General features: G+C 46.8%; 2 protein-coding genes and 2 long non-coding RNA genes across 4 annotated transcripts; 1 reads left to right on the top strand and 3 right to left on the bottom strand.

Moving 5' to 3' along the window:
* Nucleotides 1-32,288: 32,288 nt before the first annotated feature.
* On the top strand, nt 32,289-35,903 carry LOC127349351 (RNA polymerase sigma factor sigF, chloroplastic). Its single transcript, XM_051375087.2, has 9 exons — nt 32,289-32,480; nt 32,561-32,978; nt 33,065-33,207; nt 33,335-33,456; nt 33,542-33,992; nt 34,135-34,365; nt 34,445-34,585; nt 34,722-34,919; nt 35,350-35,903. Exons 2-9 carry the CDS (start codon nt 32,879-32,881, stop codon nt 35,644-35,646), a joined length of 1,683 nt encoding a protein of 560 aa, XP_051231047.1. The 5' UTR covers nt 32,289-32,480; nt 32,561-32,878; the 3' UTR covers nt 35,647-35,903.
* Nucleotides 35,904-36,454: 551 nt separating this feature from the next.
* On the bottom strand, nt 36,455-37,730 carry LOC127297664 (uncharacterized). Its single transcript, XM_051327980.1, has 4 exons — nt 37,588-37,730; nt 37,308-37,467; nt 36,686-37,120; nt 36,455-36,598 (listed from the first exon to the last, which is right to left on the bottom strand). Exons 1-4 carry the CDS (start codon nt 37,728-37,730, stop codon nt 36,455-36,457), a joined length of 882 nt encoding a protein of 293 aa, XP_051183940.1.
* An 18,471-nt stretch (nt 37,731-56,201) lies between these two features.
* On the bottom strand, nt 56,202-56,753 carry LOC127347965 (uncharacterized). Its single transcript, XR_007879658.1, has 2 exons — nt 56,633-56,753; nt 56,202-56,456 (listed from the first exon to the last, which is right to left on the bottom strand). It is a non-coding gene; the product is annotated as an uncharacterized lncRNA (long non-coding RNA).
* Nucleotides 56,754-60,047: 3,294 nt separating this feature from the next.
* Nucleotides 60,048-60,617, bottom strand: LOC127347964 (uncharacterized). Its single transcript, XR_007879657.2, has 3 exons — nt 60,507-60,617; nt 60,294-60,404; nt 60,048-60,179 (listed from the first exon to the last, which is right to left on the bottom strand). It is a non-coding gene; the product is annotated as an uncharacterized lncRNA (long non-coding RNA).
* Nucleotides 60,618-72,089: the final 11,472 nt, after the last annotated feature.

Below are 72,089 nucleotides of genomic sequence, written 5' to 3'. Positions count from 1 at the left end.
TTTCAATGAAACACCTTGGTGAAGCAGCGTACATTTTAGGCATCAAGATTTATAGAGATAGATCAAGACGCCTAATAGGGCTTTCGCAGAGTACATACCTGGACAAGATTCTAAAGAAGTTTAGAATGTATGAAAGCAAGAAAGGGTTCTTGCCTATGTTGCCAGGTAAGGTCTTGAGTAAAACTCAAGGTCCGGCTACGGCAGAAGAAAGAGAGAGGATGAATCAGATCCCCTATGCCTCGGCAGTAGGCTCTATCATGTATGCCATGCTGTGTACTAGACCGGATATCGCACATGCTGTTAGTTTGACCAGCAGATATCAAAGTGATCCAGGAATGGAACACTGGACAGCGGTCAAGAATATCCTGAAGTACTTGAAAAGGACTAAGGATATGTTTCTTTGTTATGGCGGTGACCAAGAGCTCGTTGTAACCAGTTACACCGATGCAAGTTGTTACACTGATCCTGATGACTCTAAGTCTCAGTCTGGGTACGTGTTTATATTGAATGGTGCTGCAGTTAGCTGGATGAGTTCCAAGCAGTGCACGGTGGCAAAGTCTTCAACTGAATCTGAATACATAGCGGCTTCGGAGGCTTCATCGGAAGCGGTATGGATGAAGAGGTTCATTGTTGAGCTTGGTGTGGTTCATAGTGCATTGGACCCATTAGTCATCTATTGTGACAACATGGGTGCCATCGCCAATGCACAAGAACCAAGGTCACACAAGAAGCTAAAGCATATCAAGCTGCGTTTTCATTCGATTCGCGAGTACATCGAAGATGGTGAAGTAAAGATTTGCAAAGTACACACAGATCTGAATGTAGCAGATCCGTTGACTAAAGCTCTCCTTAAGGCAAAGCATGACCAACACCAGAATGCCATGGGTGTTAGGTACCTTACCATGTAATCTAGATTATTGACTCTAGTGCAAGTGGGAGACTGTTGGAGATATGCTCAAGAGGCAATAATAAAGTGGTTATTATATATCTTTATGTTTATGATAAATGTTTGCATACCATGCTATAATTGTATTAACCGAAACATTGATACATGTGTGTTATGTAAACAACAAGGAGTCCCTAGTAAGCCTCTTGTATAACTAGCTTGTTGATTAATAGATGATCATAGTTTCATGATCATGAACATTGGATGTTATTAATAACAAGGTTATGTCATTAGATGAATGATATAATGGACACACCCAATTAAGCGTAGCATAAGATCACGTCATTAAGTTCAAATTGCTATAAGCTTTCGATACATAGTTACCTAGTCCTTCGACCATGAGATCATGTAAATCACTTATACCGGAAGGGTACTTTTATTACATCAAACACCACTGCGTAAATGGGTGGTTATAAAGGTGGGATTAAGTATTCGGAAAGTATGAGTTGAGGCATATGGATCAAGAGTGGGATATTGTCCATCCCGATGACGGATAGATATTCTCTGGGCCCTCTCGGTGGAATGTCGTCTGATTAGCTTGCAAGCATGTGACTTGGTCACAAGAGATGACATGCCACGGTACGAGTAAAGAGTACTTGTCGGAGACGAGGTTGAACAAGGTATGGAGATACCGATGATCAAACCTCGGACAAGTAAAATATCGCGAGACAAAGGGAATCGGTATCGTATGTAAATGGTTCAATCGATCACTAAGTTATCGTTGAATATGTGGGAGCCATTATGGATCTCCAGATCCCGCTATTGGTTATTGGTCGGAGAAGAGTCTCGACTATGTCTGCATAGTTCGCGAACCGTAGGGTGACACACTTAAGGTTTGATGTCGTTTAAGTAGATATGGAATATGGAATGGAGTTCGAAGTTTTGTTCGGAGTCTCGGATGGGATCCAGGACATCACGAGGAGTTCCGGAATGGTCCGGAGAATAAGATTCATATATAGGAAGTCACTTTCCAAGTTTGGAAATGATCCGGTGCATTTACGGAAGGTTCTAGAAGGTTCTAGAAAAGTCCGGAAGAAATCACCATGGAAAGTGGAGTCCCGGAGGGACTCCACCTTGCATGGCCGGCCAAACCCTAGGGGGGAGGAGTCCCAGGTGGGCTCCACCTAGGTGGCTGGCCAACCCCCCTCAAGGAAAGGTGGGAGTCCCACCTTGAGTAGGACTCCCCCCTTGAGTAGGTTTCCCACCTATGGGAGGTTTTGTTGTTGGGGTCTTATTCGAAGACTTGGACTACAACTCTTGGGGGTTTCCACCTATATAAAGAGGGGAGGGGAGGGGCTGGCCGGCCACACCAATACCACCTTGGCCGCACCCCCAAAGAGCCCCCTCTCCCAGAAACCCTAGCGGTTCCCTCCTCCCTCTCTCTCCCACATAGCTTAGGCGAAGCTCTGTCGGAGATCTCCACCACCACCGCCACCACGCCGTCGTGCTGCCGGGATTCCGAGGAGGATCTACTACTTCCGCTGCCCGCTGGATCGGGGAGGAGGACGTCGTCATCAACACCGAACGTGTGACCGAGTACGGAGGTGCTGCCCGTTCGTGGCACCGAAGATCTTCTACGCGCTTTTGCAAGCGGCAAGTGATCGTCTACATCCACCACGAGATCTGATCTCGTTAACGCTTTGTGATCTTCAAGGGTATGTTGATCTTCACCTCGTTGCTACCATCTTCTTGATTGGATCTTGGCTTGTTCTTCGTTCTTGCGATAGGAAATTTTTTGTTTTCTATGCTACGAATCCCAACAGTGGTATCAGAGCCGTGTCTATGCATAGATTGGTTGCACGAGTAGAACACAATGGTTTTGTGGGCGTTGATGCTTTTGTTGTCTTTAGTTTGTGTACTTTGCATCTTGCGGGATGGTGGGATGAAGCGGCTCGGGCTAACTTTACATGACCGCGTTCATGAGATTTGCTCCACGCTTGACATGCAACTTGGATTGCATAAGTGGCTTTGCGGGTGTCTGCATCTCCCACCATAGTGAAGATTCAATCTACTCTTTCTATTGACAACATTAGTATCACCGTTGTGGTTCATGTTCGTAGGTAGATTGGATCTTACTCGAAAACCCTAAACCACGTAAAATATGCAAACCAAATTAGAGGCGTCTAACTTGTTTTTGCAGGGTTTGGTGATGTGATATGGCCATGATATGATGATGAATATGTATGAGATGATCATTATTGTATTGTGGCAACCGGCAGGAGCCTTATGGTTGTCTTTAAATTTCATGTTGAAGTATTATTTCAAAGTAGTTGTAATAGTTACTACATGGGAGCACAACCATGAAGACGGCGCCATTGACCTTGACGCTACGCCGACGATGATGGAGATCATGCCCGTTGATGATGGAGATCATGTCCGTGCTTTGGAGATGAAGATCAAAGGCGCAAAGACAAAAGGGCCATATCATATCACATATGAATTGCATGTGATGTTAATCCTTTTATGCATCTTATATTGCTTAGATCGCGACGGTAGCATTATAAGATGATCCCTCTCACTAAATATCAAGATAATAAAGTGTTCATCCTTAGTATGCACCGTTGCTAAGACTTATCGTTTCGAAGCATCACGTGATGATCGGGTGTGATAGATTCTACATGTGCATACAACGGGTGCAAGCCAGTTTTGCACACGCGGATACTAAGGTTGCCTTGACGAGCCTAGCATGTACAGACATGGTCTCGGAACACGAGATACCGAAAGGTAGAGCATGAGTCATATGGATGATATGATGAACACTTTGAGTGTTCGCCTTTGAAGCTACATCTTTTCTCGTGATGATCAGAATTGATGTAGTGGATTTGGTTCGTGTGATCACTAAGACAATGCGAGGGATATTGTTTTGAGTGGGAGTTCACCTAGTTAATTTAAGAATTAAAATTTGAACTCTTTTTATCATAAACTTAGTCTAAACTCTTTGCAAATATGTTGTAGATCATGGCGTCCCCCTCCATCAATTTTAACCAGTTCCTAGAGAAAGAAAAGCTTAAAAGCAATGGTAGCAACTTCACCGACTGGTTCCGTCATGTGAGGATTTTCCTCAATGGTGGAAATCTGCAATTTGTGCTCGAAGCACCGCTAGGTCCCCCACCACCACCTGCAGTATCCGAGGACGAAAAGAATGTTTACGAGACTCGGGTAACTCGGTACTCTCAAGTTCAGCGTGCCATCCTGTGCAGCCTAGAGGCGGAGCTCCAAAAGCGTTTTGAGCACCACGACCCTTATGAGCTGGTCCATGAGCTAAAAAATATTTTTGAAACTCATGCGGCCGTGGAAAGCTATGAGGCCTCGAAACACTTCTTTGGCTGCATGATGGAAGAGGGTAGCTCCGTTAGTGAGCATGTGCTCGCTATGTCCGGGCACGCGAAGAAGCTCAGTGACTTGGGGATAGTGATTCCTAACAAGCTAGGTATTCATCGTGTACTCCAATCACTGCCACCTAGTTACAAGAACTTTGTGATGAACTACAACGTGCAGAACATGAACAAGGAGTTACCTGAACTCTTCTCCATGCTAAAATCTGCTGAGGTAGAAATACAGAAAGAGCACCAAGTGTTGATGGTCAACAAGATCACCAGTTTCAAGAAGCAGGGAAAGCCTAAGAAGGGCAACTTCAAGAAGGGTAGCAAGAAAGTTGCTGCGCCTCCTGAGAAGCCTAAGGCTGGCCCTAAACCTGATACTGAGTGCTATTACTGCAAGGAGAAGGGGCACTGGAAGCGGAATTGCCCCAAGTACATGGCTGATCTGAAGAGCGGCCTTGTCAAGAAAAAGAAAGGTATATTTGATATACATGTTATAGATGTCTATCTTACTGGTTCTCGTAGTAGTGCCTGGGTATTTGATACTGGTTCGGTTGCTCATATTTGTAACTCGAAACAGGAACTGCGGAATAAACGAAACCTAGCGAGGGACGAGGTGACGATGCGCGTTGGAAATGGATCCAAGGTCGATGTGATCGCCGTCGGCACGCTCCCTCTACATCTACCTTCGGGATTAGTTTTAAACCTAAATAATTGTTATTTGGTGCCTGCGTTGAGCATGAACATTATATCTGGATCTTGTTTAATGCAAGACGGTTATTCATTTAAGTCAGAGAATAATGGTTGTTCTATTTATATGAATAATATCTTTTATGATCATGCGCCTGAGATGAATGGTTTATTCTTGTTAAATCTCGATAGTAGTGATACACATGTTCATAACATTGATGCTAAGCGAATTAAATTAAATGATAATTCTACTTATATGTGGCATCGCTGCCTTGGTCATATTGGAGTGAAGCGCATGAAGAAACTCCATTCTGATGGACTTCTTGAGTCACTTGACTTTGAGTCACTTGATAGATGCGAAGCATGTCTAATGGGAAAAATGACTAGGACTCCATTCTCTGGTACAATGGAGCGAGCTACAGACTTATTGGAAATCATACATACCGATGTATGTGGACCAATGAGTGTAGCATCGCGCGGTGGTTATCGTTATGTTCTAACCTTCACGGATGATCTGAGTAGATATGGGTATATCTATTTCATGAAACATAAGTCCGAAACTTTCGAGAAGTTTAAGGAATTCCAAAGTGAAGTAGAAAATCAACGTAACAAGAAGATTAAGTTTCTGCGTTCTGATCGTGGAGGCGAATATCTGAGTTATGAGTTTGGCATGCATTTAAAGAAATGCGGAATACTTTCATAGTTGACACCGCCGGGAACACCACAGCGCAATGGTGTGTCCGAACGTCGTAATCGAACTCTCTTGGATATGGTTCGATCTATGATGTCTCTTACTGATTTGCCGTTATCGTTTTGGGGTTATGCTTTAGAGACAGCCGCATTCACTTTAAATAGGGCACCATCTAAATCCGTTGAAACGACACCGTATGAATTATGGTTTGGCAAGAAACCTAAGCTGCCGTTCCTTAAAGTTTGGGGTTGCGAAGCTTATGTAAAGAAGTTACAACCTGACAAGCTAGAACCCAAAGCGGAGAAATGCGTCTTCATAGGATACCCTAAAGAAACAATTGGGTATACCTTCTATCACAGAAACAATGGATCCTTTCTTGAGAAGGAGTTTCTCACTAAAGAAGTGACTGGAAGAAAAGTAGAACTCGACGAGGTTACTGAACCTTCTCTCGTAGATCAGAGTAGCGCAGTACCGGAAGATGTTCCTGTGCAACCTGCACCGATAGGAGAGGAAGCAAATGATAATGATCATGAAACTTCGAACGAGAAAACTACTGAACCTCGCAGATCGACGAGGGAACGTACCACTCCTGATTGGTATGATCCCAGTCTAAATGTCATGATTGTGGACAACAATGATGAAGACCCTGCGACGTATGAGGAAGCAATGATGAGCCCAGATTCTAACAAATGGCATGAAGCCATGAAATCCGAAATGGGATCCATGTATGATAACCAAGTATGGACTTTGGTAGACTTACCTGATAGCCGCAAGGCTATCGAGAATAAATGGATCTTCAAGAGAAAAACAGATGCTGATGGTAATATTACTGTCTATAAAGCTCGACTTGTCGCGAAGGGGTTCCGACAAATTCAAGGAGTTGACTACGATGAGACTTTCTCACTTGTAGCGAAGCTAAAGTCTGTGAGGATTTTGTTAGCAATAGCTGCATTTTTCGATTACGAGATCTGGCAGATGGATGTCAAAACGGCGTTCCTTAATGGTGACATTGAGGAAGAGTTGTATATGGTACAACCCAAAGGTTTTGTCGATCCTAAAAATGCTGACAAGGTATGCAAACTTCAGCGTTCCATTTATGGACTGAAGCAAGCATCCCGGAGTTGGAACCGACGCTTTGATAAGGTGATCAAAGACTTCGGGTTTATACAGTGTCATGGAGAGGCCTGTATTTACAAGAAAGTGAGTGGGAGCTCTGTAGCATTCCTGATATTATATGTAGATGACATATTATTGATTGGGAATGATATAGAACTATTAAGCAGTGTAAAAAGTTATTTGAATAAGTGTTTTTCAATGAAAGACCTTGGTGAAGCAGCGTACATTTTAGGCATCAAGATTTATAGAGATAGATCAAGACGCCTAATAGGGCTTTCGCAGAGTACATACCTGGACAAGATTCTAAAGAAGTTTAGAATGGATGAAAGCAAGAAAGGGTTCTTGCCTATGTTGCCAGGTAAGGTCTTGAGTAAAACTCAACGTCCGGCTACGGCAGAAGAAAGAGAGAGGATGAATCAGATCCCCTATGCCTCGGCAGTAGGCTCTATCATGTATGCCATGCTGTGTACTAGACCGGATATCGCACATGCTGTTAGTTTGACCAGCAGATATCAAAGTGATCCAGGAATGGAACACTGGACAGCGGTCAAGAATATCCTGAAGTACTTGAAAAGGACTAAGGATATGTTTCTTTGTTATGGCGGTGACCAAGAGCTCGTTGTAACCAGTTACACCGATGCAAGTTGTTACACTGTGTTATCACCAGAATTTGACCGAGTCAGAGGTGGGTCGCGATCAAGATGGACTTGAAGAATATACATGGAAGAATTACGTGAATCGGCCTGTTATGCTGAGTTTGGGCTAGTTTGCCTTTGTATCTGTAACATATTAGGATACGTGTCGATTAGTTAGAATTTTACCCGTGCACGGTTAGGTGCACGTCTAAGTTAGAAAGTCCCCTGGACTATAAATATGTATCTAGGGTTTATGGAATAAACAACAACCAACGTTCAACCAACCAAATCAATCTCGGCGCATCGCCAACTCCTTCGTCTCGAGGGTTTCTACCGGTAAGCAACATGCTGCCTAGATCGCATCTTGCGATCTAGGCAGCACAAGCTTTATGTTGTTCATGCGTTGCTCGTACTGAAGCCTTTTTGATGGCGAGCAACGTAGTTATCATAGATGTGTTAGGGTTAGCATAGTTCTTCGCGTAACATGCTATCGTAGTGCAACCCTTGCATATCTAGCCGCCCTTACACCTATCTTAGGTGTAGGGGCGGCACCCCGCTTGATCATTATTTAGTAGATCCGATCCGTTACGATTGCTCCTTGTTCATCAAGGATTAGTTTAATATCTGCAATAGTTAGGCCTTACAAAGGGCGGGAGGATCCAGCGGCACGTAGGGTGTCGTTTGCTAGTCCTAGATAGGATGTTCCGGGGATCAACCTCGTGTTGGTTTTTAGGCCTTGTCTAGGATCGGCTTACGATCACCGTGCGTGGCCGCGAGGCCCAATCCTGAGTAGGATGATCCGATTATGCGGTGAAAACCCTAAATCGTCGTAGATCTCATTAGCTTTATCTTGATCAAGCAGGACCACCATATATTCGTGCACCTTGTACGAATCATGGGTGGATCGGCTCCTTGAGCCGATTCACAGGATAACCTGAGAGCCGATCGAGGCTCGTATTTAATGTTTACGTGTATGCCATGCAGGAAACTAAGCGAGGCATCTTCATCACCTTCCTGACCAGGTATAGGTCAGGTGGCACGCCCTTGCATCAGCATCGGACGTGTGTACCAGAGGCTTTGCGGGCCGTCGCTCGGAGGGACCTCGGCCAGCCGCAGCCCTAGGTTGTTCCCGGCTCTACGGTGTTGCCCGTCGCTGCCCGCCGGTGGGTTTTGGCAGCAACACATTCTGGCACGCCCGGTGGGACCAGCTTCTACATCAACCACGTCGCCATCTACATCTGAGATGGCGGACGGCACGCCAGTCACGCATGAGGGTCGACCATAAAAGGAGAGTATGGCGCCCCAAACGAAGGAAAGCCGGTGATGAGACATCGGCTGACACGACGAGATGTAAGTCTCTTTTGAGCCATACGACCAAGATAGGGGCCAATTCAGCAGCTGCCCCGTATTATCTTTGCCATACGCTTCGCCTGCATTCAGCGTCGATCTAGCGGGTGATGGAAGACTGGAGTATGGGGGGTTACATCGGCTGGCAAGTCCAGGGAAATCAGCATTGGTCCTGACTGCAGAGCCGATGTTCAGGAATAATCATACCGATAACCGCAGAACCGATATCTGCAGTGACCTGACAGATTCGGCTCGGGGGGCACATGATCAGGCAGACAGACGCATAGGCAATGAAATATTAGGAGCCAATGGAAAATCGGCTAGTAAAAAAAAAAATGTAGCAAGTACAGCCGAAGTAGATGCATCGGTACTTCTCAAGTTCAACGAAACATTTGTCTCTGGGGGCCCTACCGAAGAAACGCGTCGAGGGCGTGAAGGGCGTCAACTCGGATGCGATCTACCTCAGCGATCTCAGCCTCGTCGTCCTCGTCTTTACCCGTCACCAGCTGGCTGCTCAGGGTACGAATTTCAGCCAGATCGGTCTTCAGATCGGCTGTGAGGCCTTTCGCTTCATCTTGAGAACGGGCAATAAGAGCTTCCTTTTCTTGGATGAGCTGCTTGGTCACCCTGACCCTCTCTTCAAGGCTCTCCAGCTCCTTGCGCAGGGCCTCGAGTTCGGCACGATTGGCAGAAGTGTCCGTCTTGGCGTCCAGAGCAGCCTTCTTCTCGTTGAGCCGTCGACACTTTTCGGCAATATCGGCTCTCAGTGGAAGCTGGGTGTGGCGAAGAGTAATCCTTTGTCGAGCCGATTGCACCCTTGACTTAAAAACCGACAGGGTAACAGCGGGCCAGAGCTTCACTTGCAGTGTCATAGGGAGATGGGGCTGGATATCCTCGAGGATGCCTTTGACTTCCTCGGAATTGTCAATCAGGGTCTCAGTTGAGGAAGAAAGCAAGTCTTTGAGACGCTGGAGTGGACCATGGACCGTACTAGGACTCGGCTCTCCACTTGCCTTGGAAGAAGCTGGTTCGATGGATTCTGGATCGAACGTCAGCAAGCTCGAGAGATCACAACCCTGATAGGGCAAACAAAGTGAGTTTAGCATGCAATGAAGAAATTGATGGAGCCAAGGAGGAGGGGCATACCTCTCCCAGGGTAGGAGGAACAGCCGATGTAGTTACGATCGGCTTTTCTGTGGACTTGGATGGGTCAGCCACTTGGGCAGCCGCGATCGTCGAGGTGGCTAGGTCCAGGGTGGCGGACGGCATCGGTACCTCCTCAACATCTCCGCTAGAAGTTTCTTCGGTCTGCAGGAGGAAGTGATTAGCCGATCCAAATGACAACGGGTTAGCATGAAGTGTGACCAGGGAGATAATTACATTTGAGACCTCCTGGCTTGATGAAGAGGCTCGTGGGTTCTTACGAGCCCTTTTGACGCAGCGGCGCTTCGTGCGTGACCCCGATCTGGTCGGGGCTTGGGGAGCAGGAGGTTCAGGGATCGACCTTTTCTTAGAAGCCGGCACTGGTGAAGCCGTCTGGCTTTGGGTGGTAGACCTCTCGGAATTGCCCGAGCTCGAGTCCCCCTGACTGGATTCTTCGGCCCCGCTGGAGGTTTCTTCGATGGAAGGCTGTAGGAAAGAATACGAGTGCATGGTAAAGGATTTGGAAAGTGGATAAACGTGGACAGGGCCTGAACCAACTTACACGCAAGCTTTCTTGTGCAGGAGCTTTACGCTTCAGGGTTTTCCTGGCAGCCACCTTCCTCACTGCTGTCCTCGCCTGAGTCGAGGCTCGGGGGACAACTGGCCCCGGAGATGCTTTACTTTTGGGAGCCGATTTCGGTGAAATCGGCTGACTCTGCATTATGACTTTCTTCAGGGGTGGCGAGCTCTGGCAGAAGAGTACCACGGGTGCCGGAGGAAGGAATACGAAAGGGGAACCGTCGGCTTGTGTGGGAGCCGGACCATCTTGTTGCTGCCAGGAGAAAGAGTCAGGTCACAAACGATCACCATAATGCGGTTGCAAGAAATGTTTAAGTGATGGTACCTGGTCTGCAGGGATGTCATACTCGGCATCAAGCTCTCTCAGCAGCGGCCCTAGAGCCCTCCTGAAGACGTGGGTCTTCCACATGGACCACCAAGTTTCGAAACCATCGGTAGTAAAGGAGAAACGGAGGTCGCGAGGAATTGGAATGGCCAAAGCGTCAAAGAAGGTATAACACCTTTGAGCAGTAAGGATGTCAGGCAGTTCAGCTCTACTTGCTGTCAGGTGATGTAAGAAGAAGTGTGGAGGCACCTGTCCGAGACCAAGCTGTCGGGCTGCCACTACCGGTTGATAACACTCATAACCGGGCTTGATGATCCGGTTCGAGGTACTCATGCCAACAGGGAGGAAGCAAGGACGAGTCATGAGGGAGTACAAATGCTTTGGGTCTTTGGCGTCATCGGCAAAGTCATCCAATCGGAAAGAGACTGGGTTTTCAAAATTTGCCGATTCAGTATAAGGGTGGAACAGGGGGTTGTCCAAGCCTTGGAAGAAAATCTTAAACCACCCTGCTGCTTCCTTAGGGATCAGCCTGCTGCCTGGGAGACCATACAGGGCTTGGCCATAGCTGGTGCATCGAATTTCCTTTCCATTTACATCCGGAAAGGTGCAGGTGGTCAGCGGTGGGAAGTCTGGGATTTGGTTTTGGAAGTAGAGTTGGGCCCACAACTGAATAAACCACCAGGGGCCGCCAGTTTTAACTGTCTTTTGAGAAAACAGTTTGACAGACATCAGTTGAAGGGATCGGTAGACCTCTCCAAGAAACAGTTTGCCTATGCCGAGTTGGGTGCCTTTAGCAAGTTCATAGGCCAGGGAGAGGTAATTCTTGGTAGGAGCAAGTGATGGGCCACAGAATATGAAGTGCTCCATGAAATTGTGGAAGGCCGTGTGTTCCCTCTCTGTCACGGGGCCCTTGTTTTTCATATAACGATTGAGATAGGCGCCACCGGTACACTCTTTTAGAGGAAAGAGTGAAAGGGACTTTTGGCAGTTTGAATGCAGAAGGGCTTGGGGATGCAATGTCTAGGCCTGTGATCATGGCCACATCCAGCAGAGTCGGTGTCATAGGGCCATGGCCAAACATGAAGCAGTTCAGTGCATCAGACCAGAAGTAGCCGATGGTTTTCAGGATGTTCTCATTCTTCTCAAGAGGAGATAATGATAATGACAAGGCATCGGCTATCCCTATGGTTTCCCAAGTGGCATAATGGGTTTTTGATACTCTATTGTACCATGCTACCCAACCCTCAGGAGGATTAGGCCAGGCTCGCAAGCAGTCGGCCCAGGAAGTCAGATCTAGGTTCTGGCTCACGAAGGGGATTCTGTTAGCTTCGCACGAAATTAACAGGGCGGGACTCTCGGAAGAACGAGGACCGAGGCACATCGAATTTGCGAGAGAAGGATGTGGCAGAAGAATGTCTGAAACCTAAATTAGTAGCGGAGCGAAACATTAATCCAGGTGTTTGCCATTAATCCCATGTCAAGTCGAACGGCGAGAGGAGGTTGAGGATTACCTTCAGACCAGAAGCCGTGGTGTCGGTGTTGGATGATTCCGCCATGGGATGCGTTGAAGGAGTTGGGGGCGGCGCGGTCGAGATCTGTGTAGGTGGTTTTGAGTTGGAACTGCTCAGGCGGCGATTTGGGGATCTGAGTTTGCCTTTTCAGATGGAGGTCGCAGGTTACCGTTTGGAAGGGCGGCTAGGTCGACTTTACTCGTGTTTTATGGTAGAGACCGGTGCGATGCCATCGGCTCTTTTTGGAGATTTTGTGACTTTGACTATCGGCAAGACAGTTGACTGGAAATACTTCTTCATTAACAAAGGATGGTTTTTTTACAATGAAGAGCCGATTGCTCAAAAAGAAACAAAAGAAGAGCCGATTGCTCGTATACTACTAATCCTATGTCACTAATCCTCGCTGCCCTCGTCGTCGGCATCGTAGCTGTCACCGGCGCTACTGCCGGAGAACTCCTCGTCACTGCTGCCCCAGCCTTCGACCGGAGCTTCTTCCTCTGCGTCATCATCGTCATCTTCACTATCTGCCCAAGCACGGAGGCGCTTCGCCGGCGGGTACCCAGCGGAGGAGGAGGAATCATCTTCCCCCTCTTCTTCCTCCACATCCTCGTCTTCCTCTTCCTTATCGGAGGAAGTGGGGTTCCTCCATGAGGGGAGGTCATCCTCGTTTTCGCTCTCCAGTTCCCCTTCAACGAGGAGGTGGAGGTCGCCCTCCTCATCGGTCAGGGGCATGTCGCCATCTGACATGAGATCGAAGTCCCACTCGGGCTCCGATATTGGCTCGCTTGGGGAAGAAGATTGGAAAGAGAGGCCGGAGGAGACGGAGGAAGAAGAAGACATTGCTACAGGGAAAGAGGGTTTTTGGTGCCGGTAGCTAGAACAGAGGAAGGGGATGAAGGAGGCTAGTCAATCGGCACAGTTTAATAAGGAGGAGCCTAATGGGGATTTAAAGCCATTGCAGTTTCCAAGGAAGTGGTGCTAAAGTTATCAAATTTTACAAGAAATTGAGGAGACAAGGCATCATGATACTGCAACGGTTCTGCCACAACATGACCCGACGAAGGAAAAGCAGAGTGATTTTGGAATTACCAATTCCAAAACCAGGGGGGCATGTGTTATCACCAGAATTTGACCGAGTCAGAGGTGGGCCGCGATCAAGATGGACTTGAAGAATATACATGGAAGAATTACGTGAATCGGCCTGTTATGCTGAGTTTGGGCTAGTTTGCCTTTGTATCTGTAACATATTAGGATACGTGTCGATTAGTTAGAATTTTACCCGTGCACGGTTAGGTGCACGTCTAAGTCAGAAAGTCCCCTGGACTATAAATATGTATCTAGGGTTTATGGAATAAACAACAACCAACGTTCAACCAACCAAATCAATCTCGGCGCATCGCCAACTCCTTCGTCTCGAGGGTTTCTACCGGTAAGCAACATGCTGCCTAGATCGCATCTTGCGATCTAGGCAGCACAAGCTTTATATTGTTCATGCGTTGCTCGTACTGAAGCCTTTTTGATGGCGAGCAACGTAGTTATCATAGATGTGTTAGGGTTAGCATAGTTCTTCGCGTAACATGCTATCGTAGTGCAACCCTTGCATATCTAGCCGCCCTTACACCTATCTTAGGTGTAGGGGCGGCACCCCGCTTGATCATTATTTAGTAGATCCGATCCGTTACGATTGCTCCTTGTTCATCAAGGATTAGTTTAATATCTGCAATAGTTAGGCCTTACAAAGGGCGGGAGGATCCAGCGGCACGTAGGGTGTCGTTTGCTAGTCCTAGACAGGATGTTCCGGGGATCAACCTCGTGTTGGTTTTTAGGCCTTGTCTAGGATCGGCTTACGATCACCGTGCATGGCCGCGAGGCCCAATCCTGAGTAGGATGATCCGATTATGCGGTGAAAACCCTAAATCGTCGTAGATCTCATTAGCTTTATCTTGATCAAGCAGGACCACCATATATTCGTGCACCTTGTACGAATCATGGGTGGATCGGCTCCTTGAGCCGATTCACAGGATAACCTGAGAGCCGATCGAGGCTCGTATTTAATGTTTACGTGTATGCCATGCAGGAAACTAAGCGAGGCATCTTCATCACCTTCCTGACCAGGTATAGGTCAGGTGGCACGCCCTTGCATCAGCATCGGACGTGTGTACCAGAGGCTTTGCGGGCCGTCGCTCGGAGGGACCTCGGCCAGCCGCAGCCCTAGGTTGTTCCCGGCTCTACGGTGTTGCCCGTCGCTGCCCGCCGGTGGGTTTTGGCAGCAACACACTGATCCTGATGACTCTAAGTCTCAGTCTGGGTACGTGTTTATATTGAATGGTGCTGCAGTTAGCTGGATGAGTTCCAAGCAGTGCACGGTGGCGAAGTCTTCAACTGAATCTGAATACATAGCGGCTTCGGAGGCTTCATCGGAAGCGGTATGGATGAAGAGGTTCATTGTTGAGCTTGGTGTGGTTCCTAGTGCATTGGACCCATTAGTCATCTATTGTGACAACATGGGTGCCATCGCCAATGCACAAGAACCAAGGTCACACAAGAAGCTAAAGCATATCAAGCTGCGTTTTCATTCGATTCGCGAGTACATCGAAGATGGTGAAGTAAAGATTTGCAAAGTACACACAGATCTGAATGTAGCAGATTCGTTGACTAAAGCTCTCCCTAAGGCAAAGCATGACCAACACCAGAATGCCATGGGTGTTAGGTACCTTACCATGTAATCTAGATTATTGACTCTAGTGCAAGTGGGAGACTGTTGGAGATATGCTCAAGAGGCAATAATAAAGTGGTTATTATATATCTTTATGTTTATGATAAATGTTTGCATACCATGCTATAATTGTATTAACCGAAACATTGATACATGTGTGTTATGTAAACAACAAGGAGTCCCTAGTAAGCCTCTTGTATAACTAGCTTGTTGATTAATAGATGATCATAGTTTCATGATCATGAACATTGGATGTTATTAATAACAAGGTTATGTCATTAGATGAATGATATAATGGACACACCCAATTAAGCGTAGCATAAGATCACGTCATTAAGTTCAAATTGCTACAAGCTTTCGATACATAGTTACCTAGTCCTTCGACCATGAGATCATGTAAATCACTTATACCGGAAGGGTACTTTGATTACATCAAACACCACTGCGTAAATGGGTGGTTATAAAGGTGGGATTAAGTATTCGGAAAGTATGAGTTGAGGCATATGGATCAAGAGTGGGATATTGTCCATCCCGATGACGGATAGATATTCTCTGGGCCCTCTCGGTGGAATGTCGTCTGATTAGCTTGCAAGCATGTGACTTGGTCACAAGAGATGACATGCCACGGTACGAGTAAAGAGTACTTGTCGGAGACGAGGTTGAACAAGGTATGGAGATACCGATGATCAAACCTCGGACAAGTAAAATATCGCGAGACAAAGGGAATCGGTATCGTATGTAAATGGTTCAATCGATCACTAAGTTATCGTTGAATATGTGGGAGCCATTATGGATCTCCAGATCCCGCTATTGGTTATTGGTCGGAGAAGAGTCTCGACTATGTCTGCATAGTTCGCGAACCGTAGAGTGACACACTTAAGGTTTGATGTCGTTTAAGTAGATATGGAATATGGAATGGAGTTCGAAGTTTTGTTCGGAGTCTCGGATGGGATCCAGGACATCACGAGGAGTTCCGGAATGGTCCGAAGAATAAGATTCATATATAGGAAGTCACTTTCCAAGTTTGGAAATGATCCGGTGCATTTATGGAAGGTTCTAGAAGGTTCTAGAAAAGTCCGGAAGAAATCACCATGGAAAGTGGAGTCCCGGAGGGACTCCACCTTGCATGGCCGGCCAAACCCTAGGGGGGAGGAGTCCCAGGTGGGCTCCACCTAGGTGGCCGGCCAACCCCCCTCAAGGAAAGGTGGGAGTCCCACCTTGAGTAGGACTCCCCCCTTGAGTAGGTTTCCCACCTATGGGAGGTTTTGTTGTTGGGGTCTTATTCGAAGACTTGGACTACAACTCTTGGGGGTTTCCACCTATATAAAGAGGGGAGGGGAGGGGCTGGCCGGCCACACCAATACCACCTTGGCCGCACCCCCAAAGAGCCCCCTCTCCCAGAAACCCTAGCGGTTCCCTCCTCCCTCTCTCTCCCACATAGGTTAGGCGAAGCTCTGTCGGAGATCTCCACCACCACCGCCACCACGCCGTCGTGCTACCGGGATTCCGAGGAGGATCTACTACTTCCGCTGCCTGCTGGAACGGGGAGGAGGACGTCATCATCAACACCGAACGTGTGACCGAGTACGGAGGTGCTGCCCGTTCGTGGCACCAAAGATCTTCTACGCGCTTTTGCAAGCGGCAAGTGATCGTCTACATCCACCACGAGATCTGATCTCGTTAACGCTTTGTGATCTTCAAGGGTATGTTGATCTTCACCTCGTTGCTACCATCTTCTTGATTGGATCTTGGCTTGTTCTTCGTTCTTGCGATAGGAATTTTTTTGTTTTCTATGCTACGAATCCCAACACCCTCTCCTTATATAGGGGAGAGGGTGGCTTACAGGGGAAGAAACCCTAGGAAACCCTAATGGCATCTTTGACTAAACAAACTACTTTATAAAGCCACTTTGGCTACCGGTGACGCCGGTATGTCTTTAATCAGGAGCGGTGACATCCTCCGGTACCTTTTACGTCATCATCTGCTTTAGACGTCAGGGCTTCGTTTAAAGCTGAAGTGCTTCGCTCATCCTTGTCCTCTAGCTCTCGAGAGAATCTTTGACCAGTCTTGCCGACGTGCTACAGTGTAGCCTGTACCGGTACTCCGGTACCTTCTTCGCCGGTTCCGGTATACCCCTCCTAGGATACCGGCATGATTCACTTTGCATAGAACCAATTCTTGTTATCCGGAATAACTTTTAAACCGGTACTTTGATGGCTCAAACCATCCGGTTCGGCATGCCTTTGGCATACCGGGGGTCATCCCCCCAACACCGACATGTATGAAAATAACCTCACGGAGGTATTGTGTCCGTGTCGAAAGTGCAAACTAGGGAAATGGTTTGACCCCTATTCAGGCAAATTGCAGGGGCACCTGCTCACTAATGGTTTCATGCATGGACACACTCAATGAATGAGTGATGATGGCGCGGAGGTCAATGGGGCGACGGCAGCAGGTGGTAATAGCCGGCAAGAAGGAGGGCATCATGATATTGATGACGATGAAGAGTTTGTCGCACAGGACGATGCAGATCAGTATCATGATGAACAAAATGTTGAAGACGCGGACAATAACCTTGACGACGACGAAGAGGTGCCGCTAGCTTCAGTCGTGCGGGACCCTCATCTTCAAGATCTGCTTCTCGAAAAGACGAAAGGCGCCAAGCGGAAATCAAAGCTTGAGCAACTGGAGACAGACTCAAATACTCCGTTGTACGACTCAGGTCGCGGGTTGGAGGAGTCCCGCTTGAGAGTAGCGCTCGATGTGCTGCAGATGAAGGCGAAACACGGATGGACGGACACAAGCATCGACGATATTCTGGAATACGTGAAAGATCTCCTTCCTGCCGGGAACACGTGTCCTGGTAGTCTAGCCGAGGCCAAGAGAATCACGTGCCCTCTCGACTTACCCCACGAAAAATATCACGCCTGCATCAACGACTGTATCATTTATCGCAAGGAGCACGTGGACAAGACCAAATGACCGTTGTGTGACGCTGAACGGTACAAGAAAGGGAAGAAGAAAGCTCCTCGGAAAGTTGTGTGGTACTTCCCGCTCGCCCCCCGGCTGCAACGATTCTACGCGGACCGCAAGGAAGCAAGGCTCATGCGCTGGCACGCTGAAAGAAAGGAGGCATTGCTGAATGATGTAGAGCAGATTGAACACCCAGTGCTGACACACCCTTCGGATGCAAGCCAGTGGAAAGCGTTAGACAATGAATTCGGAAGTTTCGGGGCAGATCCCAGAAACATCAGGTTGGGTGCGAGCACGGACGGATTCAATCCGTTCGGAAACCAGAGCATCACACATAGCACATGGCCCGTGTTTGTATGGATCTACAACCTCCCGCCCTGGCTGTGCATGAAGAGGAAGTACATACAGATGAGTATGCTAATTCAAGGGCCGACACAGCCAGGAAACGATATCAACATGTATCTCGAACTATTAAAGGAGGAGCTTGAAACGTTGTGGGCGGAGGAAGGGGTAGATACATGGGACGCCGTCGAGGAAGAATATTTCCCTTTGAGAGCCACGTTGATCACGACGGTGCAGGACTACCTCGGATACGGTTATATTTCGTGCCAGGTGTACGATGGACACAAGGCATGTGTCAGGTGCATGGAAGAGACGGTGTTTTTGCAGCTTGGTAAGGATCCCGGCTCTTCAAAAACCGTTTACATGGGGCATCGAAGGTGGCTACATAAGACTGACCCGTGGAGAAAGCGTGGAGATCTGTTCGATGGTACAGATGAACCCCGAGGACCTCCACGTAAGAAGAGCGGCGAAGAGATCGATACATTACTGAAAGGTTGGAAGGAGTGCCCTGTGCCGGGAAAGATTCGTCAAAAGCCTGGAGAGAAGAAGAAAAAGGCAACGACGCCGCTCATTGGTGTATGGAAAAGGAGGTCCGTGTTTTGGGACTTGCCGTACTGGAAAATTCTCGATACACCTCACTGCCTTGATGTCATGCATATCACAAAGAACGTGTGCGAGAGCTTGCTTGGCACTCTTCTCAACATGCCGGACCGGACCAAAGATGGGCCGAAAGCAATACACGACCTAAAAGTTTTGGGCATCAGGGAAGAGCTTCAGATCCCTTCGACCCAAGACGGACAGTCGGAGGAGGAGACGGATGGCGGTCAGAAGCGCAAAAGGATTAAGCAGCCAGACTATTACTGCCCCCCTCCTGCTTCACTTTTAGTCCGGCTGAGGTCGATCAATTTTTCAATTGCCTTCTAGGAGTCAGAGTGCCCTTCGGTTACTCCGGGCTAATAAGCAGATACATGGACCCCAAGAAACGAAACTTCAGCGGCATGAAGTCTCATGACTGTTACGTGATGATGACGCAGATTCTTCCGGTTGCAATCCGAGGTATAATGGATGACCATGTCCGTGCAACGCTGACTGGGCTCTGTAACTTCTTCGACGTCATAACTTGGAAGTCGATAAGCGTGAAGAAACTCGCAAGGCTCTAGGAAGAGATCGTGGTGATCCTATGTGAGCTTGAGATGTACTTCCCGCCAACATTCTTTGACGTGATGGTCCATCTGTTGGTCCATATCATGGATGATATCACCAATCTAGGGCTGGCATTCCTACACAATATGATGCCGTTTGAAAGAATGAATGGGTTCATTAAAGGATACGTTCATAACAGGTCGCATCCGGATGGAAGCATCGTCCAGGGCTGGCTCACCGAAGAGTGCATCTCTTTCTGCATGAATTATCTAGACATCGAGGACCCTGTTGGTTTGCCTCAAAACAAGCACCTCCGCAGGTTCGAGGGAGTAGGCCACAAAAATAGAAGGAAGGAACTGCACGTGCACATGTCTGGTCGTACTTCCGACTTTGACAGGGCCAACTTAGTAGCGCTACAACACATTGACTTGATCGATCCTTGGTTGAAAGAGCACAAAACCATGATAGAGAACAGTGGCAAGCCGATGACGGAAGCAGAAATATTCAGAGAGCACAACTCCTCTTTCGCGCGCTGGTTCAAAGACCATATTGATGCTAATCCCCCACCAATGGATTGTAACGAGGATAAACTAGTATTGGCCTTGTCACATGGCCCCGCGCCCAACATCATGACTTACCAAGCGTACGATATCAACGGGTACACATTCTACACGGAAGAAAAAGACAAGAACAATGTTTACCAGAACTCAGGGGTAACGATGGATTCCTATACGGGTGACGTAAAGACTAGATACTACGGAAGGATCGAGGAAATCCGGGAGCTTAGCTACGCTAGAGAGAAAGTGCCGATGTTCCGTATCAGATGGGCTAAGAGCGTCACAAAAGAAGACCGGTATTTCACCACAATGTTTCTACCCGAAGCCAACAAATCAAAGTCCATGAACGCCACCGCGCAAAATGAGCCATGGGTATTAGCTAAACACATGCACCAATGCTTCTTCATAACCGACCCATCCAGGCCTAGCCATGTTATCGTGAGGAGAGGCAAGAGGACCATCGTCGGAATGGATGGAGTCGCCAACGAGGAAGACTTCGAAGGGCAGGTCGGAGACCCAGTGATGGAAGAATCCGAGGATGAAGACACAACGTACACCACAAGAAGAAGCAGGACCACGCTACCGAGGTCAGGTCGACCCTTCAAAAGAAGAAGTCACGACACGGGGCTAAATTATTCAACGACGAGCAAGAAAAGCAAGAAGAAAGTGAAACACTCTTCTCGATCGATGATGTAAAACTTTATTTGCAATGTATGACATATAAAGTTAAGTTTATATTTTTTTGTAATACATAACTCATATTATGTATGTCAAGTTGAGGACCTATATATATTGAAATATGCGCAAGCAAGATCGGCTAATTAAACTTTATTTGTAACTAATGTATGACATCTAAAATTTCTAATGTTATATTTTTATATAGGTTAAAAAATGGTAGTGTATATTTACTTCATATTATTATCTTAGAAGTATAAAAGAAAATAAGTAAAAGAAAAAAAGAAGCAGAAAAGAAAAAAGAACATAGACAGAAACAGAAATAGAGAGGAAGTCCCAGGTATACCTGTCCACCGTTACTGCCGGCGCACCAGCATCTACGTTCGCCAGGGGTGGCTTGTCCCCGGCGCACGCGTATGCTGGTGCGCCGGCAGTAACGGTGGACAGGTATACCTTGGACTTAACCGTTCTTCCTCTTCCTTCTCCACAGATTTAGCCCCCAAATCCCCCCTTTCTTCTCTGCCACCGATCGAGCCACCGTCCTCCACCAGCCCCGCCACAGATCGAGCCACCGTCCTCCACCAGCCCCGCCACGCCGCCGCGGACGCCCATCCCCACGCCCTTCCCGCACCACATCGAGGAGGAGGAGGCCGCCGCACATCGAGGAGGAGGAGGCCGCCGCACATCGAGGAGGAGGAGGAGAGGCCACCGTCGTCGCCACCGTCATCGCTACCGTCACCGTCGGTGAGCTTCCCTCCACCTTCCCCCCTCCCCTCTTCCCTCCCCTCTCCCCTTCCCTCCACCTTCCCCCCTCCTGGCTAGGGTTCCTGCTAGGGATTAGGGTTCATTGGAGTTCCTTCTACACGTAGAGCGCCCGGCATCGATCACAAGATCACAAGATCGTAGCTCCAGGAATGAATCATCACAGCCCCCGGCGCAGATGTATGAAATATCATCTAATTGTGCTAATTGTGCTAGTTAAATGATGTTGCAGATGCTTATGCTACTGCCAATTGTAAAACTAAACCAATTTTAAAATGAAATGCAAAATGCAATGCTTATGCTACTGCCAATTTATATAAATTACAGTAACAATTAAGCTCTCTGGTTTGAAACTAAACCAATTTTAAAATGAACCATATATATGCTACTGCCATATATATAAAATGCTCTGTTTTTTGGAACTAAACAGTTATGTATGCAGATGCCAATTTTTGAAACTAAACAGTTATGCTACTGCCATATATATAAAATGCTCTGTTTGGTGGTGTCATCTAGGAGAAATAGTCTAAAAAGAAGGAGATACTGCATGTTTGCCCTCTATATGCAAAAACAACTGAGATTTTGCTTTGTTTGCGTATGTGTAAGAATTGTACGCCTCTGTCCATCTTCTAGTACTTTCTCTAGTTTAATTACTGAAAGAAGGGTGGGACATTTCAGGATGATGGCCTCTGTACTAGTGTACTTCAGAGTGTTCTGCAGTTTTCCTGCAGAATTACCTTGACACTCACGAGCTCCACAGTCTTCTTTCTTTCTGCATTGATATGGGCGTACAGCCCTCTGTTGCTGAGTCTGATTGTTCAGCTGTTGCGTATACTGTCAATGCCAACTCCCAGGATATGTCAAGAATATGTTTCTTGTACAGGGAAATAGATCGCATCAGAAGGATCTTGCCTAGCTGTGGTGTGTCTTTAGTTAGAAGAGATTGTAATAATGTAGTGGCTCACGAGCTTTTCTAATCTGGCTCGTGTTGATAGAATGGAATGGTTTGCACCTGAGACTGTCGTGTTCCTGCCCAGGTTCAACTCTTTCTGAACGATTGCAACCAGCTTAATGAGGAATCTCTTTTAACGTAAAAAAATGTCTGAAACAGAATCGTCCACCAAATCCCAAAATGCTTCATGGTGGCCAGGATACAAAGCTTCCCTGTTGATGACTTATGCGGATTGTTCTGGTGGCAACAGGAGATGCTATGGTAGATTGGTAGGTGTGATTTTGAAAACAGAGTTTGTAAAAATGAAATTAAAATCAGAGGAGCATTGCAGAGAGTGCAAGACCTCATCACTGTGATCTATCCAATTATAAGTTAGTGTGTTCATTTCGGCTATTTTTCTACTGTAGTTAGTGTGTTCATTTCGGCTTTTTTTCGGTTATTGTTTTACCTTGCCAATGGTTGGATATTATGTTGCTTAAGTACAGGCTATTTAATATCACAGTACTTGGGCTGCATGCTGCATTAGGTGATGCATTAGGTGGAGTACCTTGCCAATGGTTGGATATTATGTTGATTTAGGTGGAGTGCTAAATGAAAAAAAAATGCTATGCTACTGTATTGCTGGTTATGGTGATGGTTGAGCTCCGGTGAAGTTGTTATATATATGTTTGCATTTCTGTTACAGGGATTGAGTTGCTATTGAGTGCAGGAATGTTGATTCATTTCCGTTCCGGCAATTATAGCACTCCGCATGACCAATTTTTAGCAAAGGTCATGCCGATTTTTTCCGTGAATTCTAACTCTTTTCATCTTCTATTAGTGCAAGCCACCATGTCATCTCAAGAAGAGTTAGAGGCGCACTACAATAAGTTCTTCTTTAGGACGGAGCAGGATGCTGCGGCCGCTGGGGGTAGTGGCGACGAGGACCATGAGATGGAGGATGCCACTGGGGATAGTGGCGACGACGAGCCAAGCGGTGACAAGACAAGTGCCGCCGCCAGGGGTGGCGGCAAAACAAGTGCCGACGAGCCAACCGGCGCCGCCGGGGGTGGCGGCGAGACAAGTGGCGACGAGCCAAGCGGCGCCGCCGGGAGTAGTGGCACCGGGACAAGTGGCTCCAAGCGGCCGCGGAAGGCAAGGCGCTCAAACACGGTCGCCACCGGCAGAGACACAGTCACAAAGGTGGACCCCGCCAGTGGTTTGCCGGTGGCGCCTAAGGATGTTGCCAAGTGGTACGGCAACCAAATGGCAGCAATCCTCCGAGAGGTCGTCAATCTCAACGAGACGGACCTCCGAGGGAAGAACAAAGCGCATTTGCGAGTCCAGCTCATTGCGAGGTTGCACTCACGATACAAGTTTCTAGACGACTTCTCCTCCACTCATGAAACCCAAAACATTGTGAACTCACAAGCCCTGCTGAAGTTCACCAAACACCTCAGCAGCTATAAGTACATGGTGAGAAAATTGATTGCTGAAGGCAAAGGTTTCGAAGAGGTCCACTCTTCCTTTCCGCATGTTACGCAAGCGGACTTTGATGCTTTTTTGGCCAATGAAGAGCTACAAGCGACCAAGAATCGCAAGGAGTGGGGGAAGGAAATGTGGGAGCTTAACATCGACAACCACAACCTTGGAAGCCGTAGGTATGAGGGAAAGGAGCCCTATTGGGCGAAGGAGGACGAGGCCTATATAAATGCCGGCATTGAGAACCCCTGGCTCAAGTACAAGGACCCGCTTGAAAGAAGATTTATCAGGTCCCGGTACCATAAAAAGAAACTAACCGGGGAACTTGTCACGGACCCCAAGGTGGTAACCGATATAATTTGGTTCACCAACGACGAGAAGGTCCTGGCGTTGGAGAAAAAACTGGTAAGCAATTTACCGGTTTAATTAGATCAAGTATCGTTCATATAATAGTACCAACATTTCTAAATGGTTCACGTTTCTTCCGCAGGAAGAAGAAAGACAAAGACTTTCTCAATGGGACGAAGGCTCCTCGTCCCAGGCGTCGACGGGCAGGGTAGCCTGGGACAAACCTCTCGTACGGGCGATAAACCTCGTTAATGAGCATTCACCTACGAGAAGGCCGCATAGAGGCCGTGTGGCTGGCGCCGGTACAGGCCACAAGCATGGTCACTATGGCTTGTCGTCTGCGGCCGATAAAAATGCGCGCAATGACAGGAAGCAGCGGGAGGCGGAGGAAATGAGGGACTCAATCATAGCCCAAGTCCAAGTTGGTTTGGTACCGCAACTCAAAGCTTCACTCGTACCTGATATCAAAGCTGAAGTCGCCGCTTCATTCCAAGCAGATTTCAACGATGTCGTCACGTGGTATGAGGGTGGCAAACAAGCCCCTGCCCCCCCCCCCCCCCCGCAAATGCAAGTGGTTAGCTTCGGCGCCAGCAACTCGATGGCGCCGCCGGCCGCCGGCAATGACGATGTTATAATGGAGACTCCTCCAGCCGGCGGCAATGTCGCAGGTGCTAGGGATTCACCGGCCATGCCGGGTAGCAGCCCCTCCGTCACTTGCACGCCCGCCGCCGCATGTGCCGGCCCGTCGACATTAGCCGAGCTCAACGCCCTCACGGTAATTAAGCTAGTGTACATCAAGTTAATATATTAGTTTTGTCATCCTTGCCCTCTCTGTAACGCCGTACACATGTTCTCGCAGGCGCTCTCAACGCCATGCACCTTTCTGATGAAAGTGAACGATGAACTCAAAGACGTCGCGAGGGGGTCCATCATTCGGCCTCTAGATAAGAAGTGGCACACACGAGATATGACCGATGATGTTTACCAGGTTGAAGTGGATCAGGCGTTACCGGGCTATGAGGATTTGTTTCCTCCTAATCAACCGGAAGGTGCCGATAGCCCGTTGAAGCTGACCTCACTAAAGGGTTGGGTACTGCTATGGCCGAATACCCTAATTAGGATCAACACCTCCTCGGGGTCGACGGCAAGCAAAGGAAAGCACCTTGAGGCGCCACAGGTCAGGATCCCTCCACAGCAGCCATCGGTGCCGGTGGTCTGCGCCCCACCACAACAGCCAGCGGCGTCGGTGGTCAGCGCCCCACCACAACAGCCAGCGGCGCCAGAGGTCAGCGCCCCACCGCAACAGCTAGCGGCGCTAGAGGTCGAGGCGTACGAATGTGACGACTTCCAATGGGATATTCCCACGTCTTCACAAGTTGCCCCAGTGGATCCGAACGCGGCGACCTCGAAATATCTGTGCTCCAAGAAGCTGTTCGATTCTCAAGAAACAGCTGAGGAGGAAACGCCTGAGGAGGCCGCCACCGCCGCCGCCAAAAACATGCTGAGCCCAAACACACTCTGTGCTACGGCCAATACGGCGATGGATGGTGGTCCAGTACAACCCAAGAAGCGGAAGAGGCCAGCGAAGAAGGACGCCAAAGCCAAGGAGGCGGCCAAATCCAAGGACACGGTCTGACACCTTGACAAGTTGCCAAACAATTGGCGGCCTGAGCATCACTTGGGTGAACCGATGCTGCCGGAGCATGTCCTCAACATACTCACCCCAGATATGAGGAGCTTGCATAACTCTATCCTTTATGTGGAGAAGCAACTTCTCAATGCAAAAGATCATGCTTACCCTTTGTACGTGGCGAAGGTGCCAACTGGCATGAACTTTGTCGAAAAGTACCCCGCGGACTTGTGCTTCATCCGGTTCAATGACATCTTCGACGTCTTTCGCATGAAAATGCTCCACTTTTCTGTGGTTCGGCTAGTTGCTCTTAGCCTGTCTTCCCAGATCGTTAAGGAGGGGATGCCGGGCATCGCGATAATGGACCCCTTCTATATGCGGGAGAGCATCATCTGCAACGATGGGGATCGGGCGATTGCCACCAAGCAGGTCGAGGATTTCTTGCTGGCGAACATTAAAAAGAGCGGCATTCTCATCCCTTACTTCGCCGAGTAAGTAATCACTCGCTAATCCCCATTACCATTCTATCCTATATCTCCATTTGCATTTGCAAAGGTTAATCCATGTGTTTCCCGCAGAGACAAGTTCTGCACCCTCATCGTCGTGCACCCGCAACACTCGCATGCAATCTATCTCGACTCGGGTAGGGACAAGAAGAAAGACTACACCTACATCAAGGCCATTCTCAATGATGCTCTCACCGGCTTCGCCGCCAAGATAGGCCCCCTCAAAGTACAGAGGAAAGTACGAGGAGGCTTGGCCTTAACCCACACAACCAACTTCGCTTGCCTCGGGCAATCGTCGGAAGACAATGGGATGGACGCGTGGTACGCCATCCTTCAGATGCAGGAGTATATAAAGTACGCAGATGACATGTTGTTGCCAGAGACTCTCAGAAAAAGGTTAAAAAACATGGCGGATGTCGACGATAGAGAGCTGAGAAAAAACTGGGGTCGCATCCAGCAGTTGATTTGCACGACAATCCTGCACGATGTCAACAATAGGTCTAGCGCGTTCTTCTACGGCTATGGTCTACCACCTAATGACGAGATAGAACTCCGCTTGGAGATGTCGCGTGATGACATGCCATTCAACACGCTGAAGGGCTGCCGTCCATTCCTCCCTAAGCCTACAACCTGATCCTACGACGGCAACTCTTTTGCTTAAGCTTGAACGATATGTCCATGAACTTCCGTACTGTAATTGCTATATATTCCGGCCCGATCGACTTGTCGCTTTTATTTAGTTGTATGGATGTGCATGTGAACCTGCGTCTATAATTACATTTACTTTGCTATATATTTCTAGATTATGTGCATGTGAACCTGCGTCTATAATTACATTTACTTTGCTATATATTTCTATAATTACAAGAGATTACCTTAATCATTTGCATTTACTCGACCCTTACTTGGCTCGAATTTGGAGTTCGCCGATGATTAGAATGTTCGGTCACTCATACACTCGGGGGTGGAGCCAGTGAGCCTTGGTGTGATGGCCACAACTATCAATCTATTGTGCATCCTACCTAGCCTCACTGACTCCATCCCTGGATGTTAATATTTGTTTCGACCAACAAAGTATGAGGCACGCTATTTACTTCGTACTACTTGTCTTTTATTTGAGTTGGCACTTCTTAATTGCATTGGCCAATGATTAGAATGTTTGGTCACTTGTACACTCCGGGGTGGCGCCAGCGAGCCTGGTGTGATGTCACAAATATCAATCTCTTGTGCATCCTACCTGGCCTCGCTGACACCATCCCGGAATGTTAATATTTGTTTCGACCAACAAAGTATGAGGCACATGCTATTTAGTTCATACTACTTGTCTCTTATTTGAATTGGCACTTGTTAATTGCATTGGCCGATGATTAGAATGTTTGGTCACTTGTACACTCCGGGGTGGCGCCAGTGAGCCTGGTGTGATGGCACAAATATCAATCTCTTGTGCATCCTACCTGGCCTCACTGACACCATCCCGGAATGTTAATATTTGTTTCGACCAACAAAGTATGAGGCACATGCTATTTAGTTCATACTACTCGTCTCTTATTTGAGTTGGCGCTTGTTAATTGCATTGGTACTGACGTTTTATTTGTCTTGTGCATAGAGATGCCGACGACATATGTCGTGTACAAGGGGAGGGTTCCTGGAGTCTACGACGACTGGGAGGACTGTCGGAGACAGGTGCACCGCTTCAGCGGCAACAACTACAAGGGATACCCCACTAGGGTGGAGGCGGAAGGAAGATACGCGCGTTATCTAGCGGGAGAGATGAGGGACATGAGGAGGAACCGGATGAAGACCATGGCCTTCGTGATGATGCTCATCGTGACTATGGTCATGTTTTATGTGATTGTAGTTTAGGTTAGTAGCTACATTGTGAGGTGTATGACGACACTTGTGACGACTATGTACCGAGACTTCTAACTTTGTGAAACTTCGTCGTTCGGTGTTGCATGTATGTTGTATGAATCAACATTTCGAAACGAGACTTGCCTATTTGTGTATTGATACCGAAATGAGACTTGGCTCTCTATGTGCTTTTCATATTGCATGTACTGCTGTATAAATATCTATTGTATTGGATGATATAAATATGCATTGTAATACGCTGGAAAATGCTGTAAAAATTGAATTTTCGGATTATACCGCCGGCGCACCTCCATCCCCTACTGCCGGCGCACAGCGCACGCGCCACTGCTGACAGCACCTACTGCCGGCGCAGCTGCACGTGCGCTAGCGGTACACCTCATTGCCGGCGAAGCAAGCCCTGTGCGCCGGCAGTAACTGAGCTACCGCCGGCGCACAGGCCGGTGCGCCAGCAGTAGCCAGTTATCACCGGCCTGTTTGCACCGGCGGGCTCGGGTGCGCCCGCAGTAGGCCAAAATGGTGCGCCGGCGGTAAGGGTTTTCCTAGTAGTGAGTAACGGTGGTCGGATATTAGTGGTGAGGTGGAATTGGCATAGAGTTTCGTGACTTCGAACAATGACTTGTATGTGGGGGCGACTACACAGGAGAAGTTTAGAGTTCTATTTTTCAGGATGAAAATCCAAGGTCTGGCCTTAATTGGTTGTGCCTGGCAATGTTCTTGTTGAAGGCATTGTTTTGAGAGAGAGAGGACTTTCTTCAGGGTGAAAATCTAAGATCTGTGATCGGGCGACAACATCGTTTGTGCACTGTTTCCTTCTTGGAGCCATCGCTTATGGAGAAGCTGATCTTCTGGTGTTGTCTTGGTGGTGTCAGTGTTGCTATTTCGAGTTTTCGATCTCTGTAGCGGAACTTTTTTTTTGTAATTCTTCTATCTTTTTTGGTTGTGTGCATCCTTTATGCCATTAGGGCATGATGTTATTGCAGAGACCGGATGTAATTGGTATCTCCGCGATATTAATATATGCTCTTTTAAAAAATGTACCAACAAATAGTCTGTGATAGAGATACACAAGCTGTATGCAACGAATATAAATTAAATTTTAAAATATACTAACAAATCTTTGAGATTTTCAAACTACTTTTTTCCATGACACAATTTTGTATTTCTCTGAAAACATCCAAACATAGATAACAATCCATACATCTACAAATACCAACGTATGTTCTCCCATAATTTTAATTTAAACTTCAATGGCAAGATTTCGTGAGCGCGCATGCAACTATTAAAATAGACAATCAACATTGACAAAAGTACCAACACCAGTATGTCAGGAAATAACAACCGACCAGTCTTGTCGACGTAGTTGGAGAGCTGAGAATACGAATCACCATTATCAAAAACATAGCAGCCGGAACAAAAAAAACTGCAAGGATAATACTTTTCACGGCAACCATGAGAGAAGATCCAAAATCAATATGGCGAATCAAGGTTTGAGTGCCTATATCTAAAGAATTGTAATCTTTCAACACTAGCATTAATGTAGGTAAGAATATCTCTTTGTCAAATGACCTTAAACCTGTTCTTCAATGCAGCAAAGGTCCTATCAGTGGTGACTTTAAGGCTTGGGTGTCTCAGATTGAACAACTCTTTCGCATTCTAAGGTTGGTTCCTTGTCGTAAACTCGTTGAGGTGGTACCTTGTTTTCCTGAAGGGAGTTAGAATACCAGGTCGGCATGCATATCCAGCATCTCCAAGGAAGAACTTACCCTCAAAGATTTGCAACCCATCAGACCTTGCCAAGCTATCCGACATGATGCTTGTATCATGAGCTGAACCCTCCCAGTCAGCAAGCACGTATGTGAACCTCATATCGAAATCCACACCTGCTAGCACGTTTTGGCTGGTGTAGTGCTTACCCCCGCGGAATGCTGCAGACATTGATCTCGGTACCTTTGCAGTCACATGAATACCATCAATAGCCCCAATGCAATCCTGTCTAACAATTAGCACACAGTCATATTTCTGACAGTACCACACATCTGATAAATAGAACGAACATGATTTTGTACTCACCCTGAAATACATGAACCACCTGTAGCTGTTCTTGATGTTGGGTGGTGTGTTCATTGATGTTGGCTTGATCATTTCACCTATGAGCTCCCCAACAGCATATAACACCTGCTGGAAGTACCGAGAGACAGTATCCGTGGATCGCCTAAATGTGCTATGGATGACTCTGAACCTCTGATTATGACTCACGACATGAAGAAATATTGCGACTTGTTCTTGAACAGATGTGTGGATGCTACCAACCAGCAGGCTTCTATCCCTAAACGTTTTCACATGTGCATAGAAAGGGGCTCTTCTCATCCGAAGCATCTGGATAACATCTAGATCGTTGCAGTTGTAGATGTGTAGTTCAGGTTGGCCATCCTCTCCTGATTTTATTGTAACATAGGACCGTACATGACAGGAGGAAAAGCAACATGCCTAACTGCTCTCTTGTGCACCATCGAGATCCAGGCTTGTATGCAAATGATGAGTGCTGCGGCGTGGTGCACAAACTAGAGCTGGTCGGTCTACTCAAACAAGATCTAAGCATTACGAACGCTCTTATCGAACCCAACAAATTCTACCAACATGAATCTAACACTACAATAGAGCAGAGGAGTTTCCCCTTACCTCTGTCATGGCAGACGATGGAGACGGTCGGAAGTCGGAGACGGGCTCCGCCGTGACTAGAAACAATGTTGTGGGTATACTTCATAGGCGTACCATCGACAGTGCCTGGATCCGGCAAGCCCGGGTGGCCCATAGACGGTGATGGTGGCATATGGCCCATCGGGCGGCCCAATTGCTGTAGATCAAGAAGGATGAAGTCCAGCTCAGGAACAAGGAGCCGGATCCACCAACCGACCCTGGGAGTCGGATCCGGCCTGACCCATCAAGGGTAGCCGGATCCGGTACGACGTATAAGGAAAGGCGGATCCTTGACGTGCACGGCAATGTAGTAATCCGTAGTTAAGCAACTTGTATTCCGGCTAGGACTCTCCATGTAAACCCTAGATCCGTGCGCCTTTATAAGCCGGATCCTGGGAGCCCTAGAGGCAGAACCACAACTCATTGTAACAACGCGAAAGCGCCCAGATAATTCCAGACAAGCAGCAGTAGGCCCTGTCATCGTGCAGGTGTTCCGAATCTGGGTAAATCGCGTACCACCGTCCCGAGGAGTCTCTGCCCTATAGCCCCTACTTCTTCTTCCCTCCTTGAGGATCCCTCCTCTGGAGTACCGTCGAATAGGCAACGACAAACAACGACCCTGGTTTGGCGCCGGAGACTGAAGGGAGGAGCTCCTCATCCAGCCCACGGCCAGGGTCAGATGCGCAATGCCAGATCTCGGTTGCCACAGCCGCCGCCGGTGCGAAAATTGGGAAAATGAAAATTTTAGGAAGGGGCTAATAAAGAGGGTAACCGAAGAGGGAGGTTACCCCTACCTTTGCCGCGCAACGCCGCTAGGATTTCGCCTTCTCGCGCTATGCTGCAGCCGAGCGCCTGAAAAAACGGCGTTGTCAATTTTCGTTGCGTCTGAGCCTATCCCTAGAAAAACGGTCAAAGTGGACGTTTCTTCCAGATCTGTCCCAAAGTTGCTTTATAACCCATGCTGTGCAACAATGTGGAGACGACCGGGCATCCAAACACCCAAAAACTACGGGGCACGTGAGAGCCAAAGGCGCCCTTGTGAAGTTGGCGATGTCTATGTGGCCTGGTCTGACGTCTCATTCTGCTGTGTTGCTCTGGTGGTAATTACTGTTTGGTGAGGTTCAGAATTCGGACATAAAAAAAATTGATTTTTCGAGTGAATTCAGTTAGACCAACATGGCAGAGTTGTGTTACCACAGGAGTTGTCACTGCTTTTATAATCTAGCAGGTCGCAAGAGCGTGAGGATCTTAATTTGGTACTAGCGGAATGCCAGAGAGGGATGATGGGAGGCGATGAGGGCGGGGAACATGGATGGAGGCGGCGAGCATGGCGTGGACGAGGCAGCCGCGCCGTAACGCGGCGCCGGCGGATTCGGAGCGGGCGAAGGCGTCGTCCAGGTGCACCGGGTTGCGGTCGCCACTCACCGCCGCGTACGCCGCCACGCCGTCCGCCGTGAAGCGTCGCCCACCTGCAGCGAGGGTCCCGTCGAGGCCGAGGACGAGCGGGACGGCGCGGCGCATCCCGGCGAGATCGAGCTTGCAGGTGAAGTAAATCAAGTTTCAATCTTGATTACTGTACAGTATAATATTTAGAAATAATGGAGTGAATCACCGACGTGACAGTGTGTGGGGTCGGCGTGGCAGAGAAAATCCATGGCGCTGCTCGCTCGCCTTATCCTGGCCTCCTCCATATCAAAATCAATCGGCTGCTGCTGCTCACTGCTCTCCTCAGCTGGACTGAAGCTCAGCTGGAGCATAGGAGTAGGTAGTAAAAAGGGAAGGAAGCCATGGCTGATCTGCTGATCGAGTCACCACCATCTGCCTGACCAATAAATAGCTGACCTCTGATGAAAACGGATAGGAGGGGAGGACACTGAACCAGACAAAGTGCGCTCAGCTTCTTCTTCCAGCCAGCCTCGCCCAGGATCCTGGCTCCCCTCCATGAATTCCAGCCGGAGCCTCCTCTCGTCGCCCCTCTTCCCCACCTCCTCTCCAAACTTCAGGGGCGCCGCCTCCTCCCCATCCCCCTCGCGCACCTCAGGTACGTACATCTTTATACATACACGCTCTTGCCTTCCTCTGATTCTGGTATACTGGCTCTCACGCTGCTCTGGTTTAACATGGCAGTTCCAATGATACACGACAACGCCGGCCGGGCGTCCACGGCGTGCCACTACTCGCCGTCGCTGGTGGCCGCCGAGGAGCAGGCTGTCCAAGGCTCGGTGTCGCTCAAGGGCGAGAAGGCCTTGCTGGAGTTCCTGCTGGACATGGTTGGTTGCCCGTCCATCCATCCATCCACGACAGCTTAGCTAAATGCGCGTAGAAAGAGGATCATTCACTTAAATGAATGGTTGGCAGTGCTGATTTATTCAGTTTCTTACATGTTCTCCTCTTAAGGCTCTGGAGCAGCACACCCAAGGGAAGACGAGGCTCAAAGGCGAAGAGGAGGGGGCAGAGGGCGAGTTCGAGAGCTACCTGCGAGACCTGCAGCGGCAAGTGATTTACCAGCAGGCATTTGGGTAATGATGTGCAGTCTCTAATTGCGTTCCTGTGCCCAAATTGTTTCTCCTTGTGTTCTGAACCCAGCTGAATAAACATTGGCAGTGAAAAGGACACTTCTACTCTCTTGAGCACTTCAACGTCGTCACCGGAATCAGGTCCGCGACTGGGTCTCGGCGCAACCTCAGCTTCTTTGATGCAGAAGGTGGCGTTTCTAGCAGATGAAACAGACACTTCTGCTACCCAACTGGAAGTGCCACCCAGCTTGATGCTTTCCACCAGTGTGGAGTCGCACCCATACGAGAAGCTGTTGGGCAATGGGCAGGTGTTCATTCGGTCTACGCGGCTGCGCGAGAGAAGGTCCAAGAAACGCAATGCTCCTCGAGCATCAAGCGGTGATGTTCAGTGCGGCGTTGCCGACTCCAGGAAGGACAAGTCGAAGAAGTATGGCAGAGTTCTGGGGCCGGACGAGCCATTCAGGTTGTTCCTACGGGATCCAGAGACCACAGAATTCTTGACGGCAAAGGAAGAGAAACACTTGTTCAGTCAGATACAGGCATGCCTTTTATCAGTTCCTATTTTTCTTCCTCTAGAACGCCTTAGAACACCTTGTATCCTGTCCTTTTTTTTTGTATCCTGTACTTGATGCCCAGACAATATTTCAGCTTGCTAATTCAGAGATTTGGTAACTTCGGCAGAATCTTATGAAACTAGAGGAGGCCCAACGTAGACTAGAAGAGCAATGTGGCCATGAGCCGACTCTTCAGGAGTGGGCTCAGGCCGTAGGAATGAGCTGCAAGGACCTGCAGTCTTCGATACATGTCGGAAGACGCTGCAGGGAGAAGATGGCTCGCTCCAACTTCCGGCTTGTGATACATGTAGCTAGGAAGTACCAGGGATATGGCCTTGACATCGAGGACCTTGTTCAGGTTTTCACTCTGTTACATTGCTCCTGCAGAACCTATATTTGACATCATGTTCCATGTTGTAAATGTTTATTGATTTTAGGACGGATGCTGTGGGTTGATGAAGACCTTTGAGAAATTCAATCCGGGCAAGGGATGTAGGTTCCCGACATATGCCTATTGGTGGATACGTCAAGCTATTAAAAAGTCTATCTTCAAGCACTCAAGATTGATTCGGTTGCCGGTATGACCTGAATTTACCATGTCCTGAATCCAAGTTTGAGTAGACGATTTCATTTAATCTGGCATTACTATTTTCTGGGAGCTACAAATTTTCTGGTGCGGTGGTGTGACCTTGTTTTCTTGTGCTATAATCGCAGGAGAGTGTCTATGCACGTCTTAAAAAGGTGGGGAAAGCAAGGCTGGAGTGCATCTTGGAAGGGGAGCAGCCTACTAATCTAAATGTAGCTAGGCGTGCCGGCATCACGATTGAGAAGCTGGCAAAACTCAAAGCGAAAACCAGAAAACCACAGTCGATGCAAGATCAGGTTTGGTCCAACGATGCTGTCACGTTCCAGGTACTACCATGTCCTGCAACCTTCATAAATCATAATAGATTAGCGAAGAAGACAACAGTAATAGTATCACAATAGGTCCTATTTTTATTCTCGTTCTATGGACCTGCCTCCAAAAACAGTAGTACTGTACAACGTGATTTTTTAAACCAATGATTCACTTATATGGTTCACAACTGCGGAACAGAGCACTTTTGACTGTATAATTGATCACTCTTGAATTTTTTTGTTGTATTATTAATAAATCAATTGTTGTGCAAAAATATCAGGTTTTTCCAAAAGCTTATCCTGGAAACCTGGAATATGCACCGCAGTAGTAATACAGTCAAATTCGAAAGTAGGCTGCCAGGGTTGCAACACGATGTTCAGTTACCATCAGGGTCTAAATGGCTGCATGACTGAATCAACTGAGCTTTGATATTTAACACCGCAGGAGATTACGGAAGACCCGAACATCGAGCCTCCCGACCTCGTCATGGACAGGATGATGATGAGGCAGCAGGTGCGTGACTTCCTGGGCATCCTGAGCACCAGGGAGAAGGAGATCATCGAGCACCGTTTTGGGATCTACGACGGCGAGCCCAAGACCCTCCACGTGATCGGGGACATGTACGGGCTGTCGAAGGAGAGGATCCGGCAGCTCCAGAACCGGGCCCTGGATAAGCTGAAGCGGAGCGTGTCGACGCAGGGGTTCGACGTGTACCTGGATCTGCTCACCTCGAACGGCTGAGCTGCTTGTTGCTGTTTTTCGATTCCATTGTTCATACAGAAAAATAGGGGAGGAGAAGAAACACACACACATGTATATGTATGTAAGTAGCTGCCGCGTTGTACACATTCCCAGGAAGGCAGGAACCCCACTGACATTGCAAAGTCTAGAATTGAGGCTGAATTTTGTCAGCATGCGCACTTTCAGTGGCATCTTTCTTGCCCTTGTAAGTAAAAGAAAATCCCAGCAAAATTATGGTAGATACTGATACTGCGATACCTTGTAACCAAGTACATATTTTGCGTTCTTTTTTTGGTTCATCAGGTACTGTAAGGATTAATAAACAGGTAGTGGGTACTTGTCACACAGTACTACCTTCCGCTGGCTGAATGACTATGGGCACATCTGTGAGCTTGGCTAAGATCCGGCTTTTGTTTTCAGCTGGAGCTGGGCGAGCCAAAGCAAATACCCTGATTGACCATCATTGTGCCAGATGACACAACTTTTGACCTTTCAAGTCTTGCTGTCTTAGGATCTTTGTGATCATGTCTATGAAATAGAATGGTTATGTATAGTTTAGTTGATACAAAGACGTTGTGCCCACCGTCCAACATATTAGCTAGGACATACACAAGCACACACACAGACGACCCAAGTTAACTTGACACCGTTACAAACCAAACAGACAAATTAAACCAACACACGCGACCTTCGATTGCCGCAAGACAGACATAAGACAGCTCTCCTACAAGACGCTACACAAGCTATATAGTATCAACATCAGATTAGGGTGTAGCATGGGCGGACAGACAGAGGATCAACTAGAGAACTAGGCATGATACATCCGGTTGTATCGAGGAGGGAAGAGGTTCTTGATGACCCTCATCACCTTCCTGGCATACATATCGTCCGTGACGTGCCGCGGCAGCGCCTCGATGCGCCACGCCAGGTTCATCGTCTCCACGGGGAATGTCTGCACGCGCGCAGAATGAGTTGATTCAGAGACGCACACATATATGATAGGAGCTAGATCGACGAGAAGAAGACTAGGAGTACTCACGTGTTTGCAGAAGTCGAGCAGCTTGTGGACGACATAGTTGGAGTACTTGCCCCGCACCAGCCAGGCGAGCTGCGTGTCGTGGAGGCGCAGCAGGGCGGCGAGCACGCGGCAGGGCATCCCTGTCCTCTGGAAGCAGGCCTCCGCGACGTAGCTCCCGTAGCAGTCGAGGGCCAGCTCCACGAGTCCGCCGCCGTCCCCGAGGAGGCGGTCCAGGAGCCTTCGCCTCGTCTCGACGTCACCGTGCTCTAGGGCATGCTGCATGAAGTAGTTGCTGTGCTCGCCCATGGCGATGATGTGGGCGTGCGTGAGGAGGGTCTCCTGGAATGCCCGGAGCTGCTCGCCCCGGGCTGCCGCGTAGCACTCCACCAGGCACTTGGACCCCGACACCGACTCCAGCATGTCGCCCATGTTGATCAAAGCGTGCTCCACTAGAACCTGTATTTGTATCCAATTCCAGAGTCGATCGTTTGTGTTAGTTGACACCACTAACTTTGAATGGATCTAGTGACTCCCTCCGATCCAAGTAACTTGTTATTATAGATTTAAAGAATGGTTAGATTTCATGCAACATTTTACCTAAATGTAGTAATTTAGATCGGAAGGAGTAGTGAGTTTGTCTTACCATGGTATGCTGGTAAGGCATGGTGGCGAAGCAGTGCCGGAGGAGTTGGTCCCCATTGGCGTGCTCCATCACGCCTTCGGACAGGAAGCGGTGCACCAGCGCCGCGCACAGATTGTGATACGGCGCCGCCGCCGTCATCAGCTCCTTCAGACACGTCTCCCTGCATTGCATGCGTACCACGGGCGTCGGCCGGTTCAGTTAAGCTTTTTGATCAAAATAGCCTTTACTATTTAGTTTAAGGACAAAAAATGCGTGCGTGCGTGCGTGCAAGTTTTCGTACCAGTAGCCGTGGTTGGTGAGTCGCAGCAGCGCGTGGCGTTGGCGCCCGAGGGCGGCATGGACGAGGGCGTGGACCTCGGCGTGCCGCCCAGCGCAGGCGCGCAGCAGCGCCACCAGCACCTCGTGGCCCTCCCTGCTATCCATCAAGTCGTGCACGCGGCGCCTCACCCCGGCGAGCACGCTGAGCCGGATACGCTCCTGGTCATCGTCGGCGCACTCCTCCGTCCGCATTGTGGTGGAGGAGCAGGTCGACGACGTGTGCCGCCGAGTCGGGGAACGTCACCAGCTGCAGATCCATCGGGGCACCGCTGAGCAGCGCCGACCGGGTCTCCTCTAGCGTCCGGGGCTGCCACCTGACCGGTTGAGCTGACGGGATGCCGCTGGGGTGGATGACGGTTCTTGTTCTTCCTCTCGTGTAGTCCGGCACGTACGAGGCGTCGGTAGAGCGGTGGGGGACAGCGTGATGTGTCTGGTAGTAGTACTGGCTGGTGCTGGTGTTGCTGCTCGCAGGCTGGTATTGGATGGCGCCGGCGCTCAGACTGTACGGCGACGAGGCCGGGTCGGACTCTGTGTCTGTGGGGACGAAAGAATCGTAACTGGCGGCGGCGAACCCGACCTGCCCTGCGCGGCTCGAGGAGGACTCGTACGGGTAGTAGGCGGGCTGCATCGTTTGCGGCCACAACTGTCGCACGGCCTGGAACTCTTGCATCCGGCCTCCTCCGCTGGAGCGCCGGCGGCAAGGCGGGCAGGGCCGCGTCTGCGTGACGCTGCATCCCCGCGTAGGCGTAGCGGAGCGACGTCTCCACGTGGTACCCATCCTGCAGCTGCTCTTGCATCGGCGGCAAGGGGTCGCCGAGGCGCATCGCGTCCTGGACGAAGGAGGCGACCTCGTGCTCGGCGTCGCCGGTGAAGTTGCTTGTGGCGCCGCTGACCTTGCTTGGATCCATGGCGACTAGACCTGGGCTGTGGACGGTGGGTTAATACTTAATACCGCATCCACGCTCTTATGGACGCTCCACGAATAGAAGTCAGTCTATGGAGGGAATTGGCGAGCCTACGGACTCTCCTCCCTCCCTTCCGGTGCCGGCCGTGAAAACAAACCGTATGCAATCGTAATCGTGTATAAGATCGCCTGCCAATCCAAATCACCTGCATATGTCTGCTACCCAATCGGAAATAACCAGGACTCCTGCAGTCCAACAAGCAATTGGAAACAGGTAACGCACAAAAGGAATGGTGGGATCAGGTTTCTTTTTTTGGCCGGTAATTCTGAAAATCGGAATTCTCGTTCCGCTCTGAGAAATATTGCTTCCGTTTGAAAAAGTTCGGAGGGATCTCACGAATAAGGTCACTCACGAAATCCTCACGCTCCCTTTTCTCTCTTGCGTGCCGGAGCCCGCCCCGCGTCATCTCCATGGTCGCACCAACGCGTGCAGGCGTTGACGCCTTTTGGCTGTCGTCGAAATAGCCTTTTCGCTGTTGGGAGCCACATAAGAGGTTGGCTCTGGAAAACAGCTGATTCAGGTGTTCCTCATGGGCCTGGCCTGGAGGTGCTTTGACACGCGTGCCGGCTATAATGCGGCTGCAACCCATTTCATCCAATCATGACATTTTCAGTTCCCCAAGATCTGATTGGCCTCCATACGAGCTACCAATCGCGCCCTTAGCGACTTAGCGCACAAACGCGCAACATATCTCAACACGTCGGCACCGGATTACAGGCAACACAGAGGAATCCCCAATCAAGAACAGACATAGGAGCATGGAGGCGTGATGTGACAACGGAATAAAGCCCGGAACCAAGAGAAAACATATAGATACACAGGAACAAAACTAAGTGGGGGCGGACATGACAGACGACATAGTACCCAACGGAACTCTGCATGCATCGCCGGAGACGAAACCTTCGCTCTGATAGAAATGTAAGAAATTCAGGGTTAGAAGCTATTCCGCCCTCTATTTCTCTATCTTATAAGTGGTGCCACTCATAATGCATATTGAGGCCATCTCGTGAGACTCTAAATTCCAGATATTCTAATCTGACTCGTGACTTATTAACCAACCACTATCATTAACAGTCGGTTACCGAGTCTTAATCAATTAGGTCTCAAACACGCATGTGTGAGTCGTGCACCGAGTTTGATTTCAAATTCAAACTCGCAGGCCTATGAGAACTTAGCTCTGATACCAATTGAATGACCTATGAGCGACTACATGGGGGCTGAATACACGCTACTTAAATTTTTAGTCTTCTTTAGTTTTTAATGCCAAAGCATAAACTAAAGGTGACAACCTGATAGTAAATTAAGGATGAACCTATATGATGTGATGCAAACAAGGGAATGAAAAAAACAAGTAAAGGAGCAAGATAGAGAGGTAGAAAAACAATTGGGGAGCAAACGGAAACGAGACGCGATATGTTTACAGTAGTTCGTTCCCAAAGGAAGTACATCTACCTTTAGGAGGTTTGGCACTACAAATGTGCCAACCACCAGAAAGGCTTCACCGTATTCCTCGGTGAGAACACCACAAAAAGGCCTACCCACGTTCTCCACTAAGCAAGACCGGTCGAGCCAGCTAACCTTCAGACACAATGTTGGTGCAAAACTCCGCACACAACTAGGAGGCTCCCAACATCACCGCGAACTAGTCACAACAAGATCTATCCTCGAGATGCACTCAATCAACAAGGATCCCCACTAAGGAGATCTAGGATTTTAAAATCCTCTAAGGAAAGGTTGAGGGCTTTCGAATTTTCTTGGTATATAGGTAGACCAGGCCCTCCTCCGCCAATTCCTAAAGTTTGGGATGATTTGGTTGGATAGGGAGGGCCAGGAGATCCACGTGATTAAACCTTTCTAGCAATGGAGGAGATAGAGTGTTCTTCGTCTTCGATAGGTCTAATCCGAGGAGGTCGGATGAAGATACCATCCGTCCCACTAAGATTTCCAATCTTGCCAGCTACCAGTATTGGGTAGGATGAACAGGCCATCCGAGGGCCAGATGTAACTGTCATTCTCCCCATATTTTTCTGCCCACGTGGCATCTTCTCAGCGCATTTCTTGGGGTACTTGGATTAGGGTTGCCAGATGATTGGGCCTGGGTTGGCCGGATAATCCACCCCACAGATTTTGCCAGCCCGTTCCTCTTGTCTTCTTCTTTCTTCACTTCTACTCAACATAGCATATAACACCATAAGCAGAGCCCACACAGCCAATCCTAGAATCAGATGGTGAACTTTGGAAAGGTGGATCAATATCCGTGGTGCCAAAGACAATCCCTACATACTTGAGCACATATGGTGAGTCTTCTTCGCGAAGAGGAACTCAAATGGTATCAAAGATCCAAAGCCCAATTCATTTTGGAAGGTGATTCGAATACGCGATATTTTCATGGCTTGGCCAATGGAAGACATCGGAAAAAGCGTATTCACTCTCTCATCCAAGATGAAGGGGTGATTGAAGGCCACGAACAACTCAAATCATACATTACTAATTATTATAAAGACCTGTTCGGTCCTCTGGAGGAAAGTTCTTTTTCTCTTAACGAGGACTTAACGGATGACATACCCCAAGTTTCTATGGAAGAAAATGGCCTACTAACCGCACCTTATTCTGAGGATGAGGTTCAGAAGGCAATTTTCCAAATGGAATGCAATAAAGCACCGGGTCCAGATGGTTTTCCAGCAGAGGTTTATCAAACTTTTTGGGATACTATTAAATCGGACCTTCTAGATTTGTTCAGTGATCTCCACATAGGACAACTAGAATTATTTCGTCTAAATTTTGGTGAAGTAATTTTGTTACCGAAGGTTAATGAGGCAGAAAGGATTCAACAATATATACCTATTTGCCTATTAAACATCAGTTTCAAGATTTTCACGAAAGTGGCCACCATTAGACTTAATACGGTTGCGGATCATGTCGTTCAACCATCACAGACTGCTTTCATGCAAGGAAGGAATATCCTTGATGGAGTGGCAGTGTTGCACGAGACGGTACATGAGATGCATTCTAAGAAATTAAATGGGGTCATTTTAAAATTAGATTTCGAAAAGGCGTATGATAAGGTCAAGTGGTCTTTCCTACAACAGACACTTAGGATGAAAGGTTTTTCTCCAGAGTGGCGTGCTCTAATTTATGATTTTGTGTATGGAGGTAGTGTGGCAATCCTGGTTAATGATGACACCGGCCACTATTTCCAAACACGAAAAGGGTTACGCCAAGGGGATCCGCTATCACCGATGTTGTTTAACATTGTAGCGGATATGTTGGCGATACTCATAGAGCAGGCCAAGTCTGATGGTCAGATTGAAGGTGTGATCCCACATTTGGTTGATGGGGGTTTATCTATCCTTAAATATGCCGACGATACAATTCTATTTATGGATCATGATCTCGAAAAAGCTCGCAATCTGAAATTAATTTTGGTGGCTTTTGAGCAGTTGTCGGGATTGAAAATCAATTTCCATAAAAGTGAATTGTTCTGTTTCGGAGATGCCCAAAACGATATGACTCTATATACAGAGTTGTTTGGTTGTGGGCAAGGCCAATTTCCTATTCGCTATTTGGGTATTCCGATTCATTATCGGAGACTTACAATTGCTGAATAGAAAATTGTGGAAGAAAGATTACAAAAACGCCTTAGTAGTTGGAAGGGTAAATTGTTGTCCCTCGGAGGAAGATTGGTTCTCATTAATTCAGTACTGACAAATATGGTTCTATATATGTTATCATTCTTCCTGTTGCCAAAAGGAATTCTGCATAAACTCGATTATTATCGATCCAGATTCTTTTGGCAAGGGGACAGCGAGAAAAAAAAATATCGACTGGTTAAATGGAGTGTAGTTTGTAGTCCCAAAGATCAAGGCGGACTGGGAGTTCATGACCTGGAGGTCAAGAATTCAGCTCTGCTGGGTAAATGGCTTTTTAAGCTTCTTACTGAGGATGGGATTTGGCAAACTATTCTTCGTAGAAAGTATATTGGCTCGAAGGCGCTATTCCAAGTGGTTTGGAAACCTGGGGATTCTCACTTCTAGGCTGGTCTCATGGCGACAAAAAATGTATTCTTTCGCTATTGTACTTTCTCTATTAAGAATGGAGAACAGATACGGTTCTGGGAAGATGTTTGGTTAGACAATGCTTCCTTAAGTGAACAGTATCCTGCCTTGTATAGTATTGTTCATCGCAAAGGTGATACCATTGCCACAGTAATGGCTACCTCACCTCCGAATGTGACGTTCGGACGAGTTTTACTTGGACAAAGGCTATTGGCATGGAATGCTTTAATTCAATAGCTGGGAGATATTCACCTATCACCTGAACCGGATGAATTTAGATGGAATCTTCATGTAGATGGCACTTTCTCAGTCAAATCTTTATACAATGCGATTCTTCATTCTGATATACCGGTTGATAATAATAAGAAAATCTGGAAGATGAAAATACCATTAAAAATTAAATTTTTTGGATGGTATATCTTCGTCGCGGAGTTATTCTTACCAAAGATAATCTTGTCAAGCGGAATTGGCATGGAAATTCTAGGTGTGTTTTTTGTCACCAAGATGAAACTATTAAACACCTTTTTTTCCAGTGCCATTTTGCGAGATCTATTTGGTCAGTCATCCAAGTAGCATCTACCCTGTATCCCCCGACTAGTGTAGCCAATGTCTTTGGCAACTGGCTTCACGGTATCGATTCAAGGTTTAAGTTGCTTCTTAGGGTGGGGGCGCTAGCAGTTATCTGGGCACTCTAGCTAAGTAGAAATGACAAGATTTTTAACGATAAAAATTGTTCTTTGTTGTAGGTCATCTACAGATGTACAGGTATTCTCCGTTTGTGGTTACCTCTTCAGCGGATGGAGAACCGAGACCTATTTACGGAGGTCTGTACACGGTTGGAGGCTACGGCGAGGGATACTTTTCCCCTACATGGGTGACAGCATAGTCTACGGATTGCAACACCACCCACACCTTAGGCGTTATATGATTCATCGCTCCGATATGTATTCCGCCTAGTTTTATATACTCTGAATCCAGACACTTTGAACAGCTGTGTGCATCCTGGTTATGCAGAGGCTGGATGTAATTGCTTTCCCGAAAGTAATAAAGAATCCTTTATCGAAAAAACATGAGCACATATGATAAACAACATTCACGTGTTGTTAACAAACACACAAAATCTAGAGGGGTGGTAATTGCTCTTTGAGCTTTTGAGCAATCAAAAATAATAGCTAGGATATAAACAACTATATATTAAATAGTATAGGTGATAACGCCTTGCCTTAAACTTTTTTTTCCTCTAGTAGTATCTACCAACAGTTTCATTGACTTTGATGGCCACACTTTCTCCGAAAATGAAGTTATGAATTAGAGCGTGCCACTCATTAGAAATACCTTTCATCCCGAATGTTTGTTGAAGGAAAGACGACTTAACTTTATCATATGTTTTTTCAAAGTCAATCTTAAGGATCATCCTGTTCATTTTTCTTTGCGATGTAGCTCATGGACTTTCTCATGCAAAGTTACGAGTTTATCTAGGATATATCGTCATTGCATGAAGGCAGTCTCAGTAGAGCGAACCACGTGTTCAACCACAAAATTACACTAGAACCATGAAGGCTTCTAGTGTAGTTCCTGAATGAAATGTCACGTCTTGACGTGGAAAATATAATTAGTGTACGGGCTGTGAGCTATTTTCGACATGGCAGAAGGGTGTCACAATTAAAGTCGGGTCAGTTCATTGGCCAAACATGCATGCAACAATTTCCCCCGATGCCTGCAGCATTGCCAAATTACTCAAAGCTAATGTGCAATTACCAACAAGGAAGCTATATATAGGAAAAAGAAATCAATTATTATTCCAAAGCTCGATCCGATGTCGTTCCATCGGATACAGGAGAAATGTAATTACATGGCGCGCGCTGGCCAAAGAAAGAAATGGAAAATTTGATCTCTGCGAAAAACAAGATTAGAAAGAAAGAAAGCTCTGCTCGAGCGGGCGACGGCATCTATGGTCACCACGCGCGCGCGCATTATTAATTACAGCGAAGAGAAGGAGATCGAGTGTCGCATCGGCGGTGGCCAACTGATCCGACGACCGATCTCTGCGCCGGGCCGCGCGCTCAGTCGGCGGTGCTGGGCTCCGGTGCGTCCGCCGGGGAAGGCTCGGAGGCGGGGGAGGATCCCTCGGGGGCGTCGGCGGCGGGCGCGTCCGCCGCCGGCGCAGGCGCCTCGGCCTCCTCGGCTGCCTTCTTCTCCGCGGCCTTCTTTCCTTTGGCCTCGGCGAACGGCGCCACCGCGACGGCGACCACGAGGAGGGCGAGGATGAAGAGAGCGACGCGGGCCATTCTGTCTGTCGGTTGGTTTACTGGGTGGGTGAGTGCTTGCTTGCTTGCCTGCTTGTGTGCCTGTGTGCTATGGCGATGGATGGATGGATGCTGCTTCACCGGCACCGCGCGCCGTGTTTATATGGGGTACGCGCCGGCTATTCTTAGGGTGAGCATGCAGGCGGACGTCCCCGTCGTGCGAGGTGAGCCGCTAGTGGCGAGCGGTGCTCCCTATTTCATGGCATGACAATGCTCTGGTCCTATAAACTGATGAGTTCTCCAAAGCTGCATTTTCTTTGCCCGTCAGTCAAAAGTTCAGTTTTCTGCTCTTTTTTTCTTTCTTTCTAAACTCAAGTATTTAATAAAACTTCAGTACTTCTTGTCATGCACTGAAATACTTCGTTTTCTTGAGTATTGTGGTTGTTTACAACTAGGGCACCTTAATATATCTTATGTTTTGTCCCCATGTATGCACTAATTAAGGGCACCGCCTTAACGGTGCCCCCAAAAGGAAAATAAAAAGCATGTGCTGGACGGACGAATTCACATCATCATAGTAATTCAGTAATACTGTAGTTGATACTGGACCTCCCGCAATCAAGAAAGTATTGCCAAGGTTGACCTCTCGGACAGAAAAAAAGGTTGCAAGAGTTGACAAAAGCATAATATACAAAATAACGCAACATGATGAATTATTTATTTCTGCCTTAGGACCGCCACATTTTTATTTTGGAATCCATAGTAAACATCCGTGTTCAATTATTCTATACGATTTCACTTAGTGTTGCAAATCTTGCATTCACATTGGCTGCCACGGCACCGAGCAGCACTGTACGAGCCCCCGTCTTGCTTCCTTAAGTTACCACAAGCCAAAATGCAAAGCGGTTTGATGCAAAACAGCACGCCCAGATCGGTTATGCTGCAATAATCTGTGGAAATTATAAACACAACATGTTTGTGAAGGTGCCCGTAATATCCCGTAAAATCCTATCGTGTAGAAAACTTACATCTACTTGAGATGATAATAACAAAGATAAAACTCACCTTCTGCTAAAGTTGGATTTCCTAAGCACAGAAGCAGCAAGAGGAGAACGCCTGCAGACCGTGCATCCATCACAAACTGCTCCACTAACACAACGATACCGCTTATCTTGGTGTAATTTTTCGATAACACTCTTGTGTCTTGTGAAGAATTTAACAAACTTCCGTCTTATAGACTTCTTGCGAAAGCTGGAAACGGAAAGCATGTAATGTGGGACTAATAGAAAAGGATACGAATAAGGCCATTGAATTCCACTTAATAATATTTTTAATGGAGTACTATAAACTCATAGCTGTATCTCTGGCATCTTAATGATCATTATTGAAATAAAATAAAGAGACGTGGCACATCTCAATTCGGCACATAGCAAAAGGAACCGCTAGGAATCGGAAGCCCATATTACATCGTATTATCAGTTGTATGTCAAGCGTACGCTGTCTTCAGGTGCATGGGGTTGGTTAGTCTCCACGATTTTTCAGACCTTTCACAATAAGTTTTTCTATAATATCCTAGGTAATTTTCTTATGTGACACTGTTGCGGTCAAAACCCACCGGCGGGCAGCGACGGGCAACACAGTAGAGCCGGGAACAACTTAGGGCTGCGGCTGGCCCTGGTCCCTCCGAGCGACGGCCCGCAAAGCCTCTGGTACACACGTCCGATGCTGATGCAAGGGCGTGCCACCTGACCTATACCTGATCAGGAAGGTGATGGAGATGCCTCGCTTAGTTTCCTGCATGGCATACACGTAAACATTAAATACGAGCCTCGATCGGCTCTCAGGTTATCCTGTGAATCGGCTCAAGGAGCCGATCCACCCATGATTCGTACGAGGTACACGAATATATGGTGGTCCTGCTTGATCAAGATAAAGCTAAAACGATCTACGACGATTTAGGGTTTTCACCGCATAATCGGATCATCCTACTCACGATTGGGCCTCGCGGCCACGCACGGTGATCGTAGTTTCCATCCTAGACAAGGCCTAAAAACCAACACGAGGTTGATCCCCGGAACATCCTGTCTAGGACTAGCAAACGACACCCTACGTGCCGCTGGATCCTCCAACCCTTTGTAAGGCCTAACTATTGCAGATATTAAACTAATCCTTAAAGAACAAGGAGCAACCGTAACGGATCGGATCTACTAAATAATGATCAAGCGGGGTGCCGCCCCCACACCTAAGATAGGTGTGAGGGCGGCTAGATATGCAAGGGTTGCACTACGATAGCATGTAATACGAAGAACAATGCTAACCCTAACATATCTAAGATAACTACGTTGCTCGCCATCAAAAAGGCTTCAGTACGAGCAACGCATGAACAACATAAAGCTTCTGCTGCCTAGATCGCAAGATGCGATCTAGGCAGCATGATGCTTACCGGTAGAAACCCTCGAGACGAAGGAGTTGGCGATGCGCCGAGATTGATTTGTTGGTTGAATGTTGGTTGTCGTTTATTCCATAAACCCTAGATACATATTTATAGTCCAGGGGACTTTCTAACGTGGGAATAATCCCCACCGTGCACGAGACAAACTCTACCTAAACGACACGTATCCTACTATGTTACAGATACACGGGCAATCTAGCCCAAACTCTTCGTGTAAGGCCGATTCACGTTATTCTTCCATGTATATTCTTCAAATCCATCTTGATCGCGGCCCACCTCTGACTCGGTCAAATTCCGGTGATAACACATGCCCCCCTGGTTTTGGAATTGATAATTCCAAAATCACTCTGCCCTTTCTTTCGTTGGGTCATGTCGTGGCAGAACCGTTGCAGTATCCTTCATCATGATGCCTTGCCTTCTCAACTTCTCCGCGTGACCTGGCAGTTTTTTTTTTTTAGGCACCACTTCCTCGGAAACTGCTGTGGCATTGAATTTCCACTATATCCCCTTTTATTTAACCGCTCCGAACAGTTTATTTCCGCATCCCCTTCGCATTAGCACTCCCAAAAGCCCTCCTGCGCCACCATGTCTTCTTCCTCCTCTGCGCCATCGGATCTTTCCAGTCAGTCCTCCTCTTCCCGCGAGCCGACGCCGGAGCCGAACCAGGAGGAAGTCCACGCGGCGAACATCCGCCGCGCCATCGAAGCCGGGGAGGAGTCTAGCCATGACTTCTCCATCTGGTCGGAGGACGACAAGTCCCTGACCGACGGGGAGAGCGACCTCCGCTTCCTCGCCAATGGGGAAACGGAGGAGGAGAGCGATGACGATCGCTTCTCCTGCGACGACTTCACCTCTCCCGAGGAGGAGGAGGAGGAGAAGGAGGAGGAGGAGGAGGAGGACGACACCCCCTCCGACGAGCCGCCGGCCAAGCGCTTCTGCCCCTGGCCGGGGAACCTCAGCGACTTCGACAACGACGACGACGACGCTGACGAGGAGGACGAGGACAACGAAGGCCCGGTCGGCGGCCGTTGGAGCAGCGACGACGAGCCCGCCGGGAGTAGAGCCGACAGTGGCGACGACGGCGACGACGAGGGCAGCGACGGCCCATAGATAGGACCTTTAGTATAGGACCAGTAGTAGTAGATGGGGCAATGTACCCCCTAGTACTTCCTTTTGAGAGCAATCAGCTCTTTATGTAAGAAATCTCGTTTATCAATGAAGAACTTCTCCCAATTTGATTTTGCCGATTTCCTTTGAGCTTAATTTAGCCGATTTCCTCTCATACTGATCCTGCCGATTTGTCCCCTTAGCCAATGCGTAATGAGCCGATAACCATGCATCGGTCCTTTAAAATTCACCCTTCAATCCTTCAACTGATGATTTTTTGAGATCTGGTAGACAATGTAGAGTCTTCAGGAAAGCCTTTGAATTCTTCCAACCAAACCTAATGGTCGCTCATCATTTTGTGAAGAAGGTTGTGACGAAAGATCAGCCGATGGTCCCCCAATCGGCTCCTGAACAGAGCATCCACCAGGCCTGCTGCCCCCCGAGCCTTACTCGAGGCGAGAATGTCAGAGAGGGTGCACCAAAGCCGATCACCCTTCTTCCTTCGAAAGCCGATATACCTCCCACAGCTGAACTGGACTTGGTGGAGACCCGGTAAACCTTGTATAATTGCACTAGAGTCGATGGCTTGCGCATCGGCTTCGTTTCTCAGTTCTAAAGTCGATGCCCTTGCATCGGCTGTAAATTTTTTTTTACTGGCCGATTTTTCCTATCAGCCCCAATATTTTACTGCACAAATGTTCTCCTCTGCATGTTCACATGTTCATGTTCATCTGGTTTAGGTGCCCCCCGAGCCGAATCTGCCAGGTGACTGCAGATATCGGCTTTGTGGTTAGCCAAGGCACTGCACTTGCACGTCGGCTCTGCTAGGATCCGTGTTGACTTTCATCCACCGACGTGACCGCTGCCCAATAGATCGATGTTGAACACAAACAGAACATGTGGTGAAGATAATTTTGGCCGATTGCTGGAATCGGCCTCCATATTGATTGAAAAAGCTCAATGAAGGTTTTGTAATATTCCTCCATAACTCTTTGGAGCCGATCCCAAGGATCGGCCTCGCCATGTTTGCTCATTGTTCTGCTCTTGCTACATGGTCAGGCCAGTGGATAAAACCAGCTTAACCCTTCCCTTCGTCACGTCGATGCGCTCGCAGTCGTCCAAATTGATACCTGATAGTGGCTCTTGGCCTGCTGCTTCCCAAGCGTTCATGCCAGCCGTTGAAATTTCGGCTGAGTCATCGGCCTGGACGACCTCTACCTCATCTCCATCCCACTGTATTATGCATTGGTGCATCGTGGAGGGAATGCAGCAATTGGCGTGGATCCAATCTCTTCCTAGCAGAACAGCATAAGTGCTCTTGCTATCGACGATGAAGAACGTCGTAGGGATAGTTTTCCTTCCTACGGTCAGATCCACGTTCAGAACACCTTGTGCGTCAGATGCTTGGCCGTTGAAATCGCTCAGTGTCACGTTGGTCTTGATCAGATCTGAGCTAGAGCGTCCCAACCTCCGTAGCATAGAGTAAGGCATAATGTTGACTGCCGCTCCGGTGTCCACCAGCATCTTATTGACAGGCCTCCCATCGATATAACCTCGCAAGTACAAGGCCTTCAGATGTCTGTAGCTTCTTTCTCGTGGCTTCTCAAAGATAACCGGCCGTGGGCCGCAGTCAAGTTGTGCCACAGGTGCCTCGTCAAATCCTGGAGCACTGAACTCCGAAGGAAGGATGAACACCATGTTTGTGCCAGCCGATGTTTCCTCATAGGCTTTCCTTTGCTTGGGGCGCCACTCCATTTTCCGTGGACGACCCTCTTCATCCAGGGTTCGCTGAACTTTCGCAGCCAGATCAGGTCGCGCCTTCCTTAGCGTATGCAGGTATAACCTTTCGGCTTCCTCCAAGCCGCGCAATCGCTGAACCCTGCGCTTTTGGGAACGGCTGAGCCCGTCAGGGCACCACCTTGGACGGTGGTACCTGTCTTCTTCTTCTTCTCCCTCGTCTTCTGAATCTTCGAGATCTTCCAACCGAGGGGACTCAGCGCGTTTGCTTTGTGTTGGGAGAGGCCCTAGACGTTTGAACACGGACACGTTGGCTGCCTCCTTCTTCTTCTGGTTGCATTCTGGGCAATTGCCGATTGTGGGCAATCGGCTCATTCCTGAATCCCAGCAGTGTCTGAAGAAGGGGCAGTCCCAGTGCCTATCGTTGTCGTCTTGCTCCCTTGTCTTTTCCTTGGCACGGCGCTCGTACTCCTCCTCATCGCGATCATGCCGACGATGTCTTCTGGCTTCTCTAGCCAGACGATCTCTTTCATCTTCATCACTGGATCGTCGGCGTCGGTCATACTGACTCACATACTTGTTGAGGAGGTGATCAGAGAGGGGTCGCTGATATCTTATGTTCTTCACTTCTCCCTCTGTGACGTAGCGCTTGCCATCATGACGGAGCCGATCGCGTGGAGCGGCCTCCTCTGTGTCCTTGCTACGAGAGCAGCTGCCCTCGTCTCCATCCTTGCCAGCGTGGTGTCCAAGTCCTACCATGTTGATGCTGAACGAGGATCCTGGCTGGCAACCTTCAGGGTAAGTGCATTCCACCATGTTAACGGCGGGAAAGGGTTGGGTGTCGACCTTCATGGCGTACTGGTTGAAAATCAGACGTCCTTGTTCTATCGCCATTTGGATCTGCTGACGCCACACCCTGCAGTCGTTGGTGGCATGGGAGAGCGAGTTATGCCATTTGCAGTATGGCTTTCCATTCAGCTCCTGTACCGTGGGGAATTTGAGACCTTCGGGTATCTTCAACTGCTTCTCCTTGAGCAGGAGGTCGAAGATTTGCTCAGTTTTGGTCACATCAAAATCAAAACCCCTGGGCGGACCTGGTGGCTTAACCCATTTGCAGGACACGGGGGTTGCCCCCCGAGTCCATTCAGCCACTGCTACCTCTTGATCTCCCGCAGAAACTTCGTCTTCCTCTGCCTCGACCAGGACTACTGCACGCTTGAATTTGTCCTGGTACAAGTCCGGGTGGCGCTGTTCATATGCCGACAGTTTCTGAACCATGTGCGCCAGTGAGGGGTAGTCTGCTTGGGAGGCCATGTCCTTGAGCGGTGCTGCAAGGCCCGCCATCGCCAACTCGATCGCTTCCTTTTCGGTCACACGAACCGAATAACATCGGTTCCTAAGATTCCTGTAGCGCTGGTTGTATTCGGTCTCGGTTTCTCCACGCTTCTGACGTATTTGTGCTAGATCGGCAAGGCCAGACTCGGAAGCCTCTGAGTGGTACTGCGTATGGAACTGTTCTTCCAACTGCTTCCAAGTCCGGATCGAGTCTGGTGGCAACGAAGTGTACCACCCGAAAGCCGATCCCGTGAGGGACTGTGAGAAGAGCCTCACGCGTAGTGGATCCGACACTGAGGCCGTTCCTAGCTGTGCCAAATATCGGCTCACATGCTCGATGGAGCTGGAACCATCTGATCCACTGAATTTGGAGAAATCAGGGAGCCGATATTTAGGTGGTAGCGGGATCAACTCGTACTCGTCGGGGTACGGCTTGGAATAGCCGATTGCCCTTCTTTTCGGCACCATGCCGAACTGGTCTCTCAGTATGGTACTGATCGATCCGCCGTGCCGGCTGCAGGAGTTGAACTCTGAAGATTCGCCGGGGTGGCGTACGTAGCCAGCCATGCTTGCTTTTCCAGCTACGAGCCAACTGCAGGAGCTGAGCTGCGGAGGTTCGTCGGGGTGGCATATTTAGTTAGCCACGTACGCTTCTCAAGATCTGTTGCGACGTTCCTCCCGTTTTCCCGAAGTCCCGATGTTGTGGCCTGGTTTGTGAGCGCTTGATTACCGCAATCTGGCACATACGTGCACATGTACCCGTGAGGGATCTCCTTAGGCGCCTCATGCAAGAACTGCAGTCACTAGGGTCACCACCGATCTTGTAGACGATGAATGCCGGTGAATTCGGCACTTCGGTGCTGCCAACGCAAATGGCAGCGGTGGACGGGACTGGAGTGGCAACTCTCCTTGATGCGTCCCGAGAGCTGGTCCCGACGGCGAGTGCGGTGCCTCATGATCTCCTGGATCACCCGAAGAGCGACACGCTCCAACGTGTTTACCAGGTTCTCAGAGTGGCGGTGTAGCGAGTGAGCCACCAAGTAGTTGATCTCCTGCCGCAGGGACCTGATGCGTTCTTCTGACGGGGCAGAGAGGTCTATCCCATCGAGTGCACCATCAGGAGTGAACCCCTTCCACCTGATGCCATGTGAACGGGTTCTGTGGAAAGAGCCGATGAGGTCGGCTTCGAGGATTGCTTTGACCTCGTCATACTTCTTCTTGAGCTCGTCGGTCAGATCCTCGTACGTGACTGGCGTGCCGTCCGCCATCTCAGATGTAGATGGCGATGTGGTTGATGTAGACGATTGTCCCACCGGGCGTGCCAGAATGTGTTGCGGTCAAAACCCACCGGCGGGCAGCGACGGGCAACACAGTAGAGCCGGGAACAACTTAGGGCTGCGGCTGGCCCTGGTCCCTCCGAGCGACGGCCCGCAAAGCCTCTGGTACACACGTCCGATGCTGATGCAAGGGCGTGCCACCTGACCTATACCTGGTCAGGAAGGTGATGGAGATGCCTCGCTTAGTTTCCTGCATGGCATACACGTAAACATTAAATACGAGCCTCGATCGGCTCTCAGGTTATCCTGTGAATCGGCTCAAGGAGCCGATCCACCCATGATTCGTACGAGGTGCACGAATATGTGGTGGTCCTGCTTGATCAAGATAAAGCTAAAACGATCTACAACGATTTAGGGTTTTCACCGCATAATCGGATCATCCTACTCACGATTGGGCCTCGCGGCCACGCACGGTGATCGTAAGCCGATCCTAGACAAGGCCTAAAAACCAACACGAGGTTGATCCCCGGAACATCCTGTCTAGGACTAGCAAACGACACCCTACGTGCCGCTGGATCCTCCAACCCTTTGTAAGGCCTAACTATTGCAGATATTAAACTAATCCTTGAAGAACAAGGAGCAACCGTAACGGATCGGATCTACTAAATAATGATCAAGCGGGGTGCCGCCCCCACACCTAAGATAGGTGTGAGGGCGGCTAGATATGCAAGGGTTGCACTACGATAGCATGTAATACGAAGAACAATGCTAACCCTAACATATCTAAGATAACTACGTTGCTCGCCATCAAAAAGGCTTCAGTACGAGCAACGCATGAACAACATAAAGCTTCTGCTGCCTAGATCGCAAGATCCGGTAGAAACCCTCGAGACGAAGGAGTTGGCGATGCGCCGAGATTGATTTGTTGGTTGAACGTTGGTTGTTGTTTATTCCATAAACCCTAGATACATATTTATAGTCCAGGGGACTTTCTAACGTGGGAATAATCCCCACCGTGCACGAGACAAACTCTACCTAAACGACACGTATCCTACTATGTTACAGATACACGGGCAATCTAGCCCAAACTCTTCGTGTAAGGCCGATTCACGTTATTCTTCCATGTATATTCTTCAAATTCATCTTGATCGCGGCCCACCTCTGACTCGGTCAAATTCCGGTGATAACAGACACTATATTAAATGATGAAATAGATTGGTGTTGTAACTTAGCTAAGCTACTCCCTCTGTACTGGTTTATTAGGCCGACCCGTTGTTCAAGAAAAAAATCAATCATAGACTTGACCAATAAAATATAAAGTATTACTTACAAAAATTATACCATCAAAAACGTCTTTTCCATGTGAATCCAATGGTATCATTTCTATGACATATAATTTATATTGTGTTGATGAAAATTATAGTCAACCTTGTTCTTAACCTATATGGACCTAATTAACTGCTACGGAGTGCGTACCTCCATTTATGTTTATTAGGTTAATATGCATTTCGAGAAAAAAACATTAACCATCAATTTAGTCAATAAAATATGAGATATATGACACAAAAAATATATCACTAAAACATCTTTTGAATATGAATCCAATAGTATATTTTTGTTGTATATATCAATAGAAACTGGCAAACCAAAGTTCTTGCGCAATGGCATTCTGTAAGTGTTATGCTAACGACTTGCGCAGTACAACATGGAGTGTTGTGCTAGCTCATAGCACCATTGACTCATTGAGTCGACGTAGTCACCAATCTGACATGACAACATATTACTGTGTGAGAAACAGTGTAGAAAGCAGAGAGTCAGGCCACATGTTGTTCTGATCCCAACAGACAACAAAGTCCATTGACATTTGTTCTTTAGACAAGTTATATTGTTGAGAGAGTAGAGGGCCATTGCATCGACCCTCCCAACACACACAATTTTTTTTCCACTAGTAGGAATGTATTGTCGCTGGCGGGTGCTTAAACACATGTGTTGATGTGCTAGTCGTTATAACCCTTACCTTGTCGAAAATGACTCCGAGTCACATTAGGTAGACGTCAGACGCACAACACTAAGGGCCGCAATAGGCTTGGGTAAGAGATAGGTCCATCAATGTTTCTCCCGGTTTTGGTTTTTCTGTTTATTCGTTAATTCGGTTTAGTTTCAGGGCATAAGGGTTGATTATTTTATGATGCACAATTATATTTGTTTTAAACATGTTTTAACATCAATATATATAATTCACTTTATTAAAAAAGCAAACAGGGTGTATACATAATCTTTAAAACCATGATCATAATCGAACTCACATAAGTAGTAATCTAACATCAACAACCTTACATTTGAGCACGACATATGAAAACGACATAGACATCAATTAGATTGTCAAATCAAATGAAAAAACAAAATGTACAACTTAATAACAAACGAGCAAGCACATTTACTATATTTTTTAGATAAATATGCCCAGGTGTTGTGTCACCACCGCCACTACTGTCAATGGTGCCGCTTCCACTGGCGAGCTCTCCAACCCATAACATGCTACACCCTGCTCAACTGCCCCCCCCCCCCCCCCCACCACCACACACACACACACGCACGCTGCACCAAGTCGTCGGCACTAGATACTCAATCTCTTCCATTGGCGACCCTCCACCGCTCAAAATCGTCGCAGTCGGGGACCTATGGTTAGTTATCGACCCTACCAATTTAAGATTTTCCTTATCCCGCACTACAAAGCCGACACCAGCTACTCTCTGCCGTCGACGACCTTCTGCTGCACAAAATCGATCATTTTTTCATGCGGTGAGGACCAACACTAACACAGTTGTATCTAGGCACTTAGTGCGTAGATACATCCGTGTCTAAAAAAATTGAGTCGCATGTTTTTGGGCAGAGGAAGCAGTAATTTTATGTATGTTTCTATTTTGTAAAAAAATAGAAAATTTTAATTTTTTTTGACTTTCTAAAAAGAAAAATACACACTTACTCGCAGCTGAAGGGAGTAATACGCAGTACTTTTCAAAATCCATCTAACAAAGCTTGGCGAGTCTTTTAAGAAAAAACTAATGAGGCATGTTCCCAAAAGGGGAAAATTTACTGTGTTGCATGGACGTATTCATTAATATTTTTTGTTTACCCATGCATATTACTGTTCAAATATTTTAGTATAGTATTCATCAACAAGCAGAGCTTAGTCTTCACCCTCAAACAAAAAAATTAATGAGGCGTGTGGTGCACGGACGTTCATCCCAAAACGGGAAAAAGTATGTGTTGTAGGACGAACTCACATCGTACTTCAGTAACACTTGATTCTAGACCAGCGTCCGTAAAAAAAAGTATTGCGTCGATTGACCTTTGGAACCGTAAAAAGGTTGCATGATTTCTCAAAAACATAATACAAAATAACACGATATAATGAATTATTTATTTCCTCCTTAGGATCTCCATATATGATTTCGGAATACATAGTAAAACATCCTTTATTCAGTTATTATATATAATTTCACCCAGTGTAGCAAATCTTGCATTTGCATTGGCTGCCACCGCACCGAGCGGCATGGTAAGAGCCACGGTTTTGTTTCGCTGAGTCAGCACAAGCCAGCGCGCAAAGCGGTTTGATGCAAAAGAGTGCGCCCAGATCTTCTATGGTGCAATGATCTGTGGAAAATACAAAAAAAAATATGTTTGTGAAGGTTATTACATATTTGCCCTAAAATGCTGTAAAATTCAGTCGCATAGAAAATTTACTCACATACATTTAAATAGATACAATCAACTCTGGCCAAGTCATATAATATGTACTTGAGACGACAATAACAAAACATAAAACTCACCAGCTAAAGTTGGATTTCCTAAGGACAGAAACAGCACAACGAGAACACATGCGGCACGTGCATCCATCACAGACCGCTCCACTAACACAACAATACCGCTTACTAGTTTATTTTACCGAGAACACTGTTGTGTGGTGTGATGAATTGAACAAACGGCCATCTTATAGAGTTCTTGAGGAAGGTGGAAAATGGAAAGCATGTAATGTGGGATTAACAGAAAAGGATACGAATAAGGCCATTGAATTCCATTTTAATATTTCTATGTATGCTATTTTGTTTTATTTCTTTTGTAATTACAGAATGATAGAACACATAGCTGTATATGTGACAGCTTAATGATCATTATTGAAATAAAATAAAGAGACGTGCAGCACATCTCAATTCGGCGCATAGAAAATTGCATTGTGCATTATTCAAATTAATTTAGGGGAAACAATAGATTCTTTCCTAGGTAGAACCAGCTCACCATGGCAATAAAAAATCGTCTCATGTAATGCTTCCTCCATTCCAAATAAATTGACACGGAATTTTCTAGATATGCATGTATCTACAAGCTTTTTAGTACAATGCACATGAATCTAGACAAAATGCGTAAATTAATTTAAAATGGAGGGAGCAATAACTAATGAATGCCAAACACATGGCTAAATTTATCCAAATGATTCTCTACATTATAATTCAGGTTACAATGGCAATAACCAAAGCTATTGTCAATCCAACTTTTGGGTAAAATTGCGTCCTAGAAAATACGTACGTGCATTCATAGGAACGGAGGGAGTTGTATTCTAGTTGGAGGAAAACAACAAAACAAAACAAAATCTGAAGAGCCTAATATTCCCAAATTATAACTCATATGTGTTTTGCGCCGTCTAGCAATAGCATCCAACATTTGCATAAATAACGGATGAAGATTCTCACAAGAATAAAGTTGTCTAAAGAACATCCCATAATTACTTAACTAGTGCAAATTCAAACTTAGAATAAAAGTTTGTACATTGTTTTATTTAGCCCCAATATGCTTTATAAAAGCAGGAGGAGATAAAGTTTGAAAAGGCAAAAGAATCGATCCATGTTGTTGGAACTAATCTTGTTAGTTTCTCATCGTGTTTATTTGTTTGACTTCTCCTTGTAATTGAGTCGCTGCAGTGACCAACATACCACTGCATGGTGTAGTACGCAATTCGTTGACATAACAACAATGAAACACTGTTCCACTAGTATTATATTCCCCGGAGTGGTACAATAGAAACATGTGTGAGTCAAATGCATGTCTATAGAATTAGAACTCCGACTCTTTACAGCATAGCCTGCTACGTATAGTAAGGTAAAGCTGCAAATAAAACTTTAGAAAAACAACTCGTAGAGTAACTTATTGCCAACTCTAGTTATAGAGGTACTTGGCTTGCTAAAGAAACGATGACTGAGCTCTAGCTACTTAGGTGTTAGGATTAGTGAATAGGTTCTCTTCTACTTCGTTGACTCTCCGGAGAGTCCCACGCCTTGGTAGTAGTTGACTCCTCCTTCTTCAAGTTTCACTGTAGCTATTATTTGATGTCTCCCAATCTAAGCAGGGGGTTCAAAAGGGAACGTGTGAGTTCGAGTGTCATGCACTAGCTACAACCACAGACCAGAAAGTCGTAGGCAAACGCATGTTTTTCTAATCATTTTTTAAAAGTTTTATTTTATTCTGAAAAACTATGTCCGCCAGTCTTCACTAGTTGACCATAACTTCATAGAATTCCTTTCCTCACGCGTTCGTAGTTCCTTCCTGAAACAGGGAGTGATGAGCCACAATTCAATATACTCTGCAGAGGTGTGTTACTTTACCCATAAGATAACCTATTCTTGTTGCCAACCGGGCTCGATATTCCCGTTCACACTTCCTTGCTATGAGGCCGAACATAAGATTCAAGCCAATCATCGTCCTTTCTCGCGACCCCGCATACCCAGCCGTTTGAAGTGGTGGCTGTGTTTAGGTTCTGTCTGCACCATTGGTCGCTTGCCCTAATTTGGCACATAACCCTTAGTCCAAACCTTTTCAATCCATCGTAGATGGTAGATCACCCTTTGTCTATAAAATCGGACGGGGAACTTAAGGCTTTCCCAACTCATATGGAACCACCGAACTCACATGCAGGCTCTATCAACTCCGTTGATATGCGAGGGGAAAAAGGTACAGTTGACTTCTCTGTCTCATTAAAGATCTTATGGTTACCACGAGATTTACGGTGCAAGAATCACTAAACGATATTTGTTGTTAATCCTAAATATGTGAATACAATAACCCAGTTGTAATGAAACCTCCACCAATAACTCAAACCATGGTTCCATTGCCCACCACATAGTCATATTCATAATTGTAGATGACGTGGGCATATCCCAGTGGTTAGGGTCGTAGTGGCACACCCCAACGACCGGAGTTCGATCCCTGTCAAGGACAAATTTCTGAAATTGTCACGCCAAGTCCTGCTTCTACTATATCAGTAGAGTGTAGTTCCTCCTAGACATTGTTTCATTCTTTTTATATTCATAATTGTAAAGTAATACTATACTTTTGAATGCAGGAGTGATAAGTAGGTTCAGGGCCCTCATGGTGAGGGAAAACCCCTACGTCCTGCCTTGGTGTGGTATTGATATCTCTCCGAGAGGGAGTATGGTGTTTACAAGGTGGAGACTTGATTAGTTCCTTCCTAGATCTAGATGGGATATCCTCTAGGAAGAAGATGATGGTATCTAAGTGGTAGCTCCACGGGATCAAAATCCGAACCTCTCTACTAGGCAGCTTCCTTCCCTTTTACAACAGGCGTGCCCAAGGAAGAGGATAGTTGTCCCTAGCTAAGCCCATTGACTTGGTGCATGGCCACACCAAGCACATTGGTCCTTACGAACCGCGACTAAAGGCACGTCCACGTGGCCGCCAGCAGTCCGTCGGGGCGGAGGACCTTTAGTCGCGGTTCTCCTGGCCAACCGCGACTAAAGGCCGCCGCAGGTTTAGGGTTTTAGCCCCCCCTAAACCTGGTTTCTTTTTAATTTGTATTGTTTTATTTCTTTTGGGTTTTAATTTTGAAGAAGTTTCACATATTCTACGGTACTACATACATGCATATGAATGTACAATTTCAAACAAATTTGAAATTAGAACCAAAAAGAATTCAAGAGGAATATACAATATATATTCAATATCGGATGACCATATACAATTTTGAACAAGTTTCCATACATAATTTAGTGCATATGAAGTTCTACGTCCTCTACATAGTGTTCTCCTCTAGGATCGATGACTTCCCTCGCGAACCATCCAGCTAGTTCCTCTTGAAGTGGTTGGAAGCGAGCTTCTGGACTAAGCGTCTTCCGGAGGTTATTCCTCTTGATGTTGTTCTCAGACGGCTGCCGCTCAATGGTGTATCTCCGGATCCTCTCACAAACATAGTATCCACATAGATTGGTCCCCGGTGGCTGAATATCCCCAGTCCCAGACACTGCCCTTTTAAATTGTAGCTCTTTTTTGAATTCACCGACCTTTTCATCTACGAACCGTCTCCAAACCCTACGAGGCAAAGAAAATTAAATGAACAAGAGAGTTATTAATTAGTTACTTGATATTAGGAAATGAACGAAATAGGCCGATCGATATAGAGCGCAAATGAATGAAAATAATTACTTTTGCATCATTTTTCTCATGTCGGCCCAAAGCGCCGGATCCATATTCAGAGAGTCGTGGACGAGAACTGTGGAGGTGTGAAATTGAATTACTAGCAGAATCCAGTGGAACCTGCGGACACGATACATGCACAGTCATGCATAACTCATCGATTAGCCACATACCATGCATGGAGTAAACAAAAGAGAATGTGCTCAAGACAGAAACACTCACCCAAAATGGTAAGGAAATAGAATATCACTTTTGAGTTCCTGTTTTCTAAGAAACCGCCACAGGTCTTCCTCCACGTCGGCGGGGTGGTGTTCTAACACATATGAATTAACGATGTGTGGGTTAATGAACCCAACATCATGGATGCTCCTTATTCGCATTTCCCGCTTCTTCATTCTGCATAATAGCGTACACAACAAGATAGTTAGGACAATATATATATATATATATATATATATATATATATATATATATATATAGTGCAGGCAATGAACGAGATGGGGTAGAAATTAATAAATCACTGACAGAACGTAGCAACTAATGATAGATTTGTCGAGCTCGCGCAGATTGAACAGCTGGAACAATTCACTCCGATGAATTGTTATATAGTAATGTTTGAAGTGATGCTCATGTCTAACTTCCGCATAAATATAGTCTTTGGCGTTTTTAAGTTTTATGTAACCCTTGTACCAATTTAGCAGACCTGTCATTTGTCGAGGTAGATCCTCTTCCTGCGCAGGCTCGACGAGAGGCCCATTCGGCACATATGTAAATACTACGTCCTTCATTGGCGCCTCATCAAGGCCTAACAGTGCACGAAGAGTGATACCTAAGTTGGCCGCTTGTTCTCTGGCACTCGTTACAGTCAATCCCTGTGCTGCCGCAGCTGCTATGATATCGGGGGCATCCGGACCGGCGGCTTGCACTATGAGCGGGGCGATCGATTGTTTACTTTGTTCCCCGAGCTGGGCAACTTCTTTCCCCCCTTTTATACTTTCTAATTTTTTCTCGGCCTCCTCCAAGGCTTTCTTCTCCTGCTTCTCCGCCAACTCTTTGTTCCTCTTGAACGTGAGTGCTTGCCTACGAAGTTCACGTGCATAGTCGTCAGGCAGATTCTTCGCGGCTTGGGACGGTGTGTTAAAAAATGACTTAGCCCACCTCTTTTCCTTCTCAGAAAATACTGGCTTGGGCTCGGCTCTCTTTTCTTCTTGCAGTCCGCCTTCCATTTCTCATGCTGAGCAGCCACGGCCGCTGCATTTTCCTCGACACTAAGTTCCCAAGGTCTCGGGATGAGAGGCTTCAGTGATGGCTCTGGTACCTTTGTGGTTCTAGGTACATAAGGGTCCGGGTTAATAACCCAGAACTGCTTCTGCTTCTTCGCCGGAGGTGGATTGGGGGGCGGCGTCTGATCACCCGCCGGACGAGGACTGGGGGGCGGCGGCTGATTACCCGCCGGAGGTGAATTGGGGGGCGGCGTCGGCTGACGTGAAGGAGGTGTAGGTGAACCAACACCACCACCGCCACCGCCACCACCACCCGAGGGGGGTGGACTTGTTTGCCTTGGCGCCTCGCCTGGAAACTTGATTAACTTCTTTTTCCATAGAATGAACTGGCGCTTGACACCTCCAAGTCTTCTCTCCCCTTCTGGTTAGCAATGTCAATCTCCAGTTCCTCAAACCCTGGGACTATTTCCTCCACCGTGACACGAGCATAGCCATCTGGAATGGGGTTGTTGTGGTGGAGTGCTCCAGGCTCACATGGTAAAGCACTGCCGATGGCTACCTTCGTGGACATGTTCCCAATTGGATAATGCAGATGACATTCTTTCATCTCCTTTACATCGTCCACGGGGTAGCGAGGAGGCTCCGGTGCAGTAATATCGACCGCCGTTGCATTATCAGTAGCCGGCGGGTTCTCCGTGGAAGCCACGCTGCTTCTCATCCGCTGCTGGCTTCCGAGATCCGCTGGATGATCTTCATGCGCCCCAGCTGCCGATCTTTCTTGTACTAGTATACTCACGGTTTTCTTCATCGTATCGAATTCCGATACCAACCGCGCCACAACATCTGCATCCCGATCCATCTTTCTCTTACGGCTTCTGTAACCGTACGGGTCATCGTTCTGGGAGAACCCTATTTTCTACGGAATGTTCCCCATGCCTCGTTGATGGCGTGTAACTCACATGTTCGTTGGGAACCCCAAGAGGAAGGTATGATGCGCACAGCAGCAAGTTTTCCCTCAGAAAGAAACCAAGGTTTATCGAACCAGGAGGAGCCAAGAAGCACGTTGAAGGTTGATGGCGGCGGGATGTAGTGCGGCGAAACACCAGGGATTCCGGCGCCAACGTGGAACCTGCACAACACAACCAAAGTACTTTGCCCCAACGAAACAGTGAGGTTGTCAATCTCACCGGCTTGCTGTAACAAAGGATTAACCGTATTGTGTGGAAGATGATTGTTTGCAGAAAACAGTAGAACAAGTATTGCAGTAGATTGTATTTCAGTATAGAGAATTGGACCGGGGTCCACAGTTCACTAGAGGTGTCTCTCCCATAAGATAAACAGCATGTTGGGTGAACAAATTACAGTTGGGCAATTGACAAATAAAGAGGGCATGACCATGCACATACATATTATGATGAGTATTGTGAGATTTAATTGGGCATTACGACAAAGTACATAGACCGCCATCCAACTGCATCTATGCCTAAAAAGTCCACCTTCAGGTTATCATCCGACCCCCCTCCAGTATTAAGTTGCAAAGCAACAGACAATTGCATTAAGTATGGTGCGTAATGTAATCAACAACTACATCCTTAGACATAACATCAATGTTTTATCCCTAGTGGCAACAGCACAACACAACCTTAGAACTTTCTCACATCGTCCTGTGTGTCAATGCAGGCATGAACCCACTATCGAGCATAAATACTCCCTCTTGGAGTTACAAGCATCTACTTGGCCAGAGCATCTACTAGTAACAGAGAGCATGCAAGATCATAAACAACACATAGATATAACTTTGATAATCAACATAACAAGTATTCTCTATTTATCGGATCCCAACAAACGCAACATATAGAATTACAGATAGATGATCTTGATCATGTTAGGCAGCTCACAAGATCCGACAATGATAGCACAATGGGGAGAAGACAACCATCTAGCTACTGCTATGGACCCATAGTCCAGGGGTAGACTACTCACACATCACTCCGGAGGCGACCATGGCGGCGTAGAGTCCTCCGGGAGATGATTCCCCTCTCCGGCAGGGTGCCGGAGGCGATCTCCTGGATCCCCCGAGATGGGATCGGCGGCGGCGGCGTCTCTGGAAGGTTTTCCGTATCGTGGCTCTCGGTACTGGGGGTTTCGCAACAGAGGCTTTAAGTAGGCGGAAGGGCAGGTCAGGAGGCGGCACGAGGGCCCCACACCACAGGGCCGCGCGGCCAAGGGGGGGGCCGCGCCGCCCTAGGGTGTGGCCCCCTCGTGGCCCCTCTTCGTCTCCTCTTCGGACTTCTGGAAGCTTCGTGGCAAAATAGGACCCTGGGCGTTGATTTCGTCCAATTCCGAGAATATTTCGTTACTAGGATTTCTGAAACCAAAAACAGCAGAAAACAAAGAATCTGTCACTTCGGCATCTTGTTAATAGGTTAGTTCAGAAAATGCACGAATATGACATAAAGTGTGCATAAAACATGTAGATAACATCAATAATGTGGCATGGAACATAAGAAATTATCGATACGTCAGAGACGTATCAGCATCCCCAAGCTTAGTTCTGCTCGTCCCGAGCAGGTAAAACGATAACACAGATAATTTCTGGAGTGACATGCCATCATAACCTTGATCATACTATTTGTAAAGCATATGTAGTGAATGCAGCGATCAAAACAATGTATATGACATGAGTAAACAAGTGAATCATAAAGCAAAGACTTTTCATGAATAGCACTTCAAGACAAGCATCAATAAGTCTTGCATAAGAGTTAACTCATAAAGCAATAATTCATAGTAAAAGCATTGAAGCAACACAAAGGAAGATTAAGTTTCAGCGGTTGCTTTCAACTCATAACATGTATATCTCATGGATATTGTCAACATAGAGTAATATAATAAGTGCAATAAGCAAATATGTAGGAATCAATGCACAGTTCACACAAGTGTTTGCTTCTTGAGGTGGAGAGAAATAGGTGAACTGACTCAACATTGAAAGTAAAAGAATGGTCCTCCATAGAGGAAAAGCATCGATTGCTATATTTGTGCTAGAGCTTTGATTTTGAAAACATGAAACAATTTTGCCAACGGTAGTAATAAAGCATATGTATCATGTAAATTATATCTTATAAGTTGCAAGCCTCATGCATAGTATACTAATAGTGCCCGCACCTTGTCCTAATTAGCTTGGACTACCGGATCATCACAATGCACATGTTTTAACCAAGTGTCACAAAGGGGTACCTCTATGCCGCCTGTACAAAGGTCTAAGGAGAAAGCTCGCATTGGATTTCTCGCTATTGATTATTCTTCAACTTAGACATCCATACCGGGACAACATAGACAACAGATAATGGACTCCTCTTTTATGCATAAGCATGTAACAACAATTAATAATTTTCTCATTTGAGATTGAGGATATATGTCCAAAACTGAAACTTCCACCATGAATCATGGCTTTAGTTAGCGGCCCAATGTTCTTCTCTAACAATATGCATGCTTAACCATAAGGTGGTAGATCGCTCTTACTTCAGACAAGACGAACATGCATAGCAACTCACATGAAATTCAACAAAGAGTAGTTGATGGCATCCCCAGTAAACATGGTTATCGCACAACAAGCAACTTAATAAGAGATAAAGTGCATAATTACATATTCAATACCACAATAGTTTTTAAGCTATTTGTCCCATGAGCTATATATTGCAAAGGTGAATGATGGAATTTTTTAAAGGTAGCACTCAAGCAATTTACTTTGGAATGGCGGAAAAATACCATGTAGTAGGTAGGTATGGTGGACACAAATGGCATAGTGGTTGGCTCAAGTATTTTGGATGCATGAGAAGTATTCCCTCTCGATACAAGGTTTAGGCTAGCAAGGTTATTTGAAACAAACACAAGGATGAACCGGTGCAGCAAAACTCACATAAAAGACATATTGAAAACATTATAAGACTCTACACCGTCTTCCTTGTTGTTCAAACTCAATACTAGAAATTATCTAGACCTTAGAGAAACCAAATATGCAAACCAAATTTTAGCATGCTCTATGTATTTCTTCATTAATGGGTGCAAAGCATATGATGCAAGAGCTTAAACATGAGCACAACAATTGCCAAGTATCACATTACCCAAGACATTATAGCAATTACTACATGTATCATTTTCCAATACCAACCATATAACAATTTAACGAAGAAGAAACTTCGCCATGAATACTATGAGTAGAAACTAAGGACATACTTGTCCATATGCTACAGAGGAGCGTGTCTCTCTCCCATAAAGTGAATGCTAGGATCCATTTTATTCATACAAAACAAAAAACAAAAACAAACCGACGCTCCAAGCAAAGCACATAAGATGTGATGGAATAAAAATATAGTTTCAGGGGAGGAACCTGATAATGTTGTCGATGAAGAAGGGGATGCCTTGGGCATCCCCAAGCTTAGACGCTTGAGTCTTCTTGATATATGCAGGGGTGAACCACCGGGGCATCCCCAAGCTTAGAGCTTTCACTCTCCTTGATCATGTTGCATCATACTCCTCTCTTGATCCTTGAAAACTTCCTCCACACCAAACTTAGAACAACTCATTAGAGGGTTAGTGACAATAAAAATTAACATATTCAGAGGTGACACAATCATTCTTAACACTTCTGGACATTGCATAAAGCTACTGGACATTTAATGGATCAAAGAAATTCATCCAACATAGCAAAAGAGGCAATGCGAAATAAAAGGCAGAATCTGTCAAAACAGAACAGTTCGTATTGACGAATTTTATCGAGGCACCAGACTTGCTCAAATGAAAATGCTCAAATTGAATAAAAGTTGCGTACATATCTGAGGATCACGCACGTAAATTGACATAATTTTCTGAGCTACCTACAGGGAGGCAGGTCGGAATTCGTGACAGCAAAGAAATCTGAAACTGCGCAGTAATCCAAATCTAGTATGAACTTTTCTATCAACGACTTTACTTGGCACAACAAAACACTAAACTAAGATAAGGAGAGGTTGCTACAGTAGTAAAAAACTTCCAAGACACAAAATAAAAACAAAGTACTGTAGGTAAAAACCATGGGTTGTCTCCCATAAGCGCTTTTCTTTAACGCCTTTCAGCTAGGCGCAGAAAGTGTGTATCAAGTATTATCGAAGGGTGGTACTTCTACAGCGGGATGTGGAGTTTTCTCAACCAGGCATAGTATATTAGATACATAAGTTTTAGCATCTCCCTTTTCATTAGTCTTAGGCGTGCTACTCTCATCAAACAAATTTTCAGGAACAAGCCAAGCATAGTTATTTTCTAGTGCATCATTCATAGCTAGGAGTTTACATGGTATTGGTGCTTTGATCTGCCCACCATCATCAATATTATTAGTGTATCTTATTCTATCCATGTCCATCTTTTCAAGGAGACTAACAAAATTAGTATGAGAACCAAGCATATTAAATTTAGCAAAGACCTTTCTAGCTTCTCTTGCTAGACCACCAAATTCTCTAAGAAGGGTTTCTAAAACAAAATCTTTCTTTTCCCCTTCTTCCATATCACCAAGTGTGAGAAACATGTGTTGGATTATAGGATTAAGATTAACAAATTTAGTTTCCAACAGGCGAACTAAATGCGCAGCAGCAATTTCATAAGTAGGCGCAAGGTCTACCAAGTGTCTATCTTCAAAATTTTCAATGGTACTAACATGATTGAAAAATTCTTCTATATTATTTCTTCCAATTATAGACCCACGTCCCACCGGTATATCTTTTGTGGTAAAATTAAAAGGAAACATGATGAATCAAGTAAAGTAAATGCAAGTAGCTAATTTTTTTGTGTTTTTGATATAGAAAACAAGATAGCAAATAAAGTAAAACTAGCAACTAATTTTTTTATATTTTGATTTAGTGCAGCAAACAAAATAGTAAATAAAACTAAGCAAGACAAAAATAAAGTAAAGAGATTGAGAAGTGGAGACTCCCCTTGCAGCGTGTCTTGATCTCCCCGGCAACGGCGCCAGAAAAAGAGCTGTTGCCGTGGGAGGCAATTCTCTGTGGTGTAGCTTTTCTTCAGTTCCCCGGCAACGGCGCCAGAAAAAGAGCTTGATGGCGTGTAACTCACACGTTCGTTGGGAACCCCAAGAGGAAGGTATGATGCGCACAGCAGCAAGTTTTCCCTCAGAAAGAAACCAAGGTTTATCGAACCAGGAGGAGCCAAGAAGCACGTTGAAGGTTGATGGCGGCGGGATGTAGTGCGGCGCAACACCAGGGATTCCGGCGCCAACGTGGAACCTGCACAACACAACCAAAGTACTTTGCCCCAACGAAACAGTGAGGTTGTCAATCTCACCGGCTTGCTGTAACAAAGGATTAACCGTATTGTGTGGAAGATGATTGTTTGCAGAAAACAGTAGAACAAGTATTGCAGTAGATTGTATTTCAGTATAGAGAATTGGACCGGGGTCCACAGTTCACTAGAGGTGTCTCTCCCATAAGATAAACAGCATGTTGGGTGAACAAATTACAGTTGGGCAATTGACAAATAAAGAGGGCATGACCATGCACATACATATTATGATGAGTATTGTGAGATTTAATTGGGCATTACGACAAAGTACATAGACCGCCATCCAACTGCATCTATGCCTAAAAAGTCCACCTTCAGGTTATCATCCGAACCCCCTCTAGTATTAAGTTGCAAAGCAACAGACAATTGCATTAAGTATGGTGCGTAATGTAATCAACAACTACATCCTTAGACATAGCATCAATGTTTTATCCCTAGTGGCAACAGCACAACACAACCTTAGAACTTTCTCATCCTTTGTCCCGGTGTCAATGCAGGCATGAACCCACTATCGAGCATAAATACTCCCTCTTGGAGTTACAAGCATCTACTTGGCCAGAGCATCTACTAGTAACGGAGAGCATGCAAGATCATAAACAACACATAGATATAACTTTGATAATCAACATAACAAGTATTCTCTATTCATCGGATCCCAACAAACGCAACATATAGAATTACAGATAGATGATCTTGATCATGTTAGGCAGCTCACAAGATCCGACAATGATAGCACAATGGGGAGAAGACAACCATCTAGCTACTGCTATGGACCCATAGTCCAGGGGTAGACTACTCACACATCACTCCGGAGGCGACCATGGCGGCGTAGAGTCCTCCGGGAGATGATTCCCCTCTCCGGCAGGGTGCCGGAGGCGATCTCCTGGATCCCCCGAGATGGGATCGGCGGCGGCGGCGTCTCTGGAAGGTTTTCCGTATCGTGGCTCTCGGTACTGGGGGTTTCGCAACGGAGGCTTTAAGTAGGCGGAAGGGCAGGTCAGGAGGCGGCACGAGGGCCCCACACCACAGGGCCGCGCGGCCAAGGGGGGGGGGGGCGCCGCCCTAGGGTGTGGCCCCCTCGTGGCCCCTCTCCGTCTCCTCTTCGGACTTCTGGAAGCTTCGTGGCAAAATAGGACCCTGGGCGTTGATTTCGTCCAATTCCGAGAATATTTCGTTACTAGGATTTCTGAAACCAAAAACAGCAGAAACAAAGAATCGGCACTTCGGCATCTTGTTAATAGGTTAGTTCCAGAAAATGCACGAATATGACATAAAGTGTGCATAAAACATGTAGATAACATCAATAATGTGGCATGGAACATAAGAAATTATCGATACGTCGGAGACGTATCACTCGTACACGTCCTCCGTGTTCAGGTTTCCCGAGGGCTTTTGTCAGCGCGTCATTCTCTCTGTTGAACTTGATCTTCCCCAGTTGAGCATCCCTCATTGCCTCAATAAGGGCTTGGGTGGGTTTAAACGTTTTGTTCCGGTGAACACACGCCCCTGTCTCCGGGTCTAGCGTTCCCCCATGCCCGTACCACCAGATTTTGGCCCTTGGGTCCCATCCCTCCGTACCTGGACGGATTCCTCGTGTCCTCAGCTCATTCTCCATCTTCTCCCACCTAGGCTCCCAAAGGCGATACCCTCCTGGCCCCATAATATGATTGTACTCCTTCTTAGCCACATTTTCCTTATTTTTTTCGATATTTCAATGAACTGCTCCGATTTCTTCTGCTTCACAAATTCTGGCCAATCATGTTTCATTTTCTCAGATTGTCCTTTGAAATCCGGAGTCTTGTTCTGGTTGACATAGTCACGGGCTAGATTTTGCTTGAATTTCCGGAATGTTTCGGCCATCTTATGAAGAGCGAACTCTTTGACTAGCCTCCTCCTCTTCTTGTTTTCCTCAATCTTGTTACCCTCCTCATCGAACTTGTGGTATTCCGGAGGTAGGACGAAATGTTCCATAAGATTTTTCAAGCAATCTTGTTTTGTTCTCTTGTCGACAAAAGTGAAACCAAGATGTGCCTTCTTTGGCTCATTCCACTCCTGGAGGGTGATCGAGACGTTCTCTCTAACAACGGCTCCGCATTAGTTGATAAACTTGGTGGAGTGCTTGCGGGGCTCCAGCGGCCTGCCGGTTGCACTGTCGACAACCTCGATGGTATATGTTTCTCCTTGTTTCAGCGTCTTGGTTGCGCCACGCTTTGACGACGTACTCGATTGTTTCGACGATCCGGCCGAGGGCTAAAATAAGAAAGAGAGTCGCGCGCGTTAGTACACACATATTTATTCAGATCAGTAAGTTTGTATCACCAGAGGCTCAATGTATATATATACCTCGGCCCCGGAGCTGGTTGCTACTTGCAATTGAAGATCGTCGTTTATCGACGTTTCTTCCCCATCATCTTGCTGACGGCCTTCATCTTGACCGTCAAGATTCAGATACGAAGAAATATCCTCTTCTTCATCTTGTTCGGTCGGCACATAAAGAATATCGCCTTTTATGATGCCAAATAAATGTTCTTCAGCTTCTTGATCATAGTTGTCCATAATCGGGTCAGCTCTATCGTCCGCCATATGTCAGTCCTGAAAACATGTAGTAAAAACTAATTAATTTGGCGGTGGCAAAAGGAGAGAGGGCGGTGGCGGTGGCGAAAGGGGGGCGGCGGTGGCGGTGGCGGTGGCGAAAGGGGGGCGGCGGTGGCAAAAGGAGAGAGGGCGGTGGCGGTGGCGAATTTTTTGTTAAGTCAAATTTATAATTGAAATTTTGTTAAGTCAAATTTTTTGTTAAGTCAAATTTTGTTAAGTCAAATTTTATAATTGAAATTTTGTTAAGTCAAATTTTTTGTTAAGTCAAATTTATAATTGAAATTTTGATAAGATAGAGATTTAATTAATTCAAATTTTGTTATAGATTTAAATTTATAGAATTAATTTTGTTAAGATAGAGATTTAATTTAAATGTTAGTTAAATCAAATTTATAATTAAAATTTTGTTAAGTTAATTTTCTAGTTAAGTCAAATTTATAATTAAAATTTTGTTAAGTTAAAAAAAAATTGTGGAGAGAGGGGCGGCGCCACACAGTACACGCGCGCCCCTCGATCTCCCGTAACGTGCGCGAGCGGCGCGCCGGCGGTTGGCCGGCCAAAACGTGCACACGACCGGCGGCGGCGGCGCGCGGCCGGCGTTGTGTGCGCGCGATATATGTAACGCGCGGCGGCGCGCGGAGGAAGGGCGAGCGGCGCGCGGCGCGGCCGGCAGAGACGTCAACGTACGGGGGCGGCGGCCGACGCAGACGCGGGCGACGAGGAGGCGGCGGCGCAGAGGTCGGCAGCGGGCCGGCGCAGACGCGGGCGACGAGTCGACGGCGGCGCGATCATGGAGGAGTCGTCGACGCAGCAACGATTCGAGAGGAAGAAGATGAGCGAACTGCGCGCGGGCGCGCGAGCTTTTATTGGCGTGGGGCTTTGGTCGCGGTTGGGGTCACCAACCGCGACTAAAGGGTACCCTTTAGTCGCGGTTGGTGACCCCAACCGCGACCAAAGCTCATTTTTCGGCGGTTTTTTGGTTTCCCGCGGAAATACTTTTCAATTTATAAATGTTAAAAATATTAATAATATATCAAACAATTCAGGAAAATAAAACTAATTCATTTCTAAATGTTAAAAATACAAATAATATATGAAAAAATTCAGGAAAATAAAACTAATTTATTTCTAAATGTTAAAAATACAAATAATATATCAAAAAATTCAGAAAAATAAAAATAATTCATTTCTAAATGTTAAAAATATAAATAATATATCAAACAATTCAGGAAAATAAAACTAATTCATTTCTAAATGTTAAAAATACAAATAATATATCAAAAAATTCAGAAAAATAAAAATAATTCATTTCTAAATGTTAAAAATATAAATAATATATCAAACAATTCAGGAAAATAAAACTAATTCATTTCTAAATGTTAAAAATACAAATAATATATCAAAAAAATCAGAAAAATAAAACTAATTCATTTCTAAATGTTAAAAATACAAATAATATATCAAAAAATTCAGAAAAATAAAACTAATTCATTTCAAAATGTTAAAAATACAAATGATATATCAAAAAATTCAGTTCTTGCCGCCTCTGTCTTCCCGCCAGTTCTTCCCGCTAGTTCTTCGAGAAGCTGCGCCACGGGTGATTTTTCAACCCTTTACCCAACACTGTTAGAGGAGATGGAGTCTTTCACGGGCTTGCAGG

This window comes from Lolium perenne, chromosome 4 (assembly GCF_019359855.2).
Source record: "Lolium perenne isolate Kyuss_39 chromosome 4, Kyuss_2.0, whole genome shotgun sequence".
NCBI lineage: Eukaryota > Viridiplantae > Streptophyta > Magnoliopsida > Poales > Poaceae > Lolium > Lolium perenne.
The sequence above is the reverse complement of the archived record's forward strand: the minus strand, read 5'-3'. Positions and strand labels throughout refer to the sequence as shown.

What these genes read in the sequence shown, in the direction of transcription:
- LOC127297664 (XM_051327980.1), bottom strand. Translation starts at nt 37,730, where the DNA reads ATGGATAGCAGGGAGGGCCACGAGGTGCTGGTGGCGCTGCTGCGCGCC. An exon ending in CTCACCAACCACGGCTACTG is followed by an intron (nt 37,468 to 37,587) that starts GTACGAAAACTT and finishes CATGCAATGCAG; the next exon opens with GGAGACGTGTCTGAAGGAGC. An exon ending in TGCTCGACTTCTGCAAACAC is followed by an intron (nt 36,599 to 36,685) that starts GTGAGTACTCCT and finishes GCGCGCGTGCAG; the next exon opens with ACATTCCCCGTGGAGACGAT.
- LOC127349351 (XM_051375087.2), top strand. Translation starts at nt 32,879, where the DNA reads ATGAATTCCAGCCGGAGCCTCCTCTCGTCGCCCCTCTTCCCCACCTCC. An exon ending in TGGAGTTCCTGCTGGACATG is followed by an intron (nt 33,208 to 33,334) that starts GTTGGTTGCCCG and finishes TCTCCTCTTAAG; the next exon opens with GCTCTGGAGCAGCACACCCA. An exon ending in ACTTGTTCAGTCAGATACAG is followed by an intron (nt 33,993 to 34,134) that starts GCATGCCTTTTA and finishes TAACTTCGGCAG; the next exon opens with AATCTTATGAAACTAGAGGA.